Source organism: Neoarius graeffei, chromosome 16, assembly GCF_027579695.1.
Source record: "Neoarius graeffei isolate fNeoGra1 chromosome 16, fNeoGra1.pri, whole genome shotgun sequence".
Taxonomy (NCBI): Eukaryota; Metazoa; Chordata; class Actinopteri; order Siluriformes; family Ariidae; genus Neoarius; species Neoarius graeffei.
Window position 1 is genome coordinate 14,556,951 of NC_083584.1, and position 72,089 is coordinate 14,629,039.

The 72,089-nt window shown below is 42.3% G+C and overlaps 2 protein-coding genes across 2 annotated transcripts; both read left to right on the top strand.

The window, feature by feature from the left end:
• The first annotated feature begins 31,911 nt into the window (after positions 1-31,911).
• Positions 31,912-49,176, top strand: LOC132900448 (patr class I histocompatibility antigen, A-108 alpha chain-like). The gene is made up of 8 exons (XM_060942540.1): positions 31,912-32,185; positions 39,312-39,578; positions 40,523-40,795; positions 41,103-41,396; positions 41,488-41,580; positions 41,747-41,776; positions 41,872-41,922; positions 42,025-49,176. Coding segments are annotated over exons 1-8 (1,077 nt in total). The 5' UTR covers positions 31,912-32,118; the 3' UTR covers positions 42,027-49,176.
• An 18,416-nt stretch (positions 49,177-67,592) lies between these two features.
• Positions 67,593-68,976, top strand: LOC132899949 (general transcription factor II-I repeat domain-containing protein 2B-like). The gene is made up of 2 exons (XM_060941990.1): positions 67,593-68,475; positions 68,585-68,976. Exons 1-2 carry the CDS (start codon positions 68,193-68,195, stop codon positions 68,854-68,856), a joined length of 555 nt encoding a protein of 184 aa, XP_060797973.1. The 5' UTR covers positions 67,593-68,192; the 3' UTR covers positions 68,857-68,976.
• The last annotated feature ends 3,113 nt before the right edge of the window (positions 68,977-72,089 follow it).

The following is a 72,089-nucleotide window of genomic DNA, read 5'->3' on the forward strand; positions in this document are numbered from 1 at the left end:
AAATACGGTATATATTTTTTTAAATTATCAGTATTGTTTGTGCAATGTCCTTTACAATCATCTGTAAAATGCTGTCAGTAAGGTCTGCAGCCATCTGGGGATCGCAGGGATTTGAGGTCCTTTTATGAAAAAAATCCCCCACACTGCTTTGTCTGCTCCTAAAAATATTAACATAATGCACATGAATAATGACAATAGCAAATTTGAAACCTGATATTATAATTTCTAAACTATTGCTGTTATGTCATGCACCTATTCAGAGATATTGGTCCTCAAATTCAATAGGATTTAATCACTGCAATATTTTTTACTTAAATTGCTTCAGTAGGCCTATAGCTGCTAAAAGATGGAATGATTTAAAAACTAGAGAAGCATTTTTATCATCATCACTGGCAAAGGGAGCTCATAGTTAGGCTTACATCAGTGAGCAAGGAAGCTACATTCTGTGAAAATAGTTGTAAACGATAATTTGGATCGCTCACTCACGGAATAAGTAAACAGAGAAAACATAAAACGGCTAAAACAGCGTTATTAACATCAGCTACAGTAGCGGTGCAGAATTGAGTATGATATAAAAAATTACATAAATAAATGGATTGACTGTGTGTTAAGATTGCGCTGCGTGCTGTTCAGATGCGTTACCAGGAGATCTCCGAGGACAAGAAGAGAGCGAACCACATGAGTTAAATCAATCTGGTTTATTCTCGGCGTGTCCTGACACACAGCTGCGTCAGGGCGTTTATATACACTTCATAGGGAGTATCAGCAGTGGAAAGTTATGGAATGTGTTTTGCACACTCAGTATCAAGGTCACACAGGAGTTATGCACAGTTCAACAAGATGTTTCACACAAAAACATAGACAAAATCAGAATATGAAACGGGAACAGAACATGTGAAAAGTACAAAATGTACAGAGCAGCGCGTATTATCTCTGGCCTAAAGTTAACCCTAAACTGCTACACTACACGACAGTCACCCTTGGGCCGCGCATTTACAAGAGTAGGTTTAGGAGTATTCAGGATTATATTCTTACAATCCCCTCTTTAATACTCTGACGCAAGCCCAGAGTATTATTCACACCCCAGTCTATTGACAACCTTACCTCTGGGTCTGTATTGTCTGTCAGGAAAACCTTAGTTTGAGTATACGAGGGCCACAGGCTGAGCCATGTCATATTAACCTTAGAGTAGTTAGATGGGGCTATTCGGACCGGAAAAGGATCGCTGCTGTCATGGGGTAACAAAGAACACACATAACAAGGTATACTCATATTCATTGATGTTTTTACAGTGAAGTTTATATATTTCCAAAACTCGTTATCCCTTGGGTCCCAGTGTATTGCTTGTGCGGGTAACCCTGCCCCAAGCGTTGAGATCAGCACGATGATGAAGAAAGTCATACTGGTCACTGACTTTGTTCTCTAATGCTCACAGGGTGCAGACGGCGAAAAATATCACAGGCTCCCGTGCTTTTCAGACTCTTCAGCCCAGAACTTTGCAAGACTCACCAACCATCCCCTCTTTGTAGATCAGCCGAAACTGGATTGCTCCAGATGCTGGAAGGGGATCCCTGAAAAGGCCGTCAGCTATTGTCACAGCAACTTTCTGAAACACAAAAGTCTGTTAAGCATCAACAATATAGATTTCTATTACATTGGAGCCTTCTTTATTCTGCTGGCATGGATCCACTGTGGAAAAAGGTCCGTTAGCACAGCCGTGCGAGTTACAGCGAGTACATCGGTGGGCCCACTGTAGGGTGACTCCTCCATGGGAGCGTTTAGTTTAGCGAATCTCTTTACTAAAACTCTGTCCCCTACCTCAAAGGGGTGAGTGTGTGCCTCTGGAATGGGAGGCTTTTTGGAATTTACTCTCGCCCAATACTCATCCAGCACCCGCATGAGACCCACCGCGTACTCGCTGAGATGTACTTCAAGATCACCCGTTCCTATAACCTGCATGCCTCTACGCCAAGGGACAGGAAAGGGGCGTCCCATGACGAGCTCGTACGGAGATAAATTGTCGAGAGCGACCTGAGCAGTCATGCGCATATCAGCGAGGACCAACGGTAAAACTTGGACCCAATTTTTCGTGCCTGCGTCTTGCATAGCCTTACGCAACTTACCCTTAATTGTTCTATTCGCGCGCTCCACAATGCCAGAGGACTGTGGATGGTATGGGATATGAAAACGCCAATTGATCTTGAGGTCTTTACATAGCTCCTGCGTTACCTTAGAGGTGAACGGCGTTCCCTTATCAGAGTCAATTCCTACCGGAAGACCGTAACGTGGGATAATTTCCTGTGTAAGTTTGTTCACTGCTGTTCGGGCGTTCTCTTTGCTGCACGGGAAAGCCTCAATCCACCGTGAAAATTTGTCAATCATGACCAAAAGGTATTTGAACGGGCCCTGCTTTGGCATGTGAGTGAAGTCGATCTGCCATTCTTGGAAAGGCGTGTCGGGTATGGGAAGGTGCTGATGTACCGCGCCTGGTTTAGATAGATTATTCTGGGCGCACGTTAAACACTTGTCCAGAATGTTGTGTGCGTCTGTGTGCAAATTATTAATGCAAAATGTTCTGTTCATATCCTCCACTACCCCTCTTCGGCCGCGATGAGTGGGACCATGGAACTCGCGGACGAGAAAGGGAGTACAGTGACGAGGTAAACAAAGACGGCCCTGTGCGTCAAGCAAAACGCCACTCTTCTCTGTCGCGCCCTGGGCGTCCCAGAACTGTGTATCTGCCACAGAGGCCGAGGCCTGGATAGAAATGAGATCTATGTCAGGTAAGACAGCGCTAACCATGCGATCAGTAGAAACTAAAGCGCAATTAAAGCCTGGAGGCAGGACACCGGATGCGGCTGCAGCTTTAGCGACTCGATCAGCGAATGAATTGCCCTTTACTTCAAATGAGTCCCCTCTTGTGTGCGCGCGTGTCTTAACAATGGCCAACGTGCACGGAAGGAGACAGGCGGTGATTAAATCAGTAACAAGTGAAGAATGAGAAATGGGCTTACCGTCGGCTGTCGTAAACCCCCGAGACGCCCAAATGCGGCCGAAGTCGTGCGCCACGCCGAAAGCGTAGCGTGAGTCGGTGTAAATAGTAACGTCTGTGTCTTGAGCCAAAATACATGCGCGAGTCAAAGCATAGAGCTCCGCAGCCTGAGCAGAAGAAAAAGGCAAAGAATGAGCTTCAACAATTTCATCAGGGAGGCGACAAACAGAGTAACCACACAGGAACACACCATCCGCAGGGCGGGAACAGGAACCATCTACAAAAAGAGAATCGCCTGTGGAAAGAGGGGTGGAGTGTAAGTCTGGGCGGATGCTAGTCTCAAAAACGATATTAGAAAGACAGTCATGTGAGTCAAACGCAACATCGTCATCCTGTGAGTTAAGAAGACGCTGAAGAGCGTGGGCGACAGAATCAAACGACGAGGAGGGCTTAACAGTGAGATGCTCTGTGGCCAAAAGAATAAACTCATAGCCAGAGCGACGCTGAGCAGACAAATGCTGAGTGCTAAGATTCCGCAGAATGTACACGACGTCATGTGAAGTGTGTAAAATGAGCGGATGCGACAAAACAAGTTTTTCAGCGTCCGTGACCATGAGAGCACACGCAGCAACAGCCCTAAGACAGCCAGGAAGCCCTTGTGCCACAGCGTCAAGAGTTTTAGACAGAAACGCGCAAGGTCGCATGCCCCCCCCGTGCTCCTGAGCCAGCACCCCAGAGGCGGTCCCCTTCTGATTGCACACATACAGGTGAAACGGCAAACGATAGTTCGGCAGCCCGAGAGCAGGGGCGGAGCACAAAGCTTGCTTCAGAGCCTTGAAGGCCGTTAGCATGTCCTCAGTCCAGACCAGGGGCTGAGTCAAAGGATCTGAGTGACTTATAGCTGAACGCAAACACTTGTCATAGATTGAACAGTCAGGGATCCATTGACGACAGTAATTGATGAGGCCCAGAAATGCCATGAGAGCGTGCTTGGTTGCAGGTACCTGAGTGTCCATAATGACTTGAACGCGTTCCGGGCTAAGCCTCCTGGAACCCTGGGAGAGGTCATGTCCCAAGTAGCGAACAGTTGTGAGGCAAAACTGCAACTTCGTGCGGGAGACCTTGAAACCCTTCTGCGCCAGGAGTGTGAGGAGAGACAATGTGGCGGCAGCACAAGCGTCTTGATCCTCCGCCGTTACCAGAAGATCATCCGCGTACTGGAGCACCGTGGAGCCCCGGGGAAGACAGAGATCAGCCAGCGCGTCCCGCAATACGGCAGTGAAGACCGCCGGTGAGTCAATGAAACCCTGTGGCAACCGCGTCCACGTGTATTGTCTTCCCCTGTGTGTGAAAGCAAACAGGGGCTGAGTCTCATGGCCCACAGGAACACTGAAAAAGGCAGAGCACAAATCAATCACAGAGAAATAAGCATGGTCACACGGAATAGAAGACATAAGAGAAGGAACGTCAGGGACCACTGGAGCCACGGGAACGATGAGTTCATTTATTTTACGTAGATCTTGAGTGAGGCGCCATGTGCCATCCGGTTTTGGGACCGGGTTCACTGGGGTGTTATACGGGCTGACACAAGGAACCACGACACCTTGCTGCAAAAGAGATTGTAGAATATTGTCAATACCATCGAGCTTACTAGGAGACAGAGGGTATTGTTTAACATAAACAGGTGTAGAGTGTTTAATAACAGCTTCATACGGAGAGCAGCTCACAGAGCCCACATCGTCCTTATGATCCGCCCACAGGGTGTTAGGAAGAGCAGAGAGAACAGGGGAAAGAGCTTGGGACGTACAAGCAGCGTTCAGAATGTTATGTGGCAGCACAGAACTGGATAGAGCAAAAACATCAGGCGGAGCACCGTCCGGAGTATCAACAATCATGTGTGAGCCGCTAAAGGAGATCGAGAGTCCGAGAAGACTCATGAGGTCGCGACCTAAAAGATTAAAAGGGCACTCTGGCATAAAAATGAAAGAGTGTGAAAAACGCAATGAAGGGTCCAGAGTGCAGATGACAGGTAAGGGTGGTGTACAACTAGAGTCAAAAGGAACCCCTTCTATCCCCACAGAGCTAACAAACCGTGTAGATAAAGGACCCTCATAATCCCTCCCTACTGAGGACATAGTGGCCCCAGTATCAAGTATAAACGGATACTCCCTTCCTGCCAAACACAGAGGCACAAGAGGGAGCTCCGCATTACGAGGAGAGCTAAAAGAGAGATTTAACATGGCAACGGCTGTGGATTCCGTACCCTGGGGGCAGCCCTATAGCGGGGCGTGATAGCGCTGGTCCTGTCCGTTATTCTGCCGATAGCCCTTAGGTCCGGGATTCTGGCCTTGCAACACATCCCCTAATTCTCCCGTCCTACTCTGCTCATCCCTCCGCCGCGCATAGCATTCCCTCATCCAGTGGCCCTCCTTTCCACAATAGTGGCACCTGCCTGTTTTCTTCCGGTTCCCACCCGACCATGTGCGAGGCCCGGTGCGTGTTTTGTCATTATTATGACGATACGACCCGGGGCCCTGTGGGGCCACAGATAAACATGCTTTATTAGTCTTACAATCTAACAACCCATCACTTTCCATTGTCCTCAACCGTTCACCCGCTTGGCGAAGGACCAAATGAGTCCTATCGCTCAAGTGATGTTTCAAAACGTTCTGAACCTCAGGGCGGCAGTTAGATAAAAAGGTGGACAGGAACATTGGATTGGGTTGAGTCATGTCCAATTCTAACCCACCCAGGTGCTGCCAAACTTCACCAAAACGTTTCCAAAAGGCCGACGTCACTTCTGACTTTTCCTGTTTACAGTTAGTAACCTGCGACAGATCACGGTTCGCTTGTTTCATAGCCAGTAAATACCTAGTTAACTGCTCACGCAGGAGCTGCAAAGCATTCGGTGTGTCCCTCCAAAAAAATGTCGACACGGTGCGCTGACGCGGACGGCCACCTTCCTGAGCCGGAGCTATTTCTTCCTTTATATTCATAGCGACGTCATTTCTAGGTTGCAACACATCGACTATTTCGAGCAAACGCTCCTCATCATATAATCTGTGTCAACTGATGAGGTGTTCAAGTGTGCGAGCTGATCTGAACAGAGCTGCCAGACATACACATACAGAGGGCTTCCAAACCCATACTGCACACCGCACATTTCACTTACTTCAATAGTTAGTCCATCTGGAGTGGATGTGAGATTTACTTCTAATTTGCACATTAAATCATGTGCTAACAAATTTACTGGACATGTATGTGAGATGAGGAATGAGTGGGACGTAACTATTCCTCCCTCGCTTTACATGGGAGGTTAACTGAGAAAGTTTTGGTTTTGGAATAGCCTTTAAAACAGGTCTCGGGGTGTAAACACCCTTTGATTTATCCCATACCTTCTTCATGTCAAACCATTTATCATACCCTGCGCGCATATAAGGGCGGTCCCAATCCGGATCGCCTAAGCTTTCATAAATCATACGGTGCGCTGAAGCAAGAAAGCCTGGATTAAACGTCCCATCACGGGGATACGATGGAATCTGAGGATTTGCCTCCGTCCACCCAGCCAAATTGTCCAGCCACGGCGTAACGTAATAGCCTAAACCACACTTATTCATCCATTCCGCCGGGGTGTCTGTGACCTCAGGTTTAGGATACGAGCCCCCCATCGTACATTAAAGCAAACGGATCTGAACAGAAACAAACAGCAGATATTTATCTAAATTTCTATAGCACGCTCTTCCTGGACTCGAACCAGGGAAAACAAAGCCCTCCTTAGGGCACTACACAAATTTCTATAGCGCGCTCTTCCTGGACTCGAACCAGGGAAAACAAAGCCCTCCTTAGGGCACTACGGAACTACTTCCAACCAGGTAGTCAATCAAACATGTCTTACCTGATTGAGAGTATCACGTCGGGGTCACCAAATTGTTAAGATTGCGCTGCGTGCTGTTCAGATGCGTTACCAGGAGATCTCCGAGGACAAGAAGAGAGCGAACCACATGAGTTAAATCAATCTGGTTTATTCTCGGCGTGTCCTGACACACAGCTGCGTCAGGGCGTTTATATACACTTCATAGGGAGTATCAGCAGTGGAAAGTTATGGAATGTGTTTTGCACACTCAGTATCAAGGTCACACAGGAGTTATGCACAGTTCAACAAGATGTTTCACACAAAAACATAGACAAAATCAGAATATGAAACGGGAACAGAACATGTGAAAAGTACAAAATGTACAGAGCAGCGCGTATTATCTCTGGCCTAAAGTTAACCCTAAACTGCTACACTACACGACAGTCACCCTTGGGCCGCGCATTTACAAGAGTAGGTTTAGGAGTATTCAGGATTATATTCTTACACTGTGGTAAGGTTTCCAGGCTTGAGTGGAGAAGAGGCAGAGAAAGTAAACAGAATTTGCGGAGTTTTGCTGCCATCTTGACTCGCTGCACCAGGGTGTTTCCTCTTCATGTGCTCGTGCGTGACTGTCGTGCTAGAGTGATATGCCAGATGCACTGTGCAGAGTCTGCAGACGACCCCACTGTTGGTGTCAAGATTAAAGTATCCCCAAACTTTGGATGACTGTGTGCGAGCCTTTTTTGCCCCGTGTTGCTCCACAAGCTCCGTTGTACTGCTGGTAGATGCAGCAATGTTGCTCAAGTAGATTACACAGACGTAAATTATTCACATAGTCAGTTACGTCAACGCGTTGTCCCAGGCCTTGCTCTGTGTTTGTATCTGGTTAAACCAAAGACGATTGATTATAAACAGTCATATTTGAAAGTTCCGGTTTTTGTTCTATGAACATTTTACCCTGTGTGGTTTTACACAACACGTCGACACCTAAAATTCCACGTCGAATAATTTTTATAATTGACAATGTCGATTACATCGGATAATTGTCCCAGCCCTACTGATCACAGGTGCTCTCGATGATTGAATGACAAGTCGCTTCTCATCAGCAAGTAGGAGGGCATTTTGGCATGACTCCACATGACACTGTTATCAGCTGGGTAGGTTTACCACTAATGTTAAAGGAAAATGGACTGCTACATGCTTTGGACCCTGAAAAAGTGGGAGTTTTTTTTTTTTCTCCAATCGTATTTTAACCCTCTGGGGTCGAGAGCTTCACCAGTGAAGCTTGGCAGGTTTAGAACGAGTAGTTCATGTGTTTAGATAAATATCTTTGCGAGTTTCAGGGATGGGAATTTTCCGCGGAATTCCGCGGATTTTATCAACCCAGGGGTCATTTTTGTGAATCGTCTAAATCCGAGGAGAAAATATTTAGGGGGGGTTAGGTATGTGTTGACCCGGTCAACCATCGGGAACAAGGTTCTGTTTACATCGGCAGTTCAGAACGTACACTGTATTTGATTGGCCGTTGAGAGAGAAATATCGCGATTTGACCAATGGTAAACGAGCATAGATAGGAAAGGCCAAAATGTCACATGTAAGCTTCGTTCTGATTGGTTCTTCACATTTCGCTTTCTTACTCATTCAACATGGCGCTCCACGAGGCCGGAGATTGAGGATGTAACAGCGAATAAGTACGGAGCCGTAGAGGGGACATGGTGAATAAAGCATGCGCACGGGTTATAACTCGTGCGCGCGCATTAATATCTCGTGCACACGCCTTATAAGTCGTTCCCACGCTTTATTTTTTTTATTCACCATGTTCCCTCTACGGCTCCGTAAAAATAAGAGCTTCAAAATGGTGAAAATTATCACAAAAGAAAACGAATCGCTTATTCAGATTAGCTGCTAAAAGGAAAAAAACATCTCTGCAATGAAGCATTCCTAGAAAAAGAACAAGTACTTTGTAAATATGTTGAAAACTTAGTGTTGCTAGTTATGTGATTGTGACTTTGGGAGCTGAGAGAACTGTTCAACAGGGAAATTGTGTTTCTGTTGAGAAGTTCACTGCAAAAGAGGTAACTGCATTTAATAAAGTAACTGAAACATTTACAGGATTATGTCAAATATTCTGTCTTTGTGTTTAATTTATATTCATCATTCCTTTCATTCTAGCATGAAGTTAAAATTCTTTTTAGCTGAGCATTATTGAGACTATTTTTGTTTATTAGTGTCCAAAACTCAAGCTTCTTTGGACTGAAAATATTATTCAACTGAGCAATCTGAGACCATTTCTAGTGGTCTAAAATGTATGAAACTCATTAGCTTCCGGGGGCCTTCGGCCCCCTGGACCCCCGATTAAATTTTCAGCTGAAAATACAATTTCTCATTCTCATCCCTGGAGTTTTAATCATATAAGCATGATAAACATTGACACATACTTTCCTATGTGCCAGGTCACACCTGAGTTGGAGTGCTGAGCGCCCACTTCCGCATTCATAAAAGGCCGTTCCCATGGTAATGGCATGATAAAACCGAAAGCATGCAAGTGATTTGATTTGGTTTCTCTTTCGCAGTATTTTCTTAGTTCTAGTCCAGCAGATTTTAATCTGAACGCCCAATGATGTTACTGTGTCTAGTTTTAAGTCATTTTATTACAAAGTTACTTGGAAACTCGTACTCAAATTTTTAACGCTTATGTAAGAATAGTTGTATTGTTAAGTCTATAAGAAATTTGGTAATTATAAACAGTCTTTGTTGACACCAGTGTTTCATGAGTGTTATTATTGTACTTGTATATGAGGACCAGTAAGGTGTAACCAACTGGAACAACCTTGGCCCCCTGTACTTTTCTTTTCCCCTCCCCCCTAGACATGGAACTGACCTGTGTGTGCTACTGTTTTCTTGGATTTAACTTTTAAGTACATTTTTTCTTGAAACTTCTGACATTTTCTTGTAAATTACATTAAATTTGTAGTGTAATTAGCAACTCATGTCTCGTGTAAGTTGGCCTTTGAAGATGACACAAATGTGTCTGGAAATGGCTGAGAAGCCATCTACAGGCATCTAAAGCCATTCAGCTTCTGGGGCCCTCAGGCGGGCCCTGGACCCCCAGCCGCATTGTTCTGGGCCTTTGGCCAGTCATTCAGACACACTGAAATTTGGATGGACAGACATATTTCAGACTCGTCTGTCTGGTGACTCTGCTTAAAATTCCCCAGTGAGCTCAGATTGCAGTTGCTAAAACAGTAATAATTTATTGATCAGAGATGTTTTTTATGGTAATAACCACAAATCAGTTGTAATTATGTTCTATGCATATACCTGCAACTCTGACGATATTATTTTCAGTGACGAATAAAATGGTTTTGAAAGCTCCTAGTTTTGAAACATTTTGATATGGTAATTTTCTTTAAGAGATTTCATTTACAACATGTCTCTGACCGTTCAAAATGCCTTTCCAGGCATTTAAAAACTGCAGAGTTTCCAGGGGACTCTGGTGGACCCCTGGCCTTACTGGGTTGACACCCCCCAGCCCCCATTTTCCTGGATCTGCCCCTGAGTAGTGTATAACCCATGGTCACTAATCAAGCAATATATACCATCATGCATTGCGGTCATGCTGAAAGAAATGTGTTTTGGGGGGTTGGACAGAGGAAGAAACTCCTTATAAACAGACATTCAAGTGCAATTAAAAATAGTAAGAGAATAGAAAATGAGCTAAAATTGAATAAGATAGATAAAAGAAAAGTTCCAGTGCAGCACAAGGAATTAATCAAAAGCCTCAAATTTAATTTAATAAAAGGCAGCAGGAAAGAAGAAAGTATTCAGCCTTGATTTAAAAGAACTGAAAGATGCAGCAGACACTAAGTACTTTTTTGTATTTATTAATGGGGGAAATGCGCTCAATATATGAATTTAACACAAACTCGTACATGTATTGAAAACCCACCAGCTGACTGATCTGGCACATTTTTTTTAAATTGTGCAACAGTAATGATGTAAATAACAGCGTGGTGGAGTAGTGTCCAAAAGTGTGGGTCTCTTCTCTTCTCTCCCCTCCCCCCCCAATTTTACCAATGAGCTCACATATAGTCCTCTATATAGAATTCCCTAAATAGAGTAATGAATGAGCGATTTCGGACACAGCCCATGTGAATTCGTCATGTGCGTGTAACAAAATGCGGAAAAATTTCCTTAGGAATAATCTCAATAGGGATATTTACTGTTTGACCTCAAACACATTAAGAAGGCAAGACATTCCACTGACTTAACTTTTGATGAGGCACACCTATTAACTGAAAAGCATTCCAGGTTAACTGAAGAGCATTATGAAGCTGGTTAAAATAATGCCAGTAGTGTGCAAAGTGTCTAGGTAAACACTGAATACTTTGGAGACTCCAAAATATGAAACTTCTTGTTTTTTAATGTGTGTGTGTGTGTGTGTTAGTGTGTTATATTTCATAGTTTTTGATGTCTTGTAATATTGTTCTACAAAGTAGAGAATAGTCAAAATACAGAAACTCCTATGAATGTGTCCAAACTTTTGACTGATACTATAAATACACAGGCATGTACACTCCACCTAGACTGGTATTACTTGTTATACAAGTTAACTCCAACAGTCAAATTCTTCCTGGCATTCAGTGGTAAAAACCCAGGCTGGGCGTGCACACAACATACAATTAAAATAAATGCAGTGAATTTCCTCCAGCAAAGGTTCGGAATATCATAATGTCTAACTTCTGTCATGATTCAGTGTAGGCCTGACACTAGTAAAATAATGATCATGCAAATACACCCTTTCAAAGAACAGTAAACTTTTTAAGTCAACTTATTCAGTTCAACAGTGGAACGTAAAAAATATATACAACCCCGATTCCAAAAAAGTTGGGACAAAGTACAAATTGTAAATAAAAACGGAATGCAATGATGTGGAAGTTTCAAAATTCCATATTTTATTCAGAATAGAACATAGATGACATATCAAATGTTTAAACTGAGAAAATGTATCATTTAAAGAGAAAAATTAGGTGATTTTTAAATTTCATGACAAAACCACATCTCAAAGTTGGGACCAGAACATGTTTACCACTGTGAGACATCCCCTTTTCTCTTTACAACAGTCTGTAAACGTCTGGGGACTGAGGAGACAAGTTGCTCAAGTTTAGGGATAGGAATGTTAACCCATTCTTGTCTAATGTAGGATTCTAGTTGCTCAACTGTCTTAGGTCTTTTTTGTCATATTTTCCATTTTATGATGCGCCAAATGTTTTCTATGGGTGAAAGATCTGGACTGCAGGCTGGCCAGTTCAGTACCCGGACCCTTCTTCTACGCAGCCATGATGCTGTAATTGATGCAGTATGTGGTTTGGCATTGTCATGTTGGAAAATGCAAGGTCTTCCCTGAAAGAGATGTCGTCTGGATGGGAGCATATGTTGCTCTAGAACCTGGATATACCCTTCAGCATTGATGGTGTCTTTCCAGATGTGTAAGCTGCCCATGCCACACGCACTAATGCAACCCCATACCATCAGAGATGCAGGCTTCTGAACTGAGCGCTGATAACAACTTGGGTCGTCCTTCTCCTCTTTAGTCTGAATGACACGGCGTCCCTGATTTCCATAAAGAACTTCACATTTTGATTCGTCTGACCACAGAACAGTTTTCCACTTTGCCACAGTCCATTTTAAATGAGCCTTGGCCCAGAGAAGACGTCTGCGGTTCTGGATCATGTTTAGATACGGCTTCTTCTTTGAACTATAGAGTTTTAGCTGGCAACGGCGGATGGCACGGTGAATTGTGTTCACAGATAATGTTCTCTGGAAATATTCCTGAGCCCATTTTGTGATTTCCAATACAGAAGTGTGCCTGTATGTGATGCAATGCCCTCTAAGGGCCCGAAGATCACGGGCACCCAGTATGGTTTTCCGGCCTTGACCCTTACGCACAGAGATTCTTCCAGATTCTCTGAATCTTTTGATGATATTATGCACTGTAGATGATGATATGTTCAAACTCTTTGCAATTTTACACTGTCGAACTCCTTTCTGATATTGCTGCACTATTTGTCGGCGCAGAATTAGGGGGATTGGTGATCCTCTTCCCATCTTTACTTCTGAGAGCCGCTGCCACTCCAAGATGCTCTTTTTATACCAAGTCATGTTAATGACCTATTGCCAATTGACCTAATGAGTTGCAATTTGGTCCTCCAGCTGTTCCTTTTTTGTACCTTTCACTTTTCCAGTCCCTTATTGCCCCGTCCCAACTTTTTTGAGATGCGTTGCTGTCATGAAATTTCAAATGAGCCGATATTTGGCATGAAATTTCAAAATGTCTCACTTTCGACATTTGATATGTTGTTTATGTTCTATTGTGAATACAATATCAGTTTTTGAGATTTGTAAATTATTGCATTCCATTTTTATTTACAATTTGTACTTTGTCCCAACTTTTTTGGAATTGGGGTTGTAAATAACCTAAAGAAATAAATCAAACAAAAACAATAAATAAAATACAATCTATGGCTCTTAAAAATTGCACTTAAGTAAATATTAACTTGCACAGGGTAATAAAAAGACACTTTTCTTCACAGGCAACATTCTGCCAATCCAGTTTCTCAAAGATTAGTACCCAGATAAACAAAAAGTGCAAAGTAACAACATGTTGCCAGCTGTCATTTGGATAAAAGTCGCAACAACAACTAGACTGCACTTCCGCAGAGAAAATGCAGTGTGTGCTTGCTGAGCTGTAGCAGAACAGCTATCATGCTAGCATGCTAAAAGCTAGCATGCCAACATTCTAATGCCAACATGCTAACAGTTAGCATGCTAACATGTTGACAGTTAGCATGCTAACATGCTAACAGTTAGCATGTTAACATGCTAATAGATAATATTCTAACAGCTAGCATTCTAACATGCTAATGATTAACATGCTATTTGTTAAAATTCTAACACTTTAATGTGCGGATAGTTATCATGCTAACAGGCTAACATGCTAATGGCTAGTATGTTAACTTTTAGCATGCTAACATGCTGAGTGTGACATGTTAACAGCTAGCATGAGAACTCTTGCATGCTACTATGCTAATCCTAACATGTTAATAGCTCTCATGATAACATGCTAATGGTGAACATGCTAACAACTCGCGAGCTAACAGCAGGCATGATATCATAATGGGTAACATGCTAACAGCTGGCATGGTAACACGTGAATGCTTATATGCTAATTGCTATCGTGTGTGCTTGTAAGTATTCCTAATAAAGTGGCCATTGAGTTGAAGTTGATTTGCTGTCAAAGTCTCAAATGAGCAGATCCTTGCCAAATGCATCATCACCTATGGGGGAAGGGAGGAATGACTCAGTCAAGCTTCCATTGATTAGCGGCAAAATGGAGAAAAAATGGACGGATGAAAGGCAAGACAAAGACGAGTGCGGGTCAGAACCGATATCATGTGTGTGATGGTGCTTTGGCCTGAGGTGCCGTATGAAGTGTGGTGGATGTGTGGTGAAGTGTTACTGAGCAAAACTCCATTCATTTGAATGGGGCCAAAAATCAATGGAAGCCTATGGAGGTAAAAAGAGATGTGTGAAAACCAAGGAAAAGACGAGTGCAGGTCTCAGATGAGGGATGGATCTGTGTGGGGACTTGGCCTGAGGCATCAAGTGAAGTTTCTTGAAGTTTGGTCACTTGGTTAAAAAAAATTGATGGAGAGTGAAAGTTTTTCTCCTGAAACACCATTCATTTTCAATGGGGCCAAAAATTAATGCAAGCCTATGGAGGAAAAAGGGATGAGCAAAAAGAAAGGAAAAATGAGTGCGGGTCAGAACCGATTGCATGTATGTGTCGGGGGAGTTGGCCTGAAGTATCACATGAGGTTTGGTGCATCTGCGATGGAGCATGTCTGAGTAGGACGATTCTATTCATGAGCCCTATTCATTCTCATCTCATTATCCCTAGCCGCTTTATCCTTCTACAGGGTCGCAGGCAAGCTGGAGCCTATCCCAGCTGACTACGGGCGAAAGGCGGGGTACACCCTGGACAAGTCGCCAGGTCATCACAGGGCTGACACATAGACACAGACAACCATTCACACTCACATTCACACCTACGGTCAATTTAGAGTCACCAGTTAACCTAACCTGCATGTCTTTGGACTGTGGGGGAAACCGGAGCACCCGGAGGAAACCCACGCGGACACGGGGAGAACATGCAAACTCCACACAGAAAGGCCCTCGCCGGCCCCGGGGCTCGAACCCAGGACCTTCTTGCTGTGAGGTGACAGCGCTAACCACTACACCACCGTGCCGCCCCTATTCATTCTCTATGGGAAAAAAATCAAAAGAAAAACGACAAGAACAAGAGAACGGGTGCGTTGATCCAAAAGCTGTATACAAGCACACTACAACACTTTGGGCCAGACGTCTCAGAGTTGGAACGGTGTCTCTATCTCGAACGCCCTAGGAGGAGTAGTGGATCCAAAAAACGTGTCGGAATAAGGCAGAATAAGTAAACCTAAGAGCAACAATAAGCACAGAGCAGCCTTTCGCTGCTGTGTGCTTGAGCAAGTACACTAATTAGAACAAGATAACATGTAGGCAAGGGCGTAGGTTTGGTATTAACATTGGTGGGGACATAAACCCAATGCCAACCCCCAGTGGCACCAACTTCAGGTCAACATTAGAGGGTCACAATATTTTGCTCCGTTGTGTTCCACCAAAAGAGATCCATCATCTCAAGTCCAGACTTTTAAAATTTGAAGTTCAGAACTGTAGTAATTCATGAATAATAATAAGAATAATAATATGCAGTTAATTTGATTAATTGCAAATCTTGCATGTGACTAACTCATTCTACCAATTTGCAAATGTGTTTTACAAGTGAATAATGCATTGACTGTCGGGAGGGTGTATGTTCCTTTCCCTCATAAATGGAAGTAAAACCCATCCGGAGCCTTAAACACTGCGTTCCATGAGGCTGGCAGGGGGAGTCGCTCTCTTCTGTGGGATCTGTAACTAGTTGAGAATGCTAGTTTAAGCTGATGTGTGATTGATCTAACGGTAAAACAGGACAAGGGCTCCAGAACTTTGACATGTTGAATGGTTACAATTTTACTTGGCAGCAGAATGTATCTGAATTCTGATTGGTTGTTATATTATTGCCCTTTTGTTGTCTTCTTGAGCCCAGAGTGGAGAGGAGGGAGTGACGGGGTTCTACAGAGGAGAGTTTTTAGCCATCGCTTTCAAATTAACCCCCTCGAAAACCAATCAGTTCAGTGTATGTATGTACTCGGTATGTGACGTCTTCAAGAGAGGCGGGAGTAACCAAATATTTCTGATCAAGAAGACTGAGGCTGTTATGCTTATTACATGAAAATGTTTTATTTGATTGTTCGTGGCCCAGACACCTTTTAAAGTGCATATCTTGGACCAATTTAGTGGGGGGTTTATTTGTTTGGTTTTTTAATATGAAAGTATGTCCCTTTACACACTCATCCAGAAGGGTAATGTTGCACAAGGCCATCTGTCTACAGCAGAAAAAAATAAAATGACAAAACGCATCTGGAAAAATCCCAAGGGAGCCTGGAGCCAGATTTGTGATGTCACGTGCGCATCTGCCAGCAGGCTGCGAGAGCTTGCACGGTTTCAGTGCACGGTCTATGTAGACCAAGTTTAGCAGCTAGCGATTTTACATTGAAATATGGACTTGTCGCCTGAGCTTCTAAACCCATGGGTTCCTGTATCAATGCTCATCTATCTGTTACATAAATCATATTTTTTCTAATTACTGTTATGTATTTGTATATTTCTTCATTTAGAAGAGTACTGGCTACTGTAGGAGAAAGATTTCATAAGCTACACACATGGAATCAGCTAAGCAGGGTTGTATGTACATTAATGTGTTTGACAGGTCCCAAGATCTCAAGCCCTGACACGCATATCCCTTGATACATGTGAAGTACAGTTATGTGCAAAATAATAGCAGTCTAACATCACTAATGTGTTTAATTACTGATTTTGGCAGAAAGGATAATACAACATGGGAAAAAATAGGTGTAGCCGAGTAATGGGCAACCAACAGAATCAACAGTCATGACATGCACTCTGCTAATTGGGTGCAATTGACTCATTTAATGAAAGGGGCGTGTTCAAATTAATAGCAGTGTGGAGTTCAATTAGAGAGGTCATTCATTCTGTGAAGAAACAGGTGTCAATTATGGCCCTTATTTAAAGAAGGAGGGCAGCAAATGTTGTACCTGCTGGTTTTAGCCCTTGCTCAGTGAGTAAAATGGGTCGTTCCAGACATTGTACCAAAGGAGAAAGAACTTTGATCAAGAAGTTGACTGGAGAGGGGAAAACATAAAGAAGTGCAGAAAATAATTGGCTGCTCAGCTAAAATGATCTCAAATGCTTTAAAATGGCAAACAAAACCCAAAACGCATGGTAGGAAAAGAAATATTACCATCCGCGTAGATCACAGAATAACAAGAATGGCAAAGAAGCATCCAATGATCAGCTCCAGGGAAATCAAAGAAGATCGTCAGTTACCTGGGAGTACGGCAACAATCAGAAGATGCCTATGTGAAGCCAAACTATTTGCAAGAAACCCTCGTAAAGTACCATTGTTGAAAAAAAGACGTGTTGAAAAGGTTACAGTTTGCCAAAGAACACACTGACTGGCCTAAAGAGAAGTGGCACAACATTCTATGGACAGATGAGAGCAAGATTGTTCTTATTGGGTCTAAAGGCCACAGACAGTTTGTGAGATGACCCATAAACAGTGAATTCAAACCACCGTACACTGTGAAGACTGTAAAACATGGAGGTGCAAGCAGAATGGTTTAGAAATGTTTCTCATACTTTGGAGTCGGGCCCATTTATCGCATACCAGGCACCATGGACCAGTTTGAATATATCAAAATACTGGAAGAGGTCATGTTGCCTTATACTAAAGAAGAAATGCCCTTGAAATGGGTGTTTCAGCAGGACAACGACCCCAAACACACCAGCAAGCGGGCAACATCCTGGTTCCAGACCAACAAGATTGATATTATGAAGTGGCCAGCCCAATCTCCAGACCTCAAGCCGATTGAGAATTTGTAGAGTGGCATCAAAAATGCTGTTTTTAATGCAAAACCCAAGAATGCAGAAGAACTGTGGAGTGTAGTCCAGTCAGCTCGGGTTGGAATATCTCTTCGCAGGTGTCAGATGTTAGTTGACTCCATGCCACACAGATGTAAAGCAGTTATCAGAAATAAAGGTTATACAACTAAATATTAGTTTCGTGATTAACAGAAAAGCTAAATCTGTAAACAAATTTCAGTTTATACTGTAAATATTCGAGTTTGTAAATGAAAATGCAGATACTGCTATTTTTTTGAACAACCAATTATTCTTCTTTCTTCATTTTCAGTTTAAAATTTATATTTTGTTCATGTTTTCATTTGTAATTGAATATGCAGTGCTCCCAGTGCCTTTGTGTATATGGAAATAAATGCGATTATGAGGATTGAGCTTTTTCTCAATTGTTTTAAACACACTGCTATTATTTTGCACGCAAGTGTAAGTGTATTATCACCCAGTGCTTTTGTGGTGTTTACTTGTGTGTGTGAATAAATAACATTATCCGTGTACCACACAAACACAGGAACACCTAATTTAGAGTATAGTCTCTCTTCTTTCTTACCCTGGCAACAGTCAACTTATGAATTGCTGATTTTCTTGGTCTTTTTCTCGGCTCTGCTTTGGTCCTCGGCTTCCAGGTGCCTTGCACGAAGCGCTCTCATTTCTCTCTCATTATCCGGTCTTTTGGAAAATGATGAGTACTAATCCAGAGACTCAGATTGTTGGCGCACCTGCGTCTAAGATGCACTATTTCGAATAATGAACACATTGTCGAGAGGGGCAGGGGCCAATATGGACGCGAGCATTTTATGCCCTATTTGGAACGTTTCGTGGCGTATTACTTGACTTCATGGTCTCAATATCGAAAATCTTGCACAAATATGCAACTTCCAACATAATTATCTGGATATTCAACAGATTTCAGCATCGGATGAATTTGTTTTGACCGCCGCCATATTGAATATACGTCGGACCCGTTCGTGTATTTACGCCGCCCCGTTTGTAGCGTCCCAAGCGAGTAAAACCTGATGCAAGTCTTTCGCTAGGTGGCGTCTTACGGTCTATGTACGAATTTTCGAAAGAGACAAGAAAACATGGATAAGAAAAAAAAGAAAAATACATCTATTTTGTCATTCTTTGGCAGAAAGAGAGTACATTCACCTGAAAAAACTGATACCCCTGATACCCAAGGTAATTAGTGTTTTATACTGTTTATATCAGGCTTTCGTCTAAACCGGGGAACAGGGGCGCTGCGCCCTCTTACTCTCGGCGTGCGCCCCCTTACCGAAATGCCGATTGAACCCCAAGTCACACTTAGGCCATGCACTTATATGCTACAGCACAACATGCAGTCTTTCTCAAAATGATCTTTTCTCCGTGAAAACACCCCAGCAACACCACGTGACAATGTGTCTGATCATCAAATACATTATAATTACTCCAAAAATATTCCAATCATAGTAGATACATCACCAGACGGTCCAAAAACAATCCAAATTGGCGTTTTCCAGACTGACACGCCATGTTGTTTAGTTGTTTACTTGTCGCGGCTGCTCTCGCGAGATTTGACATAGGTTACATACAAGGTCAGCTGACTTGTAGAGCGAGATTTCTCGAGACTGAATGGCCTTTCACCCACCGGCGCAGGAGCTTTTGACAGAAGTAGTTGGCGAGTTGTTTTTGTTGACACTTAAAGATTTAAAGATGTCATTTAAAGATGTCATCCCGCGGCACGAAACGGAAGAAACCCAAAGACTGTCCGGGGCAGAAGAAGATTACTTCTTTCTTTTTCAATGTTGACAGACAATTTGTTACAATTTCCCTCTCAGATAGCCTCAGAATGTCCCATTGTAGCCTCAATTTTTCAAAGGCTTCGCACGGCGGGGGGAAGGACAACCGGCACCATCCCCCCCGCTTCGCTCCCTCGCCATGGTGAGCGCCCTCATACTAAATTTTTCTAGGAAAAACCCTGTATATTGTCTGAGTGTTTAGTCTGTCTAGTTCTTATCTAGAGTGTTTATACTGTTTATATTGTTTGTTTGTTTTTCAATTATTTTATTTTTATTTATTGCATTGCCTGTTTGCACCATGGGTCAGAGAGGACTGAAATTTCATCTGTGCTGTATGTCGAACATGTATAGCATATTTGACAATAAAGTTGACTTGACTTGACTAATTAGTCATACTAGATTCACAACAACTACTACTACTGCAACATCAACTACAACAGCAACCACTACTACTGCCACTACCACTGGTGACTACTACTACTACTATAGACCTACACCAAACTGAAAACAAGTTAATAAAATAAATTATTGATAAATAAATGAATAAATAAATATATGAATAACATGGGGCGGCACGGTGGTGTAGTGGTTAGCGCTGTCGCCTCACAGCAAGAAGGTCCTGGGTTCGAGCCCCGGGGCCGGCGAGGGCCTTTCTGTGTGGAGTTTGCATGTTCTCCCCGTGTCCGCGTGGGTTTCCTCCGGGTGCTCCGGTTTCCCCCACAGTCCAAAGACATGCAGGTTAGGTTAATTGGTGACTCTAAATTGACCGTAGGTGTGAATGTGAGTGTGAATGGTTGTCTGTGTCTATGTGTCAGCCCTGTGATGACCTGGCGACTTGTCCAGGGTGTACCCCGCCTTTCGCCCGTAGTCAGCTGGGGTAGGCTCCAGCTTGCCTGCGACCCTGTAGAAGGATAAAGCGGCTAGAGATAATGAGATGAGATGAGATGAATAACATGGTTTATTAGCTAACATCATGCTGGTTACTACTTCACAGGGAAGGGTGACCAAGAACAACATGAACATTCTGAGCCCCAAACATCTAATGACCCTCCAGTTGGAACTAGTACTATGAGTCAGAGTGCATCATCGGAAACGAAGAAGCTTAAGCCGAGTAAAACGTTGAAGAAATTCCATTATGACTGGATGAAGCAGTGGCTTTGGCTCAGATATGATAAAGAACTTAACTTGATGTATTGTCAGCTGTGTGAAACTGCCAAAAAAAGATAATGTGATGGCCTTCGGCACAGATAATTTTCATACCAGTACTATGACAAGGCACGTTGAACACCCAGACCATAAACTAGTGATGCAGGGGTTGGTCATGCAAACCTCCACAGAGAGAGCTTTCAGTAAGTCAGTTGATAATGAGACTGCCGCTGTGACAACCGCCATGAAAGCTGTCTACTACATAGCAAAGGAGCATTTGCCTTTAGCCAAATACCCGTCTCTTATCAACCTGTTCAGGAATGTGAAAGCTGATAGTATCAGCTATCTCACAGCTGGAGAATCAATGAAGTTTGATACTACCTATGCTGCAAATGAGTTCCTTGATGCTATCAATGAGTGCTTTGTTGAAGAGACTAACAGCAAGCTGAAGGAAGCTACTTGTATCTCTATCATGTGTGATGAGAGTACAGACAGCACTGCACACACTGCAAAAAATGGCCTTTCAAAAATAAGAAATAAAAGATTAAAACAAAGCATATTTGCTTGAATCAGGTGAAAAAAATCTGCCAATGGAACTAGTCAAATTTGACTTGGTAAGATTTCTTAAAGTAAGATGAAAAATCTAACCTGTTTTTAGATGAAATAATTCCAAAATAAGATTGGGGAACTTATTATGCGAGATCTGATTAACTCAAAATAATCAAAATAGTTCTTATAACAAGATCGTACTTCTTACATTTAGCCATTTAAGTCATTTTTATTTATTTCATTTTAAGGGTAGGGGCGGCACAGTGGTGTAGTGGTTAGCGCTGTCGCCTCACAGCAAGAAGGTTTGTGTTCGAGCCCCGTGGCCGACGAGGGCCTTTCTGTGCGGAGTTTGTATGTTCTCCCCGTGTCCGCGTGGGTTTCCTCCGGGTGCTCCGGTTTCCCCCACAGTCCAAAGACATGCAAGTTAGGTTAACTGGTGACTCTAAATTGACCGTAGGTGTGAATGGTTGTCTATGTGTCAGCCCTGTGATGACCTGGCGACTTGTCCAGGGTGTACCCCGCCTTTCGCCCGTAGTCAGCTGGGATAGGCTCCAGCTTGCCTGCGACCCTGTAGAACAGGATAAAGCGGCCACAGATAATGAGATGAGATGAGATTTTAAGGGTATTTCACTTAAATTCATGACAAAGTCTTAGCAGTAAAAACTGAATTTAAGATAAATATACTAATATTAGGATTGTTAAATTCTACAACTAAGCATTGCTAGCTTAAAAGATTCTCCTTTTGTGACCTGTAATTAGTAAAATACTCTAGATATGAGACCAGAGACTATCTTGAATCAAGTTGACGACACATGTAGCATTGCAACAAGTTTATTTTTTTTTTTTCCCATTTCAACAGTCAAACATTAAAACATCTCTTAAGATTCCACTTCCCCAGGACCTCAGGCACCAAAAAAAAAAAAAAAAAGTCTACGCATTTTGACTTACAGTGCTTACACAACGCCAAAGCAACAGTACATTTTGGGGGCACTGACTATTCATGTGTACGAGGGGTTTACAAGATCAGGCACAAACCCCCCCCCCAAAAAAAACAAAAAAAACACTGAACTTAACTCACAGCATTCCAAAAAGACCTCACTAAAATGCCCTCCACTCACTCATAGCCTTTTTGAAGGCACTTGTCTGGTCTAGAGTATGTACAGCATCTAGAAGGACCTCACTCTGAATGACTGAGAAAACAGTCGCAGGAAACTTAGGATATGTAAGGTGGAGTTGAATTGTAATGAAAGATTCAAAGATTTCAGTAAAGTTCATTTATTCCCAAAACAAGCATACTTTTTTTTTTCTTGAAACAAGATGAACCGCATTTGACAAATGTCCAAAATGTACTTACAGTGGGGCAAAAAAGTATTTAGTCAGTCACCAATTGTGCAAGTTCTCCCACTTAAAAAGATGAGAGGCCTGTAATTTTCATCATGGGTATACCTCAACTATGAGAGACAAAATGAGAAAAAAAATCCAGAAAATCACATTGTCTGATTTTTAAAGAATTTATTTGCAAATTATGGTGGAAAATAAGTATTTGGTCAATAACAAAAGTTCGTCTCAATACTTTGTTATATACCCTTTGTTGGCAATGACAGAGGTCAAACGTTTTCTGTAAGTCTTCACAAGGTTTTCACACACTGTTGCTGGTATTTTGGCCCATTCCTCCATGCAGATCTCCTCTAGAGCAGTGATGTTTTGGGGCTGTCGCTGGGCAACACGGACTTTCAACTCCCTCCAAAGATTTTCTATGGGGTTGAGATCTGGAGACTGGCTAGGCCACTCCAGGACCTTGAAATGCTTCTTACGAAGCCACTCCTTCATTGCCCGGGCGGTGTGTTTGGGATCATTGTCATGCTGAAAGACCCAGCCACGTTTCATCTTCAATGCCCTTGCTGATGGAAGGAGGTTTTCACTCAAAATCTCACGATACATGGCCCCATTCATTCTTTCCTTTACACGGATCAGTCGTCCTGGTCCCTTTGCAGAAAAACAGCCCCAAAGCATGATGTTTCCACCCCCATGCTTCACAGTAGGTATGGTGTTCTTTGGATGCAACTCAGCATTCTTTCTCCTCCAAACACGACAAGTTGAGTTTTTACCAAAAAGTTCTATTTTGGTTTCATCTGACAATATGACATTCTCCCAATCCTCTTCTGGATCATCCAAATGCTCTCTAGCAAACTTCAGACGGGCCTGGACATGTACTGGCTTAAGCAGGGGGACACGTCTGGCACTGCAGGATTTGAGTCCCTGGCGGCGTAGTGTGTTACTGATGGTAGCCTTTGTTACTTTGGTCCCAGCTCTCTGCAGGTCATTCACTCGGTCCCCCCGTGTGGTTCTGGGATTTTTGCTCAGCGTTCTTGTGATCATTTTGACCCCATGGGGTGAGATCTTGCGTGGAGCCCCAGATCGAGGGAGATTATCAGTGGTCTTGTATGTCTTCCATTTTCTAATAATTGCTACCACAGTTGATTTCTTCACACCAAGCTGCTTACCTATTGCAGATTCAGTCTTCCCAGCCTGGTGCAGGTCTACAATTTTGTTTCTGGTGTCCTTTGACAGCTCTTTGGTCTTGGCCATAGCGGAGTTTGGAGTGTGACTGTTTGAGGTTGTGGACAGGTGTCTTTTATACTGATAACGAGTTCAAACAGGTGCCATTAATACAGGTAACGAGTGGAGGACAGAGGAGCCTCTTAAAGAAGTTGTTACAGGTCTGTGAGAGCCAGAAATCTTGCTTGTTTGTAGGTGACCAAATACTTATTTTACTGAGGAATTTACCAATTAATTCATTAAAAATCCTACAATGTGATTTCCTGGATTCTTTCCCCCCATTCTGTCTCTCATAGTTGAAGTGTACCTATGATGAAAATTACAGGCCTCTCTCATCTTTTTAAGTGGGAGAACTTGCACAATTGGTGGCTGACTAAATACTTTTTTGCCCCACTGTACTTGTTTAAAAAAAAAACTTGTTTTATTTTCAAAAGTGCTCCAAATAAGACTTTTTCAAGACATTTTGTCTATACAAGATTTTCAAGATGTACTGTCTAAAACTAGCCTTTCTAGCTAAATGAGGTTTTGCTTGTTGGGCAATTATGTCTTATAATAAGGGTGGCTAGATGTTTTGACTTGAAAATAGACAAATAAACTTCCTAAGATTTTTATTTTTTGCAGTGCAAGAAATTGGCTATCTGGGCCAGAGTCATCAATGGTAATGTTTTGCCTGAACCTGAGTCTCTGTACCTGACAGATTTGAAAATTGAGGAAGGTACTGGAGTTGCAGTCTCCAAGGCTATTTTCAAGCATTTGGAAGAACGTGGTGTGGATTTGTCAAGTCAGTGGGCTTTGGAACTGATGGTGTGACAGTGATGACAGACAAGGACAAAGGGGTCACAGGTCAATTTCTGCAGTTGAACCCACATATCCTCAACATCCATTGTTCAGCTCATAGAGTGGTGTTGGTGACCAGTCAGGCATCAGATGGGTTTCCAGTACTGAAGGATTTTCAGCAGACTCTAACCGACCTGTTTTATTATTTCCATAAGAGTTCTCAAAGAACTCAGAACCTGGAAAATGTTCAGAAAATTCTGGATGCACCAATTCTAAAGGTGAAAGAAATCCACCAAGTCAGATGGCTGTCCTTCTTCAAGGCATTGAGTAACATTTACAAATCTCTGCCTGCCCTTATAATGTATTTTGACAGCATTAGGAAACAAAAGGATCCTAAAGGGGAAGGCATAGGGCGAAAGGTAGCCTCATACAAGTTCGTATACCTCACATCAATGATGCTTGATGTCCTTGCCCCTATGACAATCCTCTCTCAACAGATGCAGAAGCGAGATCTCAACCCATCTATGATGAAAGTTCATATTGCGACATGCTTAGGGTCAGTGGAAAAGCTGAGAAATGAAGAGGTGCCAGAATCCAGTTATTTGAAGCAATTTGAAGATGATTTCGATAAAGCTTCAAAAACTTACAAAGAAATGCATATAACTGACGTTGCTGCTCCACCCAGCAATCTTAGGGTGAATTTTGTGGAGAAACTGATCACCAATCTGAATGACAGATTTCCTCAACTGGATGTCATTGATTCTCTGGGGGTCTTAGGACTCAGACCTATATCTTTCCTCAGTTCTGATGAACTGGCATCATGGGGCAATGAGAAGATTGAAATATGGATAGAGCATTTTGGTAAGCCCAAAACACATATGTGGAAAGATGAGGGTGTCCAACGTGTGAAGACATCTGAGGCCATCATTGATGCACAAGCCACCAGAGATGAGTGGGACTTAGTCAAGAGGATTGTTCTGAATGAAATGTATCCAAGAGACAACATCAAAGCCCTTTGGTCTCTCATTATGATGTTTCATCGTGAAAGCTTTCCAAATCCGATCAAACTGATGGCCCTAGCATTGTCTTGCCCAATACATTCTGCAGACTGCGAACACTCTTTCAGCGTACAGAACTATATCAGAACTGCGAAAAGATCTAATATCACTGCAGAGAGATGTGACCAGCTCATGCGAATCAACATTTGTGGGCAGCCTTTGGAAGAAATGGATTTCGGAAAGGCCATTCAGATTTGGAGAGCCAAGAAAAATAGATACATTTTCACAGGCAAAAAGTAAAAAAAAAAAAAAAAATGTACAAGCCGTTGCATTATGTGATTGTATATTCACTCTGTCTGACTTGAGTCAAGAGACTATTCCGTCAGCATCCTATATTATTCTAGTCTAGATTTTTCAAGGTTTCATTGACTGTTGTATAAGTTGTTACTATGGTTGTTAAACATTTCTTTAATGTTCAGAGATTGAGTTCAGTTATTTTATTTTCTATCATCACAAAATACTGAACAGCATGCAGAACAATCATAGACATGCATATACACACATCCTGATTCTGATGATTTAATCAACTGTTGTATCATTAGTATCAGACATTATTAATTTTCAAACTTCATAGCCTGAATTTGAACCCAAGATTGAAGATTCAGCATCCCATCTGATTCTCTGAAATTAGAAGTAGAGATGATTAGAGACGAGCAGAATTAGACCGTCACAGCATGCAAAAAACAAACCCATTCTTGTGCTATAATTTACAAGAAGGAGATAATATAGATGTGATATATAGTGGCCTGTGGTTGAATTCCAAAATATTGCCACTGATTAAACAATATCTCAATATATTTGGTTGAAGCATTGATTTTTGTCATCTACATTGCTTCATATGGCTTCTAATACCAAAAAAAAACAGAATTGAGAAGAAAAAAACGGCCCCTGGGCTGCCCCAGCTGTTCATTGGGCTTGCTTCGCTCACTAGGTTCGCTTCAACTGAAGGATAATCACTGGGCCCCCCATTGTAGAAATGGGCCCCTGTTTTTTCCCAGGAGGGGCCCTGTGGGCCCCTTGACCTGCAAAACAATCTGAGTCTCTGCTAATCCCATCATGATTGGTGTTGCTACACCCTCCTACGATACATCTGTTAACCATTTTAATAATTACGTGATAACATTGAAGAAATTTGCAGAAAACCACCAGGTCGTATTCTCATAAACAAAGCAACACTGACATGGGATTCAGAAAGAGGCGTCCCGCATGTGACGTCACGAAAATCAATGTTTGCCAGGAAATCCAAATGCCACGTTTTTTCAGAGACAGAAGAATTCGCCTCAAATGGTTGGGGCGAACTTGCATACTGCGATAAATCGCTATGAAAACTAGGTGATGATGCAACTTTGTCGGCTATTGTGAATTGGTTGGCAAGAACCATTTTATGCGCATGCGCAATATTACGTCACGCTCTAGTTTGGCGAACTCTCCCATACTCTGGCGACTTCCCTATGTAGATGTACAGTGCGTTTTAAAAAAAAAAATTTTCATTTACCGTACGATAAGTCGGTATATCGAATATTACGACAGGCTTAATTCAGTGCCATATATTTTAAAGTAGCCTAGTAATTGCATCAACCTCTGTATGTAGTCAATAACTGTCAAATCAAATAAAGTAGAATTCAATAGTAATTAAACAATGTTTTATTAATTTTCACCCTGAACTGGAGGGTGCGCTAATGTTTTCTCATTTCAAGGAAAATATGGTTTCATTTAAAAATGGAGCTTTTCAAAAAGGCATCTTAATGTGCTTAATTTTAGATAAAACAAAGGTGCAGTTTGAGTTTCCCCTTTTCTTCTTAACTACATTTCACATATAAACAGTCTCAACAAATATATTAACAACTAAAACAGCTTTAACACCTTTTCTCTTTGTTCCCTACTTTCCCCACCCTGTTTCCTCTTGTTCAGTGAGAGAAGTAAGCCCTCCCTTGTGTTGCCAGGATTTTAAAGCCGGGTAGGAAGGGTGTCAGGGCCATTCTCACACATGTCAGTATTCCTCTGTGATCCTGGAGAAATATTTAGTTATAATAAATGTTCATAGTAGAGAAAGCTGCCTCACAGGTGTATGTGGAGCCAAACATGGTCAGGATGTGCAGGGCTACTTTCCTCGGACCTGAGAAAGCTCTGTCTGAGACCATTTGGATTCAGAAAGTGGCATGCTGGCACGGATATGGGGGCACTGAAGTGCCCTGGAGCAAGGAACTTAACCGCCCTCTGCTCCCCAGGCACACAGGGTATGTGCGCAAGCGTGCTCCTGCACCCCCCCAAAAAAAAAGTTCTAGTAGCAGATACAGACACATGCCCACCCACCCTATTTTTTATTTTTAAATAAGGTTAAAAAAAATGTGTGGGATTTGAACTAAAGAGTTTATGGTTTACCCCTTCGGTCACAATGCAGATGTTATATTACTGTAGAAAGTGATGTACACAATTGTATACGTGGCGACTGAAGGGGATAAATTTTATATTTAATAGTAGGTCCTAGCTTGGGTTTTTCTGCTTTTGACACAAATGCAGTGAAAAACAAGCTGGGTGAGTCTTGTTGTATTTTAACAGGGCACGGGAACTTCATGCATCGATAAAACCTACTGTATTCCTGGGCTACACTGTAGACTACATGTAAAGGGTGTATGCCATCCTCTTATGGTATTGTTAACATGCATGTTCATAAGCCAAAATAAGATGCTACAGCAGGCTTACTGCGTACACACACAAACGCGTGTTGGCTGTCCGGCTACTGCTTGCATTCATTAATAGGGTATCCCTGTACTCCCTATACCCTGTGTATGTACATGGGACACATGCTGTTTTGGGGGTGAGCCTCACCTTGATTTTTATGACAGTGGCTAGATGTTGATTTTTCGCATCGGCTCTGAAGAAAATCTGCTTGAAATCCCCCGGAGTCTTGGGAACGAAGACTTGTTATAGGACTTGTTCACATGCAACTCACGCAATCACTGTATCATTATCTCTGTCTATTAGGCTCAGATTGCAGTTACTGACTTTGTATTATAGACATGCAACTCCTGCAGTCTTTGTTTAGTTATCTCTTGGCCACTTGCATTCTTTCAGTGTACCTGGGTATATTCACTGTCTTTTATATGGACATTGAATGTCCTCAGCAGGAGCTCAGATTGCAGTTGCTAAAACAGTAATTTATTGATCGAAGGGGTTTTGTGGTCAGTGTACTACACTGTAGTGTCATGTGGTAATGCATTGACAATGCAACTTTCATAAATATTACAGTTGTAATTATGTTCTTCTCATATACCTGCAACTCTGACAATATTTGTTTTCAGTGACCTAATAAAATGGTTTTGAAAGTTCCTCATTTTAAAACATGTTTTTGAGATGGTAATTTTCTTTGAGATTTAATTTACATGTCTCTGACAGCTCAAAATGCATCTCCAGACATTTAAAACTTGCAGAATTTCCGGAACCCGAGCCTTACTGGGTTGATGCCCCTCCCATTTTCCTGGATCCGCCCCTGCATTTGGTGATGCAGTGTTTATAGGATATTCAAGTAACACCATTTGGGAATATTCCACAATAAGCAGGTTGATTGGTGTCATGATTGGGTATAAAAGGAGCAGCACCAAAGGCTTAGTCTTTGCATGCAAGGATGGGGTGTGGCTCACCCCTTTGCACCAAAATTCAGAAGAGAATTGTTAGTCAATTCAAAAAGAACATTTCTCAATGCAGGATTACAGAGAAGTTGGGTCATTTTAAAATCTACAGTACATAATATTGTGAAAAGATTTATGATATTTAGAGACATCTGTGTGTAAAAGGCAAGGTCAGAAACCACTGTTGAATGTGTGTGACCTTTGAGCCCTCAGGTGGCACTGCCTGAGAAACTGCAATGCTGAGTTCTCTTGGCTCGAGCTCCTCAAAGACAGTAGAAATGTGTGCTGAGGTCAGATGAGTGTGTTTTATTAGGAAAACTGGATGTTGAGGTGAACACAACCATGCAGTTTATCATCAGAGAAAGGTATAAAAGCCAGCATCTGTGATGGTATGTTTGTACATCAGTGCCCACAACATGGGTGAGTTGCGAGTGTGTGAAGGTATCACTGATGCGGGGGTGTATATTGGGATTTTAGAGAGACGTATGTTTCCATCAAGGTGACATCTCTTCCTGGGAAGCACATGCTTATTTCAGCAGGACAATGCCAGGCATCATTCTATATGGGATACAACAGCATGGCTTTGTAGACAGAGTGCATGTGCTTGACTGGCTTGCTGCTAGTCCAGATCTGTCTCCTATTAAGAATGTATGGTGCATCATAAAGGGGAGAATTTGACAACTGCAACCATGGCCTGGGCAAGAATGGACAAAAATTCCAATTGAAAAACTGCAGCAATTGGTATTCTCAGATCCCATGTGATTTAAAAAGAGTTATTAAAAGGAAAGGTGGTGTAACACGTTGGTAATAATGCCTCTCCCAACTTTTTTGAGCATGTTGCAGGTGTCCAATTCTAACTTTGTTTATATTGACAAAATACAATTAAGTTGGTCAGTAAAACTACTGGAAAATCTTTTTTGTAATTTTATCAGTTAAATAAAGGCTCATGTGAATTAACAAATTGCACATTTTTTTATTGCATTTTGGAAAATATCCCAACTTTTTCTGGAAATGGGGTTAGTATTTGCAATGAAGGGTTTCTGTGATTTTTTTTGTAAATCACACTTCTGTTTTTGTTTACGCAGTTTAGCATCCCAAATGTTTTGGAAATGGAGTTGTATTTCATTGGCAGTATCTTTTTTTTCAATAAACCTATTTAATAGGGGCAACCATGGCCTAGAGGTTAGAGAAGTAGCCATGGGCTCAAAGGGTCACCACTTACATGTCGGTCCTGGGATCAAGATGCTGGCCTCTTCTGCTCCTCGGACCTGCCTGGTCCATCCTGGTGCCCTGTGTCTGGTTGGAGTCTCATCGCATCGCTCCTGTGGAAGGCAGCCCCATGTGGGCAGTTGGGGGTCGTGCCTGGAGGACGCTCTGGACTCTTGCAGTGGTGCTTTTGTGGCTGGGGACTGCAGTTGACTTGCTGACTTTGGGACTGCGGTTGTCATGAAAGGTTTTGTGCTCGGGTTTCCGTTGGTGGGGGGTTTATACCATCAACGAAGCTGACTTTATGTTAGGACTGTTAATGTTATAGTCATGTTGTCTGTTGTTGCCCGGATGGAGATGGGTTCCCTTTTGAGTCTGGTTCCTCTCGAGGTTTCTTCGTGTCGTCTGAGGGAGTTTTTCCTTGCCACCGTCGTCACAGGCGTGCTCGTTTGGGATAAAATTAGCTCATTTTAAGTCGTTCAAATTCTGTAAAGCTGCTTTGCGACAATGTTTATCGTTAAAAGCGCTATACAAATAAACTTGACTTGACCACTTCAATTCCCTGGACCGGCAGGAAAATCCATGGCTGAAGTGCCCTGGCGCAAGGAACTTAACCCCCCCTCTGCTCCCCAGGTGCTGGGTATGTGTGCACGCTCCTTGTATGTTGCTCTGCATAAGAGCATCTGCTAAATGCCTGTAATGTAATTTTACGGATTAATTCTTATGCAGTGGGTAGTTTTCATTAAGCTCATGAATTGAAGCACCTTTAAATTAATTTTTTTCTTCTTAGAGAGCTTTTATAAACAGATGGTTCTTTTGTAGATAATATAGCAGCAATGGACAGAGAAGCGGCAGCTCAATGCCACAACCACCCCGGATTACAGGAACATTGGTAGATTGCCGTGGAGTTTTTGTACTGCTGTTGTTTTAAACTTCTAACAGGACTGTATTATTTATTATTAGGATTATTATTATTATTATTTTAAAAGGGCAACATTTAATTCAAGGCAAAAAGGGCAGGGGCTTAAGCACCCCTAAAGCCCTATGTGTGCACGTGCCTGTATAGAACACTAGGGTTATAGAAGCTTGATGTTTTTATATAGAACCCTAATGAACCCTTTCATCTGTCAATATAATTCTCTTTGGCTTGTAGACGTAGGTATGTTAGATGAAATGGAAACCTGTAAAGTAGGTGGTTTTCATAGGAACTGAAAGTAGAAAGTCTTTGTGTTAACAAATGTAGGAGGGAAGTCTGCAATCCTGATTTGACTGTGGTGTTCTCGTCCAACTACTCAGTCACTGTCACCAGAGCAGAAGGGGAAGTATTAAGAAAGTATTGAAAGGAAAAAACAACAACAAAGAAGAAAAGAGGAGTAGCAAGTATCAAAGACTGTATTAAATTACTTTGGTTTATCACCTTTTTTCTTTTTTTGCGATGGCTCACTGCACATTAATGAATGTTTTGCTTTGGCATTCCCTTTCTGTCCATCTGTCGTTCGCAGGTGAGTTCAGAAACATTATCCACTGTGTAATGCTTTAGAGAAAAGAAAAACATACACAAGATTTTGCTTTTGTTTGGTTTCATTGCTACCTCCTATTAAATTACCATTTACTACTTCAACTTGACTGGTTCAGTAGTAATGTTTACATGCCCACTTACGAGCCTGTATATAACATCTATTTCCTAGAATAGAGTAGCGTGTTGGGTTTTTTTTTCAATAAGAAAAATAAACATGTTAAATATTTTAAACCAGGCTCAAAGGGAACCCAGCCTCATCTGGGTGATAACTGATTTTGTATGATTATAAATAACTTCTATAAGTGTGTCCTATATGGTCAAAAAGTGCAGCTGAGAACAACGGATTTAATTATTTGATACTGAACAGATACCAAGTGAACTATAGCCGATATGAGTTCAGGTAAACTGTATTGTAAATGTGGTATGGTGGTGCAGTGATTAGCCCTGTTGCCTCACAGCAAGAAGTTTCTGGGTTCTCAGTTGCACGGGTTCTGGGAGCCTTCCTGTGTGGAGTTTGCTTGTTCTCCCTGTGTCTGTGGATTTCCTCCTGTAACCCACCTAAGGTTCACAGTGCTCATATGTATTGGACCAGTGTCTAAGTTTGTGTGGCATGTAAATAACAATCCAACTTGATACTGACAACTGGTGTTCATTAAGGTCACAACGACATTATTAAATCATATCAAACTATGCTAATGTTGGCTAATATTGCACCTAGTCTTGCTTGTGAAGTGCCTGCAAACTTTAGCAGCCTGCTTACCCTTAATTTGAAGTGCTTCAGTTAAGACCTGCAGAGCCCTGACCAAGTTCGTGTAACATGACGCATGTAAACAACAACCCGATGGTGACGTGGACATTCTTCGTGGCCCAGACACCTTTTAACCAAATAAAACATTTTCATGTAATAAGCATAACAGCCTCCGCCTTCTTGATCAGAAATATTTGGTTACTCCGCCTCTTTTTTGAAAATGCCACATACTAAGTACACACATGCTGAACCAATTGATTTTCAAGGGGGTTCATTTGAAAGCGGTGGCTAAAACCTTTTCTCTGTAGAACCCCCCCGCCGTCAACTTAAACCTAGAAGTTCAAATCAGAAGTCTGCATTGGCTGATACAACCAATAAGAACTGTTTTAGTGAAAATACTTTGGCACATTACTTAGCAAATAGAAAAGAACATTGTAAAGGAAATAATCTTACAAAACACAATTTTTAAACAGGGTTTCAACAAGTTTTAGTTGCAGATCCTAAAATGATACTTTGTTTGTCCATGAAAGAAAAGGGGAAATAGTCACACATGAAATTTACTGGACAATATACAGGGTGGGCCAAAAGTTAGGTATACACTGTGTTGTGTAAAGGGGCGCCGCCAGAAATTTTGGGCCCCATGAAAGATTAGAATTTTGGGCCCCCCAACTTTGCCCACCCTCGTCACAGTTGCACTATTGTCATTATTTGACTTTTGATAGCCCATGGACCTTGAGTTTGTGACTTTGTTATTACATTTTATGTATTAACCTACCAGGGACTAGATGAAAACTGGTCAGTGACTAATTCTGGTGCATTTACAATCACAAATGAAAATTCAAGATTTTGCCACATGCCTTCTTGTGCTAGGACAATTGGTAGTGGTACGTATTTCTTCATATGTTGTAACCTCTATCCCTCTTTTATGTGTGCTGCGCTTTCTCCAGCTCCTCAATTTGAAACCAATGGTTTAGAACATGTGAACATTCCACACACGTAACCATGTCAAACACTTGACTGGTGTCCGTTATTAGCAACACTTTAATCTAGCAAACTGTATATGGCGCTCGCTCATTAAAAACTTCAATCCTAAAGCATTTATGGGTTGTATTGCTGCTTACCTCCTTCTCCAAAGGGGGGTTCAGTGGTTTGGTAGGGCGGAGGTCCCCCTGAGGCTGAATCTGTGCATATTTAGGGCACCCCATTAGTTATGAAACTGGTTATTAGCACTATATTAGCACTAGTATAACGTAATATTTCATCTTGTTTATCACACAAGTCAGTTCAGTTATTAAAATGGAAAAAATGTCACTGTACAAATTGTAAAAGTGTTCTCTTGATAGGCTAATCCAACCATGTTCATACTGTTCATTTACCATTCGCTAATATTTTGAACACACGTGAGTGATTAGCTACCTTTCTTTGGGAAAAACTGAGTGACCAGTTGCCTGCCTCTCCGGTCCCTCTCAGCTTTCAGCTGCCTTTCTTTACGTTTTTGACAGCCACTCTTCATATTTAGCGATCATAGACTGTACGCACTCCACTGCTGGCTGGCTGGCTGCTGCACCGCGACACAGCAGCAAGTAGCATTGCACTGATCAGCACACAGATTTAACGCATCGCGCTTCTACCAGAACTGGACCGTACCATTTCGCAAAAGGGGGAGGCTTAAATGACAATATGTTGAAGAACTCAAGAAATAGACAACCTTGTTCAATTAGCTCATTTTACCAGATGGAATATTGCATTGTTGTTATTTCAAAAGTCTTATTAAAATCATTAAAAGCATATTATCAGCCCCTTAAAGGGCCCCATGGCAGTGCTGGGCCCCTAGAATTGTTCTAACCTTTCCCCCCCGGCGGCGCCCATGGTTGTGTACTCATGTGTAAAGTGTATGCCTACTTTTGGCCCACCCTGTATAACTATAGAGCCCAATTCTATACTGAGTTACACCTCCCATTTCAAAGACCTGCAGATTAGGTCAAAGTTGTTGAACTTGTATGCTGCTCTGGATAAGACCATCTGCCTGTCATGTAATATTGCATGCTAGATGAAATAGAAACCAGCAAAGCAGGTGCTTCAAATACAGAGTTGAAAGTAGAGAATAAAAAGCTCAGCAAGGGGACAAAAGGCAGGAGATAATGTCTGTCTAAGGCAAATGAATGCAAAAGAAAGGCTTGCTATTCATTTGCGAGGCAAATAAGGTAGGCAGACAATAATGCCTTTTAAATGTAATGTCTGCACACCTACAGACACTCCGTACATTACAGCAAATGGTGATGCTTCTGAATCCTGATTGGACTGAACTGTTTCAAATTTTCCACCTCCAACTAGCATTTAAGAATATAATGAAAAAGAAAATGGTAAAAAAAAAGGGTTTTCTTAAAGGTAAAAAGGGGGGGATCAAACATGTAAATTACTGTAAGTGTCGAAGCCAGATGAAAATAATTGAAAACGGTAATGTTTTTAAATCACTTATAAAAAAAAAAGGGGGGGGGTGTATTGAGAGCAAATGTTGACTGCTGGTTGGCAGTATATTTGGGGACCAGCTGGGACTGCAGTGCTTTCAAAGCACCCATAGTGTGTGTGTGTGTGTGTGTGTGTGTGTGTGTGTGTGTGTGTGTGTGTGTGTGTGTGTGTGTGTTTTTATTATTAGTCATCATCTTCTGGATAGGGTGTCTATGGTAGCCCACAATACCGTACCGTATGGTAAAAGGTTTTGAAATTTGGCAAACTGATTGGGGAGTCAGGGGAATCCCCTGATTCTTTTCACCAAGTTTCATGTAGAGTGCTCGAGTGCCACCAACAGGTGAAAGTTGAAGATGCATTTATGCATGTAACTTTTTGAAACGTATTCCAATTTTCAAAATTGAGGTACCATTTTGGATTTCTTGAGTCAAGCCAAGTTCAAATAAACTCATTATATTGGACTTTCCACCATTTTGGATTTCAAACTTGGTACATGAACTCAGGACCACATTTTCAGGCAGCACAAAAAAATTGTATCATTTGACTGCTGGGAACACTGCTATAAGCAAAAGTGTGTTTGGGCTAATAACTGATGTTTGCCTTAAATTAAATCTTGTCTGATACTGGGGGAGTTCTCAAGGCTGAGACATGTCAACTTTTCACGTCACCATAATTGATCTGACTGCTACACTGTGGTTTTTATTGAAGGGTATACAGTGGTGCTTGAAAGTTTGTGAACCCTTTAGAATTTTCTATATTTCTGCATAAATATGACCTAAAATATCATCAGATTTTCACACAAGTCCTAAAAGTAGATAAAGAGAACCCAGTTAAACAAATGAGACAAAAATATTATACTTAGTCGTTTATTTATTGAGGAAAATGATCCAATATTACATATCTGTGAGTGGCAAAAGTATGTGAACCTCTTGGATTAGCAGTTAATTTGAAGGTGAAATTAGAGTCAGGTGTTTTCAATCAATGGGATGACGATCAGGTGTGAGTGGGCACCCTGTTTTATTTCAACAACAGGGATCTATCAAAGTCTGATCTTCACAACACATGTTTGTGGAAGTGTATCATGGCACGAACAAAGGAGATTTCTGAGGACCTCAGAAAAAGCGTTGTTGATGCTCATCAGGCTGGAAAAGGTTACAAAACCATCTCTAAAGAGTTTGGACTCCACCAATCCACAGTCAAAAAGACTGTGTACAAATGGAGGAAATTCAAGATCATTGTTACCCTCCCCAGGAGTGGTAGACCAACAAAGATCACTCCAAGAGCAAGGCGTGTAATAGTCAGCAAGGTCACAAAGGACCCCAGGGTAACTTCTAAGCAACTGAAGGCCTCTCTCACATTGGTTAATGTTAATGTTCATGAGTCCACCATCAGGAGAACACTGAACAACAATGGTGTGCATGACAGGGCTGCAAGAAGAAAGCCACTGCTCTCCAAAAAGAACATTGCTGCTCGTCTGCAGTTTGCTAAAAGATCATGTGGACAAGCCAGAAGGCTATTGGAAAAATGTTTTGTGGACGGATGAGACCAAAATAGAAATTTTTGGTTTAAATGAGAAGCGTTATATTTGGAGAAAAGAAAACACTGCATTCCAGCATAAGAACCTTATCCCATCTGTGAAACATGGTTGTAGTAGTATCATGGTTTGGGCCTGTTTTGCTGCATCTGGGCCAGGACAGCTTGCCATCATTGATGGAACAATGAATTCTGAATTATACCAGCAAATTCTAAAGGAAAATGTCAGGACATCTGCCCATGAACTGAATCTCAAGAGAAGGTGGGTCATGCAGCAAGACAATGACCCTAAGCACACAAGTCGTTCTACCAAAGAATGATTAAAGAAGAATAAAGTTAATGTTTTGGAATGGCCAAGTCAAAGTCCTGACCTTAATCCAATTGAAATGTTGTGGAAGGACCTGAAGCAAGCAGTTCATGTGAGGAAACCCACCAACATCCCAGAGCTGAAGCTGTTCTGTACAGAGGAATGGGCTAAAATTCCTTCAAGCCGGTGTGGAGGACTGATCAACAGTTACCAGAAACGTTTAGTTGCAGTTATTGCTGCACAAGGGGGTCACACCAGATACTGAAAGCAAAGGTTCACATATTTTTGCCACTCACAGATATGTAATATTGGATCATTTTCCTCAATAAATAAATGACCAAGTATAATATTTGGTCTCTCATTTGTTTAACTTGGTTCTCTTTATCTACTTTTAGGATTTGTGTGAAAATCTGATGATGTTTTAGGTCATATTTATGCAGAAATATAGAAAATTCTAAAGGGTTCACAAACTTTCAAGCACCACTGTAAATATTTTTCACAGATCACAAATTTTTTCCAATCCTCACCAAATTTGGCACAGATGGTCTGCAGACAAAGCCTCGAAAGTTCTTTTTTAAAAATATATTAAAAACTATTAATCTATTACAGTCTAACAAATTCAGTAGCAAAACCACCAAACAGGAAGTGAGCTTGGCTGATCTTTGGTCAACTGACATGAAATTTGCCATGAATGCAAACAGCCATGTCCTTGAAAAATAACATGAAGGTTTCCATAGTATCTATACCCTGCTTGGGTGGCTTGGCCCCCTCATTGCTGCATGCAGCTATGTTCTCAGTTGGTACCTTACATTAGCTACATATTTGTGTTACTTTGATTAAAATGATGGTTAATGTCAGCTAGCTAGTGAATGGTACTGTAGTTCAGTCAGGCATGACTCAAAGCTCTAAAATCCTGACAATAATAAAATCAATATACCTGCAGAAATTATACAACAATTTAACATTATATAGCGGTAATGTACCACTTTAAGTTGCACTTCAGGTAATATGTGATTATACATCACCTAATATGGGCAGGGTGAGGGGTGGACCCACGGTCCGACTGGTCGTCTCTGCAGCACATGCTCTGACTGAAAGGTCGCTACTGAATAGACTCTGGCTTCTGTTTTCTCAAACTAGCAACTCCCATTTAAAAATTGAGATTTCCCTCCAAAAAAAACCTTCAAAAACCCACAGTAGGAATAAATGGTGCAGTGTTGTCCACTCATACAGTGCCAGTCAATAGTTTGGGCACCTCTATTCATTCATAGGCGTGTCTATATTTTGTATTTTCTACATTGTAGAACAAAATTATGAAATAACATCTGGAACATGTATGGAATTATGTAGCAAACAATGTTTTATTTTTAAGTTTGATTATTTTAGAGGGTGGCGTGGTGTCCGTACTGTTGCCTTACAGCCGATGGGGGGCCTTTTCTGTTTGGAGTTTGCATGTTCTCCCTGTGTCTGTGTGGGTTTTCTCCGGGTACTCTGGTTTCCCCCACAGTCCAAATGCAGTTAGGTTAACTGGCTACTCTAAATTACCCGTGTGGGTGTGTCAGAATGGTTCAGAGGCAAAAACCTGTATAATAATCCAGTACAAAGTAACAGGGAAACCTCTACTGCAAATTTCCCTCGAAACTTTGACAGAAGTCAGACTGCAGTGACGTGCTAAATAGTGAATGAATTATATTTTTAGGTTCTTCAAAGTTTCCACCATTTAGCTTGATGCTTTGCATACTATTGGCATTATCTTAACCAGCTTCATGAGGTCGTCACCTGGAATGCTATTCACTTAACAGGTATGCCTTGTCAAAAGTTAATAGCCCTATTCCACACCACAACTGTAGTAATCCATATTATGTCAAGAACCACTCGACTAAGTAAAGAGAAATGACATCCATCATTACTGTAAGACATGAAGTGACTTTTAATTCATAAAAATAAAGAAAAACCATAGAATTAGGTGTGTCCAAACTTTTGACTGGACTGGTCCTGTATATCCAGTCTCTGGATTAAAATCTTGAGGGATTTTTTTGTTTGCTGTTACAGTCACACACAAGCTCCAGTACTTCTACACTGCAGTCAAAGGAGGAATAAATTTCACAGAGTACACTGATGTTGGTCTGGTTGATGGAGAGCCATTTGTGTACTATGACAGCAACATAAGGAAATACATCCCAAAAACAGAGTGGATAAAGAAGATCACTGATTCTGATGCAGACTACTGGAACAGCGAGACACAGAATCAGCAAGCTGCAGAGGAGGTCTACAAAAAAGATATAGCTACACTAAAGCAGCGCTTTAATCAGACTGAAGGTGAGACTGAAACACACTCAGCTTTTATCTCCTTTACAGCACGTTAATGTGGATTTACAGTAACCTCTCGATTTATATATTCTGTACAAATACAAAAAAAATCATCCCTACAAATGTTCAACACAGACATGTATAGAAAGTGGTCCTGTACATGAGTTCACCCTATTATCTTCCTTTTCAGCCACAAACTGGTGAAGTGTCCTTTCTCACTTCGTTTGAACTGGAACCTGGAAACTCCTGCTCCCTTGTGGAGCTCATTACAATTACACCTTTGTTTATCCACAGCTGTAAATTCAATAACGCATAATTCACCCTGTTCTAGATTATGGGTGTGAAATATAGACATTTTCAACTCTTGATCAGTGCCAAATGTGGTCATCTGTAACCTATAGAAGAGGAAGTATTTCTGTTTCTCACCCTCACTGGTTGGTGGCTGTAGTGAGTGGAATTTGACTCAAATAGGAGAGAATTGGATGAAAATAAAAATAATAAAATGAATTTATGGGGGGGGGGGGGGGGGAATATCACTATAACATGATAAACTAGGCTAACCATTCAATAACCTCTTCTAAGATTATCAAAACAAACAACCTTTCATACAGTAGTAATGTCACCACTGAGTTTCACATCACTGCAGGATTCTTCCTGATCAAACATCTGAACATCGGCTCATTAACCTGCCTTCATTAGCTGAATCAGGGAAACACTGAAACCTTAGGAATGCAAAGTCACTCTGATGCTCATATCACTGACATGCTAACGCGCACACACACACACGCACACACAATCAGGAGGAGTACTCTGCAGGTTGCAGGGTGGTGATTTAGTGAAGTTTTGTTTCCTTAATTTAGTTGAAATAATAAAGTAAGAAAGTGTAGAGGGAGGGAGAGAGATCAGCTGAACTCAACTCGTGTGTGTGTGTGTGTGTGTGTGTGTGTGTGTAGGAGTTCACACACTACAGAGGCTGTACGGCTGTGAGATTGATGATGACGGGACTGTTAGAGGATATGATCAATTAGGTTATGATGGAGAAGATTTCATCAGTCTGGATCTGGAATCTGTCACCTGGACTGCAGCTAAACCTCAGGCTGTTATCACCAAAAACAAACTGGATGCTACAGGAACTGCTCATGCTGACAAACACTATCTGGAGAACAGGTGTATCGAGTGGTTACTGAAGTATGTGTCTTACAGCAGAGAGATTCTGGAGAGGAAAGGTAAAGTGTGTGATCTGCTCTGTTACTGTATCTGCAACTGTTGCTCACACACACTAACAAACTGAGAGGAGACGTGTGTTACTGTCCTTCAGTGTATACACACACACAGCACTCCTTCACTACAACACACACAGTACTAAATTGAACCATGTTTTATATCTGTGTAGCCAAAAATATTGATGACATGAAAATAATTTTGAATCTCACATCAAAAATCATGTTTCAGCATGTGACAGCACTAACCTTCTCACTTATAAATTAATAAAATTCACATTGTTAATATTTATGTCTCTGTGTGTCTCTGCAGTTCGTCCTGAGGTATCCGTCTTCCAGAAACACTCGTCTCCAGAGGTGGTGTGTCACGCTACAGGTTTCTACCCTAAAAGTGTGAATATCACCTGGCAGAAGGATGGAGAGGATGTGTATGTGGGTGTGGAGCTCAGTGAGACGTTACCCAACCACGATGGAAGTTTCCAGAAGAGAAGCGTTCTGAAAGTCCCAGCTGAGGCGCTGCAGAAACACACCTACACCTGTGTGGTTCAGCACAGCAGCCTGGAGGAGGAGATAGTGAGGCCTGTGAGCCAGAGCCAGATCCTGAGAGGTCGGAGAAACATTTCGCTATAAAACAGATTTATAGTGTGAACGCTGATTTATCAGTGCAGCAAATAATAGATTCTGTGGTGATTTAACAGGTGGAAGAGTGAATGTAGTGTTTGGTATCGTATTTGGTGCAGCTGTGGTTCTTGTTGCTGTTGTTGGAATTCTCATCTGGAAGAAGAAATCTGGTGAGAGAAGGCAGAAGTGATGTTTTCAGAGAATTTCTTAGATTTAGAAAAGTTTAGATTTCAGTCTATACACTAATCTGATTGTCTCGAGAATTTTAGTTTCATTCTTATGTAGAACAAAAGCAGTGCACATTTTTATAATAACTGTCCATCATCTGTCTTTCAGGCTTCAAACCCATCACACAAAACGTGCACAGTAAGTGAGCTTTTGATCAATCAACAGCATTCAAATCTAATTAACTGTTTATTTTTTAATGTTGAGTCCAAGTTTGAATTTTGAATCATTTGCAGGTTCAGAAGAAGAGAGTCTAAAAAGAACAAGAAGTCTTCTGGAAAGAGAATGTAAGATATTTTTACAGTGTCATTAGAAAATATGGCTCTATAGTTTTAATCCAGCAGAAAATCCTGTGCTCACCTTAAATATGTTTTTTTTTTTTTTCCCAGGAGGCCAGGAAACATAATTGGCATGATGCTTACTTTTTAGAGATTGTGCTTACAGGCCAAATGAAGGGCCCTCGCACCTCCATCACCAGATTAACAGAACACCCCAAATTTAAAGAGCTTCACTGTTTAGGAAGCTTGTGAAATGCCTCCTGACATCAGTTAATTAACACCACTAACATGTTCTAACCTCATAAACCAAACTGGTGACCCTTATCTGGAATGGGGTTATTATGTGCTGTGTCCTTGTTAAATTCATGTTCGAGTGCGTCTTTGGACAATATAAATGTCCATGGCATGCTTCCCCTTCATGGATAAAAATTAACTCCTAGAATTTCTGTTTTTACTTTTAGTGTAAAGCACACAAGACCCTATACAGCACATCTCATTGTAATTTCTATTGAGTACAAATCGACTGATATCCACAACTGGCTCATGGTGCCAGAAAGAAAAGTTGTATTTTCATACCAAGACACATAATGCCAAATTAACATGACAACCAAGAATGACAATAGCTCAGCAATTTAACTCACTTTAAAAAAAAAAAAAACTGAAAAGGAGTACATGAATGCATTCTAATGCTCACAAAAGCCAAGAATGAGTGAGTGAGAGAAAGAGTGTGTGTGTGTGTGTGTGTGTGTGTATACATTCAAATGCCATTTGCACAGATTCTCAGTAGCAGTGTTCACTACTCAAGTAAGACAGTGGAAACAGACCAGAACTGTAAACAGACTGTATAAAAGGTCAGTATTGTCAGTTTGTAAAGGGATGTGATTTTTCTGCAAATTCGCGGAATTCCGCTTTTTTCACCTCAAAATTTGAAAAAAATTTTTTTTACGATTTTCCACTCAAAAATCCGCATTCGTATCCTATTCGTTCCGACTTTCAGTAATTCCGTCATTGAGATGAAACGAGGTACGTGATTGGCCCATCGCTCTGTAACAACCAATGAACGCGCTTGTTAGATAGCTGTACGTAAGCTCGCTTCAAACAAAGAGTTGAAAGATGGCAGCCTCCGTGATCGAGCGTAAAGATACAAATCGAGTTAAAGAAATCGACAGAATAGTGAAAAACAAGTTCCACTGGGAATGGTTGGAGAAAGAGGTTGCTACAGACGTTTGACATAAGACTGTGAGACATTTGTTCAGCGATTTTCGTTCTTTGGGGGGAGGGCAGAGGTCTCTGGCTGTCAAGTTTGGGGATGCTGGGACCTCCCCTGCCCGAGCTACGAGCGTGCAAAGTCGGGCTGGAGCCCGGGATAGAAATGAAACCTAAGCGGAGCGCCGCGGCTTGCCTCGGGGAAAATTACATCCCGAGGCGCGGGGCTAGCGCGCCCTGCCCGCACTGGTTCTTTGGGGAGAGGGCAGAGGACTCTGGCTGTCAAGTTTGGGCAGGCTGGGACCTCCCCTGCCCGAGCTACGATCGTGCAAAGTCGGGCTGGAGCCCGGGATAGAAACGAAACCAAAGTGAGTAAACACAGTAGTTTTGAGTATCCTTAAGTGAGTGAACACTGTGGAGTTATGATTATCCTTTGGTGAGTGAACACTATAGAGTTATGTATATGAAGTTGACATTGCTAGAGTAGAAACTGCAGAAAAAAAGTGACTGATATGCTGGAACTGGACATGGATGCTAGCATCTTTTTTTCTTTGAGAGTTCCTGAAGACTTATGGATGAATTCTTATGTTGCATCATGTTTGTTTGAAAAGGCACATTTAGGTAGGGCTGCACAATTAATCAAATTTAATCGAAAATCGCGATTTTGGCTGCCACGATTAAATTAAATGAAAATCGCGATTTATTTCCATTTAAAATGCTAGCTCTGCTGCATATCTGATAAAGCACTTTTTGACCAGTACTCCGCCAAACCATTAGGGGGCGAACCGACGTATGTAAGTCGACGTATGTAAGCAAGTCACTTGGCTTGCTTGCTTATTTAGGCGGAGTAATGAAACCTTACATGCGTCGGTTCGCCCCCTAATGGCGTGAGAGTAGGTAACAGATTGAGGTGAGAGAGAAAAGCTAACTATGTCGGAACAACAGACTATTTAGCACTGGAGGCAATGTTGTGACCTGCCTTCGCTCATGTTTAAAGCCAGAGCATGTTGATAGGCTGGTCTTTCTAGCTAAAAACTTGTAGGCCTCAGCATAATGCTATGTAATCGTTGCAATTGAGTTTTCAGTTCCTTCATCCTTTAGTAATTTCTTGGATAAATTTCATTTATTTGTCATTTGGAAATCAGAACTTCTCTTTTAAATTTCATTCTGCACTGAAAGCTGTTCATATTGTTTGTTTGAATATAGTGAGAGAAAATTTAAGTGATTTCCCTAACATCAAGAATAATCGTGATTAATAATCGTGGTTACAATTTTAATCAAGATAATCGTGATTATCATTTTTTCCATAATCGTGCAGCCCTACATTTAGGTATGTTCAACTTCTACAGTAATTGAAAGTATAAATTTGGTTTTCCTTATACAATTTTCTATTTATTCTAATGCAGATGATTTAATTTAGAATGACATTTTTAGGTTTCATGTTTTGGCTTTTTGTCAGTTAAGAATCATTGAATTTACTACAGGGGCTCAGAGTTGCATGTTGACCATTAAACTGGCTTGAATTTGTTAATCATGACAAGTTTTTTCTTGTGTATTTGCTTGCCATTTTAGTACAATTTTTAAGTCAGAAAACCCCAGACCCCTGGCTAAAATTTTCAGATAATTTCACCAGCCCCAAATTACATCCCTGGTTTGTAGTATGGTCTTTTAAAGGGCTGATGACATGAACATGACTCTATGCAATTTCTTAAATAAACTATACAACATGGCAAACATGTTAGATTTCTGTTATAATTACGTGAAAAGAAGCTGTTGTTACGCGAATATCCAACTTTTAATTGCACAGTGCAAGAAAACTGGGTCCGTGGCTCGCGGCCATGTTGTGACGTCAGCGGGAGAACACGCTGCGGTTCACTGGCTGTTCTACTCTGGTTCTACTCAATGGAAATGGCGCATGAAAACGCCGGTGACCTCTCTAGTGCTAGCTCTTCCTCTTCTGGGAGTCTAGAATTGTGTTGATCTCTTCCGAATAGAATCTATGATAGCCTACCCTCTTTACCCTTTGCCTCTCGTTGCTAGCAGTATCCGGCAACAGATACTGCTGACGTTTTCCAGCCCAAAATATGTTCAAAACCCACCAAAATGCACTTGAAACCGCTCAACTGGGCGGGAAACTTCCCAATCTGGCAACACTGTGTAGGCATTGCTGATGGTAGTAACACACGTTTGTGCTGAACTGAACACCCAAGAGATTCTTTTAAGCTGGGAAGGGTGTCAAAACAATCCAAATCGAAGTATTCAGAGCACAGGACGGATGTTGGTGAGGGCTCCCACTTGTCACTTGCTTCACCCACTTCGCATGCAGCTCGGGGTCTCTGGGAAACTTGAATAAACTTACCCCATCCTTGTAGGTTTTGGAGCAAAAGCCGGCAACACAACGCGAAGGCATAATAACTATATATATATAATAATGTATAATAATAATACTAATAATGACAAACTGAACACCTGTCGCATCAACAACAAACTGGTAATTTAGGAGGAAGGTTCTTTCGCTGACGTCATATAGCTCCTCCTCCTCTTTCGTCTCCTGGGTGCTGCAGCCCTGTCAAATTTGCCCAAATAGCCGCGTTTTTTATCATAACTTGTAAAATAGGCGCCTTCGTGAATTAATATATGGATCATCGGGAATTACTTTTTATGTTATAAAACATCGCCAAAGATGTCAAAAACGTGTCATCAGCACTTTAATTCAAATGATCTATACTAACAAGATGGCTTATATTTTTACATACTCTATTACAACTTTTTGTATATTTTGAGACTTTACAATTGGCACCACTACTTTTAGATTTATTTGTTGTTCAGTAAATGTCTAATACCTGTTTTATCCACTAGAGGGCAGAAAAGGGGTCATATAATGTTCAGGCCATTATGAAGTTTCCTCTCTGAGGTATATGTGTAGTTACAGTATCTATAGTTTATTTCTCCTTTCCTAAACAAAGGGTGAGGTCTGTTGGGGTGTTGGATCAGGTGTAGCATCTGTTTGTTCATTCTGTTGGAGACATGTATCATTTTGGACTTTTTTTTTTCATATAAATCATGCAGTAATGCATGATAACAAAACAATTTCCCGCCCTCTAGTGGCGGCTATTCAGTATGCGGTGCGACCCCCTCCAAATATCTGGAGAAGAAAGTATACTTAAACATTTAACCACTGGCGGCTCGTTAATAGGGGCGATTTGGGCGACGCACTCCCAAACAGGGAGGGAGGTTTTTTTTTTTATCTACTCCTACTACCAACAGTAATGTCATTGTCCAATCAGGCTAAGGTCGTGCCTGGTGTAGCCACGCCCTTTTGGGGCGATTTCTGTCAGGTTCAGATTTGCCCCAAAATCTCCCATTGACACTAATGGTACGTAGGTTTTTTTTCGAAAATCATGCTCCCAATGCATTTTCTATTGGGTTTTATGTGCTCGCACAAGCAGCGTGCTTACGTCATACGCCTGTTGCGCCGCGCAAGTGTTGCCAGATTGGTTAGTGCATTTTGGCGGGTTTTGAACATAATTTTGGGCTGGAAAACGCAACTTGCGCGGGAAATGTGTGAACATTCTATGAAGATGGCGGCGAGTGTTGAGTGCAACAATATGATAGCGTCTCTGAAAGAAGTTCCCTTTAGTCGTCGTACCAATGAGGAGAAAACGGCAGTCAAACAGCTAGGACCTCCTAGACCGAATTTAAACATCAAGCAAGTGTCTCCGAAGGGGGAGAAGACCTACTCAAGAGGTTTTAACAAGAACTGGTGCCACCGGAAAACTTGGATAGCTGGCTGTGATGTAGTCAATGCTCGTTTTTGCTCCCCTTGCGTTCTCTTCCACCCTGGAAGTAGCACAGCAGACAGTAGTGATATTTGAATTTACTAGGCAAAAGTTGTTTTTGTGTGTGTGTGTGTGTTACCAATGGCAGTTTAACATTGCCATGTTTTTGTTTTACCAATGGCAGTTTAACATTGCCATGCTTGGAATATTTCAGTAGCCTCAAGTTCTCTCTGACTTGGTGTAAATTAAGCATATTTTCAGTTTTTATATATTGTACAGTATGTGCTCATTGGAGCCAGCAGCACCTTACCTTTTTTCCAACTTGTTAAGCCAAGTTGCACTGACTACAAAACCTTGTGTAACCTTGTGTGTGTATATAGCTAAATAACTAAAGCCTTTTGTGTTCATTGACATGCTTGTAATACTTTAAATTTCCTTTTAAGGCATGGCTTTTTAGAGGAATTCTTGGGAAAAAAAACTGCAGAATTTTTTTAGAATTATTTGTTGTTAAAATGGTGCAATTCCATATAAAAAAAAAAACATAATTAAGCTGCACATGTTTGTTGGTTATGCTTTTCATCTTTTTCAAAACTTAAATAAACACTTGTTTTGGATTTATATCCTGCCACTTTAATTGCATTCTTTTGAATTGAAGAAATTAGAATATGTTTATAATTAAGAATTTGTGTCTACTTATTATAGAATACTGGAATAATATGAGAAAATAAATGAGTAATGTAATATTAATTGATTGTGATGCCAAATGTTTTGCTTTGAAGGCTTCACAATGAATCTTCCTTAGTTTTAGCCTGGCAAGCCAGACTAAATGTGAATATTTGCCACTCGTAGGCAAAAATATTTTTGGCTGCTAGGCGGGTGGGTCTAGTTTACTAGGCTACCTTAGGCCCACTTTACACGGGGACGGTATAAAACAAAAACGCAAAAGTCCGTTTTCGTTCTCACTTTTTTCCGAGTCTACACGACCGTTTTCAAGGAGGAAATCTGCGTCTATACGGTGACGCATAAATGTCTCCGCTATGTCTGCACGCATGCGCAACATCTTCCATCTTGTCTGATCTGCACATCTGCGCCGCTGTTCTGTCAAGTTATCCGACCAAGCCTACTACACATGCGCGAAATCCAGGAGAGTAGGAAAATTTAACAGTAGTTTTGTCCCCCTGATCAGCTGGGCTGATAGAAAATCGGTGAGAATTTCACGCATTTGCCGATTTTTATGTTTTGTGCGTATTGGTCGAGTCTTTGGCCGAGTCAAATAATTTGTAATGACTTGTTTTAAATAATAAAACGGTCTGTATGAGAACTTGCTAGGATAACTTTACAGAACACCGGTCCGGCTGAGGTACTGTAGTGCTCGAGGGAGGAGCAGGAGCAAACCGAAACTCTTTTAATCTGCCTTTATTAAGTAACACTCACTCTTGTTTCGGTGAAGAAGAGAAAAGGCAGTGTCCATCTCAGCAAAATAAACCCGTTCGGCTGCTAGTTTTGTTTTCAGTCTCGGGTTTATGGTTTCACGAGCGGCTTGAATAGGCGTCGCGCGCGTGCGTGTGTGTGTAACTTGGCGACACCAAACTGAGGAGCTCCAGCTGGGCGGGTGAGCATTAAAACACATCTACTGCATTAAAACACAGAGCAGCTTGAAGGTCCGTTGGATCGATGTAATCAGACATGCTCTTACTTTTTTACTTACTTTCTTACTTCCCGGGCTGGCATGTGCAGTAATATGACATATGTATGACGTAAACGCGTACCCGACGTGAGCAGATCTGAGCAGAGTTTTGCGTATTGGGTAGTTTAGACGGACATGCAACGGGGGCCGTTTTTAACTTATCCACTTTGGAAGGCGTTTTCAATTTTATCCGTTTTTAAGCCTTGGAAACGCCGTCCCCGTGTAAACGAAAGGCACTTCTGATAAAATATTTAGTCGTTTTTACCCGACAGCGTCCTCGTGTAAACGGGCCCTTAGTTTGCCACCTTTAACTTGTTTAGTGTTGACACCTAGTGGAGAGAAGAGATATTGTCTGTATTGATATCTGAATTTACCAGGCAAAAACAAGTTCGGCCAATTGATTTGCTACCTAGGTCAATTTACTTCAGTCCTGTGGACATTTACGGTCCGTGTAGACATAACGGGGGAAAATTGCCCCCCCTGAAAAAAAATTCAAGAGCCGCCACTGCATTTAACATATGTGAAATACCTATGAAATGAAATAAAAATTGTTTATTCAGGTTTTTACTGAAATAAAAAATGTTTTTTCAATGTGCCTGGTCGTCTCTCAGCACCTGTCAGCATTCATTAAAATTGGTCCTAAATTATATTCGCTTACTTTGTGTGAATACATATACTTCCTGGTTAGGGGCACCAGCTAAATGTGTGTTGGACTGTGTTCCAATAGTCCTTTCCTAACTACTTTTCCTTGACCTCCATGGAAAATGTCATTAAGTCAAGGAAAGGTGTGAAGGGGAATGCATATGGACTTAGTCACAGTGCTGAGAGGATGGCATGTTGCTGCAGTGGTTAGCACTGTCACCTCACAGCAAGAAGGTTCTGGATTTGAGCCCAGTGGCCGACAGGAGCCTTTCTGTGTGGAGTTTGCATGTTCTCCCTATGTCTGCGTGGGTTTTCTCCAGGTGCTCCGGTTTCTAAAGACATGCAGTTAGGCTAATTGGCTACCCTAAATTGCCCATAAGTGTGAATGGTTGTTTCTCAAGCCCAGAAGTGGGAGGTTTACAGCAGAAAGTGCATCCGGTGTAAAACTATGCTCCAATTAATGTGGATCAGTAGGGTCCACATGAACCCTGACCTGGCAGCAGTGCTGGACGAAGAAGTTGCAGTGCTAAGAGAATCTGACTGCACGTACAATTGGCTACATGATGTCTGATGTTGTTGGCTTGGACTTTTAAATGTTGTTGCTACAAGGAGTTGTGGGATGCCAGTATCTCCTTTCCTTTGTAGAGAATGGTGCAGTGTACACTATTCTAAAGGAGATAAGAAAGGAAGCACTGAAGCCCCTTTCCTTAGCATTTAGAGAATTCAAACAGCTATCATGGCTGCCACTTAGATACTTCCAAGTCATTTCACTCAGTTAAGAACCTTCCTCAGCAACAAAACAAAACTACGATGCGACCTGAGACCATGTAAAGATAGTGTTGAGGATTGTCCTATCACATTAGAGCAAATAATAATAATTTTATTACCAACTGGCTGCCAATAACAGTGAGAGTGTCTGGGGTGCACATTGCTGTGTCTGGGAATTTTGAAGCCATCAGATTAGAGAGCGGCCTCAGATCACCTGATTGCAAAATGTTTAAAGGAGATACGCAAGGAAAATGCAATTGCCAATTGACCAAATGAGTCGGCACCTTTATTTTTAAATAAATTTCTGAGTGGATAGTACAACCCCGATTCCAAAAAATTTGGGACAAAGTACAAATTGTAAATAAAAATGGAATGCAATAATTTACAAATCTCAAAAACTGATATTGTATTCACAATAGAACATAGACAACATATCAAATGTCGAAAGTGAGACATTTTGAAATTTCATGCCAAATATTGGCTCATTTGAAATTTCATGACAGCAACACATCTCAAAAAAGTTGGGACAGGGGCAATAAGAGGCTGGAAAAGTTAAAGGTACAAAAAAGGAACAGCTGGAGGACCAAATTGCAACTCATTAGGTCAATTGGCAATAGGTCATTAACATGACTGGGTATAAAAAGAGCATCTTGGAGTGGCAGCGGCTCTCAGAAGTAAAGATGGGAAGAGGATCACCAATCCCCCTAATTCTGCGCCGACAAATAGTGGAGCAATATCAGAAAGGAGTTCGACAGTGTAAAATTGCAAAGAGTTTGAACTTATCATCTACAGTGCATAATATCATCAAAAGTTTCAGAGAATCTGGAAGAATCTCTGTGCGTAAGGGTCAAGGCCGGAAAACCATACTGGGTGCCCGTGATCTTCGGGCCCTTAGACAGCACTGCATCACATACAGGCATGCTTCTGTATTGGAAATCACAAAATGGGCTCAGGAATATTTCCAGAGAACATTATCTGTGAACACAATTCACCGTGCCATCCGCCGTTGCCAGCTAAAACTCCATAGTTCAAAGAAGAAGGCGTATCTAAACATGATCCAGAAGCGCAGACGTCTTCTCTGGGCCAAGCCTCATTTAAAATGGACTGTGGCAAAGTGGAAAATTGTTCTGTGGTCAGACGAATCAAAATGTGAAGTTCTTTATGGAAATCAGGGACGCCGTGTCATTCGGACTAAAGAGGAGAAGGACGACCCAAGTTGTTATCAGCGCTCAGTTCAGAAGCCTGCATCTCTGATGGTATGGGGTTGCATTAGTGCGTGTGGCATGGGCAGCTTACACATCTGGAAAGACACCATCAATGCTGAAAGGTATATCCAGGTTCTAGAGCAACAGATGCTCCCATCCAGACAACGTCTCTTTCAGGGAAGACCTTGCATTTTCCAACATGATAATGCCAAACCACATACTTCATCAATTACAGCATCTTGGCTGCATAAAAGAAGGGTCCGGGTACTGAACTGGCCAGCCTGCAGTCCAGATCTTTCACCCATAGAAAACATTTGGCGCATCATAAAATGGAAGATACGACAAAAAAGACCTAAGACAGTTGAGCAACTAGAATCCTACATTAGACAAGAATGGGTTAACATTCCTATCCCTAAACTTGAGCAACTTGTCTCCTCAGTCCCCAGACGTTTACAGACTGTTGTAAAGAGAAAAGGGGATGTCTCACAGTGGTAAACATGGCCTTGTCCCAACTTTTTTGAGATGTGGTGTTGTCATGAAATTTAAAATCACCTAATTTTTCTCTTTAAATGATACATTTTCTCAGTTTAAACATTTGATATGTCATCTATGTTCTATTCTGAATAAAATATGGAATTTTGAAACTTCCACATCATTGCATTCCGTTTTTATTTACAATTTGTACTTTGTCCCAACTTTTTTGGAATCGGGGTTGTATCTCCATCCTTGACTCTTGTATGCTGCATAAATGGGAATAAAAAAAATTTTTTTTTGAGAGTTAAAATTGACTGCAAAGTTGGCATTGGAGCTGCCCCGCTGAGCCAGCCAGCCCTGAGTGTGTGACGTCACAGCGGTAACCGGTCTTAAGGCTGAGGCCTTCATTGATTGTGGGTTGACTCATTAAAACAGGATAGGTGTTACTACTTATGCAACATACATGTACATGCATGCATTTTCACTGATAAAACATAAAAGGCAAATTAAATAATCAGATGAACTGAGACAATCACATTCTGAAGCAAATTAAATAATCTTATACCGGTAACTTAAACACACAATACAAGTTACATGTATTAATCTAAATGCAGGTAAACAATATGGTGTTTTTGTTGTTTTTTGATCCAAATGAGAGTCAGAGCTTACCCGTCTGTGTTCTCGCTTCTTGAAGGCCGATTGTTTTTGAAACAATCTGACTTTCAGTTGTTTGTTCAGTTCTCCGTTCATTCACTTCTTCCATGTAAGGGCGAGATGGCAGTGATATCTCATCTCATCTCATTATCTCTAGCCGCTTTATCCTGTTCTACAGGGTCGCAGGCAAGCTGGAGCCTATCCCAGCTGACTACGGGCAAAAGGCGGGGTACACCCTGGACAAGTCGCCAGGTCATCACAGGGCTGACACATAGACACAGACAACCATTCACACTCACATTCACACCTACGGTCAATTTAGAGTCACCAGTTAACCTAACCTGCATGTCTTTGGACTGTGGGTGAAACCGGAGCACCCGGAGGAAACCCACAGGGAGAACATGCAAACTCTGCACAAAAAGGCCCTTGCCGGCCATGGGGCTTGAACCTGGACCTTAGGCGACAGCACTAACCACTACACCACCGTGCCACCTCGGCAGCAACATCCAGTTTAGAAGTCAGACGACTGCTCCATTCATTCACTTTTCTTCATACTGTGTATTCCGCCATTACTGCTGGGCTCAGGCAATTACTAAAACCCAGGACGGAACGGGATGTCACCGGTTTTAGCAACAACTGCAGGGAGGTCACTGCCCGAGCGATATGTCCCGTCCCATTCTGGGTTTTAGCAACAACCCTTGGCTCACTCCGGGAGGACTGGTGCAACTGAACTCACTTTCCTTTAAAAAAATAAAATAAAATAAATATTTTCCTTTTCTTGTAGTTTTCTTTAATTGTTGGTACTGCACCCTCTTTCAATACGGGCTTATAGCCAACGCTCCTCAACAGATCAGAGGTCTCATACGAGTCTTCAGTAAAATGTGCAGAGCAAAGGAGAGACCACTTCATAGCCGCCCAATGTCCCCGTGAACTTCTCGCAAAATGCGTCCAAATCTTTGCAGTTTGAACATTCTTGGGCCATGAATGCAATGTAAATCCAGCTTCTGTCATGTTGCTGCACCGGCCAAAAACACATATGTGTGGCATGGTGATAAATTAGCTCAAAATGGAGGATTGGAGTAGCAGTCAGCTCTGTGTTTTCATATAGCGGAAATGGTGATGAGACCGATAGACTTCCTGTTGTGATGTTACGGACGTCAAGGTCATTCACTCAGACCACTACCTATATAAATCACTTTAATCATAAAAATTACTATATTAGAGTTATTGTTAATGCTTAAAACTATTCCTGTGCCATTCTTGAAGTCTCAAGGCATTTACAAACGAAAGTGAGGCCATGGTTCTGCGTATATACTTTAAGGACTCAAGCCTTTTGCGATCAGGTGATTCAAGGCTGCTCTCTAATTATTTCCATGGAACTGTGGAAATAAAAGAAAATTGTTAATAGTATTTGTAGCACTCTCATGGGTCTTGTGAAAATGAAGAACCAGGAGACAGGCTTGCAACAATTTCTGCTGAGTTCATTATCATTATTTTTATTTATGTATTTATTAATTAATAATAATAATGAGCTTTCCAGCAATCTTTAATACTCTATACACACATGCGCGCGCGCGCACACACACACACACACACACACACACTGTACTGGGTTGCTCCTTGGTTATCTCTCTCTAGTTATGAGCACCTCTCTGGTTCTCAGCTTCTCTCTAAAAGAACACAAGAAACACATAAGTAAATTGCTGGTGATCCGACACAGGTGAAACTCATCACATGCTACCTACTGGTTCTACCTGCCTCCGCTCCGTCCACAGCTGACACTCAACCATGCCCCCACTGCCACATACCCTCACCACTCGACTCAGCCCAGGGAGCCGTCTGGCCTGCAGCTGACTCCCACACTCGGCAGGAGAGGTAATCCGCCACTACCATCTGTGCCACCAGCCTGTGGACCACCTTGAACTTAAATGAATAAAGCGGCACAGACCAACAAGTGATCCTCGCATTGGTATTTTTCATGCAGTGGAACCATTAGAGCAGGATTTGATCAGAACATAAAGTGAAAGGGTGTCCCAGCAGGTAGAATCAGAGAGTGGGGACTGCCTACTTGATGGCCAAACACTCCTCTCTCATGCTGTACTGATTCTCCCACACTGAGAGCTTGCAGCTGATGTGCAGCATGGTGCGGTCCTCCCCCTCCACTATCTGGGACAAAACAGCCCCCAGCCCTCTGTCTGATATGTCAGTCTGCAGAACAAAAGGGAGAGAAAACTCAGGTCTATGTTACAGTTGGCCCACACACAAAACAGCTGTAACCTGTAAATACACTGGACTACATCAAGTGCCCCCTTTTAAGTGAGGTCAGTCAGCGGGCTGGTGAGGTCCAAAAAATTAGGTACAACCCTTCTATAATAGCCAGCAAGCCCCATGAACTGCCTCACCCCCTTTTTGTTCTTGGGTCTCGGGCAGGCCACAATCACTGTGGTCTTATCAATTTGGGGATCTACCTGCCCATGACCCAAGTGGAAGCCCAGATACCGGACTTCCACCCACCCAATTCCAGACATCCTTAAGATTGCTGAGAGTCCTGCTCATCTCAAGGATCTCAGGACATCCCTCAAATGTTGCCACTGCCAATCATTACTGTAAATGAGGTGTGCTCTCTGCCCTTCCACGTGCCTGCATGGAATGGCTAAAGCAGGGAGAGTGGCAGCAGCAGAAATGGCATGGATTAAGAGACCTCCCTGCTCTTCCACGTGCCTATGTGGAAAGCCTTGAGGCAGGGAGAGCACCTCCCTGCTCTTCCATGTGCCTGCATGGAACAGCTAATGCAGGGAGAGCGACAGCAATGAAAATGCATGGATGAGGGATCTTAGCCTCTTTGACAAGGGCTAAATGCAATGGTTAGATGACTGGGTCAACACATCTCCAAAATTGTAGGTTTTGGGTGTGTTCCAGTATTCAGTGATTATCATCTATCGGAAAGTGGTCCAAGGAAGGACATTCAGTGAACCACAGAAGAGCACCTGCACAACTGCTGAAAAAGTTAATGCTGGTTATGATAGAAGGTTTTAGAATGCACAACACATCACAGCTTGCTTTGTATGGGCTGAGGAAATGCAGACTGGTCAGGGCACTCATGCTGAGTCCTGTCCACCAAGGAAAGTACCTACAATATACATGTGAGCATCAGAACTGGACCATGGCTCAATGGAAGAAGGTGGCCTGGACTGGGTTGTGAGCTAGCATCAATGATACAGAAATGACATTAATTAAAGTCAGACAGCATGACAGGGGAAGAGTTGGGGTGGTGGTGAGTTGCAAAATGGCTTGCAGAGGAAGCAGCAAAGGTAGGCAGGTTAAAGCAGCTTAAATAAGGTGCTCTATGAGAGATTTGCCAATAGAATGCATAGAAGATCTCAAATGCATTTGCTCCAGGGGTAGATTTAGTAATCTTGGGACAGAAGGCAAACACAGGCATGGGGCCCTCCACATCCCTTGTTCTCCCCCTTTTCCAATCCATATTTATGTAAGAAATACCTGTTTGTAGCTACAGTCAGGGCCGGATTACGGACCGGGCCAGTGGGGCCGGTGCCCAGGGGCCCAAGGGGTCCAGGGGCCCAGGGGGGCCCATAGCGATGCCGATGCCAATTGTGACATCAGAGGGCCTCTATTCTCTAGGATCTTATGACTACTTACACTGTTATAGGGCATATCTGAAGAAAACAGAGGGAAGGGGTGGGTTGGTGGGCGGCAGGGGACGGCAATCAGAGGGCCCCTGGCCCTGCTGTAGTGCCTCTCATGAAAACTCCTGAGGCCGTAACATCTGCCAACTAGGGGTTCAAGGAAGTAGGGGGAATGCTTTCAGAGGATCCTATGATTATGAAAGCTCCTGCTAAGGGTCGTGACTTCTGGCTATCTGGGGGCCCTAGAGAGAGCCCTAACAGGAAAGCATACTGTTAAGAATAGCACCAAATTCTGGGCCCCATGGACCTAGCTCAAATGGACCCCCCCTACAAAAAAAACCTGACTCCCTATGGGGCCCCTGATACGTAGGGCCCTGGTGACTGAGTCCCACTTTCCCCCCTACTTCGACGCCCCTGAAGAGAGCCCTCTGATTACAAACATCCTTACAAAGGGCCTCTGATTTACCAAGGGTTTTGGTGTTGGGGTTCGTTTTTGCTCCTTACTTCATGTCATGTCATAGGCAGATAACAACATGCCTTGTGTGCCTCACGCCGGGGACACATACATGCGAATTTGGCAAAGTGAAGTGAAATTCACCATTCATTCCTATGAGGGAAGCGAAGTGGGGCGAAGGCAAGCGAACAGGGCGAAGCAAAGTGAAAATATTTGGCCAAGTTTAATATTATGCAAATGAGGAGCGAATTTCACCTGCGGCGGCCAATCAAATCAACAACATAAATGTTTTAATCGATTTGATTCGCCACTACAACCTCAAAGCCGTTGTAAGAACTAGTGTATTTTCAGTGAGAAATTTCGGAAGTCTAAGTGAAAATCTAATAGCGATTTTCCAATGGACTGACCAGAAGGGCCGGAGACTTGGGCTCTCTCTCTCTCTCTCTCTCTCTCTGTCTCTCTCTCTCTCTCTCTATATATATATATATATAGAGAGAGAGAGAGAGCGTGCACGTGACGTCATGAGGTCACGTGATATTCGTTATCTGCCATCTTAGACGGCAAGGCCGCGCATAGAACTTAGATGAACCCGTTCTAATTATCAAGTGTGTGGGAGTAGATCTTTCGAGAATGGTTATATCTTGTTCAGCATTTGGTTGTACCAATAGACAGGGCCAAAAGGAGGGCCTGTCATTTTATAGATTCCCCGCAGACGAGGAGAGACGCGCAAAATGGGTATCCGCTGTGCGAAGAGAAAACTGGTACCCCAGTTCTACCAGCCGAATTTGTAGTGAACACTTCATATCAGGTAGGTGTAATCTTCTAATTCAATTCCCCTAGTACATCTGTTAAGTTGATTTTTGGATTGAATGATAGCTGCATACTTAGAAACTAGACAGTCTCTAACGTTTAAAATGGCTATGCCTAGCCCTACTACCCTGGCCTAGTCTATGGCAATGTTTTATCTTTTTGGCTCATATATGCCTTTGAAAGGCCAATCCATAGCAGGGATGGCGAAAACTAAAAAAAATCTTGACCGACCACCGAGCGTCATTAGCCGGTTAAAGTCGGTTAACCTATGAGTTTAAACAGGGATGCAAACGGCGGATGCCGCCTTTTTCACGGCTGAATCGCGCAGACCCGATTTTTTTTTTTAGGGGGGGCGTTGGAGTGTCTGAATAATTTCATCAGAGTAAATTCTGTATTAAAATTACTAAATAAGCAAATGCCATTACAGTCCATGAAAAATAGGAAGTATTAGAAGAAAACAGTAAATCAGAAAGCTGCCCACGTTTTCGCGGAAGCTGCGCAAATGTGCGCAGCTTTCTGATTTACTGTTTTTCAGACAAAAACATACATATTTACAACCCTGTCATTATCTGGAACTGAGTTTAAATTTCGAACATTCTTAAGATAAAACGTCCTGCATAGTCTCTTTATGATAAACGTCTTAATGCCACTTACCCGTGAGGTTATCAAGTAGACATTCTTCTTCGGTACCTTCCAGAGGTTTAGTTGAGATACGCATCCCGCAACAAAATATTTATAAGCTTCCAGGCTCTTGTAAGCTTTGAGGGCTTTGCCAGTGTAACACGATTCACGATTAATGAAAAAATTGTAAATGTCGTGGTAGGCCAGATTGGGCAAATCGCCGGCACCGCAGCTCCGAATTTCCCTGAACAAGGATTGCGGCAAGTTGTACGGCTCTGCAATCCCCAACCTGGAACACTTTTCCACGTAACGCTGCCTCACGTCACCTTCAAGATGCTGAACAAACTTAGACAAGTTATCACGCGATGTACATGGGGTATTTTCCGAATTTTCTTGGGGATTACTGCCTGGATCCATTACGCTCGCGCAAGGTAAACTATCCTGATGCCGTCCAATATGCCGGAGTGGGCGGAGTACACACGTGCGGGTCAGGTGACTGCACATCCTCTATAGGCTCCCTGCTTCAGTACTCCTCACAACATTCTGACCGTTCAGCTTGACAACTTGCTCTGTGTTCAGCCTGTTCAACCAGACTTGTTCAGCAGTTTAGCATCCAACAGCCTTTTTAAAGGCTTATATCCATTTATATATTATATTATATTATATTATATTATATTATATTATAGGCGGCACGGTGGTGTAGTGGTTAGCGCTGTCGCCTCACAGCAAGAAGGTCCTGGGTTCGAGCCCCGGGGCCGGCGAGGGCCTTTCTGTGTGGAGTTTGCATGTTCTCCCCGTGTCCGCGTGGGTTTCCTCCGGGTGCTCCGGTTTCCCCCACAGTCCAAAGACATGCAGGTTAGGTTAACTGGTGACTCTAAATTGACCGTAGGTGTGAATGTGAGTGTGAATGGTTGTCTGTGTCTATGTGTCAGCCCTGTGATGACCTGGCGACTTGTCCAGGGTGTACCCCGCCTTTCGCCCGTAGTCAGCTGGGATAGGCTCCAGCTCGCCTGCGACCCTGGAGAACAGGATAAAGCGGCTAGAGATAATGAGATGAGATGAGATTATCACACATCACACATCACATTATCTCTAGCCGCTTTATCCTTCTACAGGGTCGCAGGCAAGCTGGAGCCTATCCCAGCTGACTACGGGCGAAAGGCGGGGTACACCCTGGACAAGTCGCCAGGTCATCACAGGGCTGACACATAGACACAGACAACCATTCACACTCACATTCACACCTACGGTCAATTTAGAGTCACCAGTTAACCTAACCTGCATGTCTTTGGACTGTGGGGGAAACCGGAGCACCCGGAGGAAACCCACGCGGACACGGGGAGAACATGCAAACTCCACACAGAAAGGCCCTCGCCGGACCCGGGGTTCGAACCCAGGACCTTCTTGCTGTGAGGCGACAGCGCTAACCACTACACCACCGTGCCGCCCTATATTATATTATATTATATCATCTCATCATCTCTAGCCGCTTTATCCTTCTACAGGGTCACAGGCAAGCTGGAGCCTATCCCAGCTGACTACGGGCGAAAGGCGGGGTACACCCTGGACAAGTCGCCAGGTCATTGCAGGGCTGACACATAGACACAGACAACCATTCACACTCACATTCACACCTACGGTCAATTTAGAGTCACCAGTTAACCTAACCTGCATGTCTTTGGACTGTGGGGGAAACCGGAGCACCTGGAGGAAACCCACGTGGACACGGGGAGAACATGCAAACTCCACACAGAAAGGCCCTTGCCGGCCCCGGGGCTCGAACCCAGGACCTTCTTGCTGTGAGGCGACAGCGCTAACCACTACACCACCGTGCCGCCCTATATTATATTATATTATATTATATTATATTATATTATATTATATTATATAACACATCACTGCACATTCAAAGGTTCAAAGCCTTTGTAAAAGGCTAGTGCATTTCCAACAGCCTTTGTGAAGGCTCATTGTCTTTAATTATTATATTATATGGCGGCATGGTGGTGTAGTGGTTAGCGCTGTCGCCTCACAGCAAGAAGGTCCTGGGTTCGAGCCCTGGGGCCGGCGAGGGCCTTTCTGTGCGGAGTTTGCATGTTCTCCCCGTGTCCGCGTGGGTTTCCTCCGGGTGCTCCGGTTTCCCCCACAGTCCAAAGACATGCAGGTTAGGTTAACTGGTGACTCTAAATTGACCGTAGGTGTGAATGTGAGTGTGAATGGTTGTCTGTGTCTATGTGTCAGCCCTGTGATGACCTGGCGACTTGTCCAGGGTGTACCCCGCCTTTCGCCCGTAGTCAGCTGGGATAGGCTCCAGCTTGCCTGCGACCCTGTAGAAGGATAAAGCGGCTAGAGATAATGAGATGAGATTATATTATATTATATTATATTATATTATATTATATTATATTATATTATATTATATTACTAGAAACAACACTGCACCTTCAAAGGTTCAAAGCCTTTTTAAAGGCTCATTGCCTTTAATTATTGTAGTGTGTGTGTGTGTGTGTATATATATATATATATATATATATATATATATATATATATATATATATATATGTATATATATATATATATAATTATTATTATTATTATTATAATCAGTTGTGAGAAATTTAGGAAGTCCCAGTGAAAATCCAATAGATATAACACTCCCACATTACACTTGGCATCAGTAATATGGATTGCAAACAAAAAAGTGGGGCTTCAAAATGAAAAGCCAAAAAAATTAGGGAGGCAAAGCAGGCCTTACTTACTACTTTACTTAGGCCGCCCTCAGGTGAGCCTCCTGTCTCCCACGCCAGTCACATTTTTCCATCATTAACGTGGCAAGCTCATTCAGGGTGGCAACCCCAGCATCAGATTTAAGGATGTCAATAAACATTTTAATGGGCTGCCCCTGGTTTCTCCTCCCATGGGTGGGTTCCCACAGGAGGACTTTGCTGGTAACAAGCTCTTCATGCCGTTGGCAGTGACCTGCCACGCCCATTCTTCTACTAGCAATTACATTGCTTAGACGTGGCAGATCACCATATAGAATGGCATTAGATATTTGATCATGCCAATTTACATTGAGCACTGTACGCAACATTCTGGTATATGTTCCATCCAAGGATTTCTCGAGATGTTTTGTCAAAGTCCAACATTCCGAACCATAAAGGAGAACTGTCTCAACTGTTGCTTTAAAGAAGGAAAGCTTTAAATCTCTGGAGAGATTGGAGGCCCACACTGTTTTCATCTTGTTCATTGCATTCCATGCTAGTGCTTTTCTAACTTTTATGTCTTGCTCAGAAGATTTTACCCATGCCCCAAGATATTTGAAGTCATCCACTTCCTTAAGTTGTTGTCCCTCTCTTGTCTTAAGAGGAAGGGTTGGCCGGGGGATGTTCGTTGTTATTACTTCAGTCTTTTTGGCATTTAGGTGTAGACCAACTTTGTTACATTTTGACTCTACATTTAGCAGTAATTTTTGTGCTTCCTCTAGTGTGTTGGAGAGTAGACAGATGTCGTCCGCAAAGTCAAGATCTGTTAAGGTAATTGCATGGTGTCTACTGGAGCGTCTGGGTGTGATGGTAAAACCCAGATCTTCACTATGGTAATCAATAGCTTGTCGCAGGGCGAAATCTAAGATGATAACAAAAAGGTATGGTGCAAGGGTGTCTCCCTGTAGCACTCCAGCTTTTATTTCAAATTCTTCTGTTATTCCATCTGGAGAAAGTACTCTTGCTCTAGTATTAGTGTACATTTCCTGAATCGCGTTTAGAAGGCGCGTTGGGATGCTGTAGGCTTGAAGGATTTTCATCATTTTCCCTCTGTGTATACTGTCAAATGCTTTTTTGAAATCTATAAAGCACATCACAGCCGAGAGATTGTTGTTCTTTGTTTCCTCCATAATCGGACGCAGCGCCAAAATCTGATAGAGTGTGGATCGACCTTGTCTAAATCCATTTTGGTTTGGTCTTAGATGCATATCTAGCTTGTCCCTGATTCGGTTCAGTATCATCCTGTTCATGACTTTTGTGATGACACACGTTAAGCTGATGCCACGATAATTATCAGTAATAGAGAGATTTCCTGACTTGGGAATAGGTTGTATGTGCGAGAGTGACCACTGTTCTGGTCTGTTCCCTTCAATTAGTACCTTATTACAGAAACCAAGAATGTAGTTATCAAGATCACAATACTTGAGCACTTCCATTGGAATACCATCTGGACCAGCACTTTTATTATTCTTCAATGCTCTTTTCACTTTTAAGAACTCTTCGTGTGTGAAGGGTCCATCATCTATATTCAGATCACTAAAAACTATTGGAATTCTTTCATCTCCATTTTCATTGTCAACTGCTGGGGGTTTTCCAAGAAGATTTTTGAAGTGGTTGTACCATGCTGTTGTTCTTTCTTCTGCATTGGCACCTTTTAACTGACTCTCTTTGCTCTTCTTGCACCGTCATTTCATTTATTACCTTCCATGCTTCTCCATACTTTGCATCGTAGTGGCATTGTTCGACTCTTCTTGACATTTCTTCCAATTCCAGCTGTTTTATGTGGTCATATGTGTTAAATAATGCTCTTTTTGCATCATCAAATCTCTCTCTACTTTCATCATTCTCGTCATCCAAGTGTTTACTTGCTTCGATTAACTCTTGCCTTGCTTTCACTACCTCTGGGTGAGTTGACCTTGGTGATCTCCTCTTCTTTGCTTTTTCTGGGACACACAGCTCCACTGCTACTTGATTAGCTTTCATAAATCGATCATAACATTCTGTGATGTCTTCCTCATCAAACAGATTTTGAAATCTGTTACAGACTTCTACTGCGTAATTTCTTTGTAACTCGGAATTTGATGCAAAGGCACCCCAATCGTATCTTACTTGTCGTTTGGATTTCGATACTCTTAAGCTTAGTTTTATTTTTGCAATCACTACTTTGTGATCTGCAGGCCGATTTTTAAAAAAAAATGTGCCTCTGATTTCTAATTTTTTCGACAAGCCTCAAGATTCAAGTATTGATAATGTCATCAGTGGCATGAGTTGTAGCAATGAAGAGATCACTACTGGCTTGATCATACAGGAGCCCTCACAGACCCAATCAAGCGTAGACCCGACCTGTCAGGCTCAGGCCTCAGGCCCACAATCAGATCAGGCATCGCCTGAGAAAGTGTTTCCAAGTGAGGAGGAGTGCACGGAGCCCAGTTTCACACCAGAAGCTTGGGACTCCAACTCCAGTTGTGAAACACTTAATGACCCTGCTTTACGGCCAAATACCACAACCGACCAAGACTGCACTCTTGTTAGTACAGGAGACTCACTGTCAGACCAGGCATTGCCTGAGAAAGTCTTGTCAAGTCAGAAGGGGTACACCGAGACCAGTATCACACCAGAAGCTGGGGGCTCAAACTCCTGGTGTGAAACAGATAATGACCCTGCTTTATGGCCAAGTTCCATTACTGAACAAGCCAAGTCAATTCTGGTTAGTAGAGGAGCAGCTGCTTTTCAAAATCGAAGTGAAAAGTACCCTGCCTCAAGTAGGGATAGGACAATGGGGGGGCATGACTAGGAGTTTCACAAATTCCTTACTCAAATGTTCTCTACCTAATGGCCAATCTGTGACTAGGCAGTGGCTACTTTACTCCCCTTCAACTGGTTGCATCTTTTGTTTTGCTTGCAAGCTATTTTCAAGTAAGCACAATGTGTTTGTCCACGGGTTTTCTGATTGGAAACATTCTGAGCGTATCGGTGAGCATGAGAGGAGTGAGGAGCATAGGGCTTGCATGCTAGCATTACACAATCGCTCCAAAAACACAGGAAGAGTTGATTCGGTTCTTGTCAAACAAATGGATGCAGAGAGGCAATACTGGCAGGAAGTTTTGAAAAGAGTTGTTGCTGTAATCCAGTTTTTGGGGGAGAGGGGCCTTGCTTTCATGGGAGACGATGAGCAGCTGGGATCACCTCACAATGGTAATTTCTTGGGCATTGTCGAACTGTTGGCCAAATTTGACCCTTTTCTAGCTGACCATCTCCAAAGGTTTGGAGGCAAGGGCAAAGGCTCTGTGTCCTACCTCTCATCAACAATCTGTGAGGAATTTATCCACTTAATGGGAGAAAGAACAAAGGAAGCAATTATCAGCGAGATTAAAGAGTCCAAATACTTTTCTGTTATAGTTGACTCCACTCCAGACCTTGCTCATGTGGACCAACTCACTTTTATTTTCAGGTTTGTAAATAATGGTGGAGAAGTAGTTGAGCGTTTTCTGGCTTTTGAGCCTATTGGAAATCATAGTGGGAGCAGTTTGGCTGAGTGTGTTGTTGCTATGGTGGAGAACCTGGGCCTAGACTTAACTAACTGTAGAGGCCAGTCTTATGACAATGCAAGTAATATGTCAGGAAAGTACAGTGGAGTCCAAGCTCATCTGAAACAAATAAATCCATTAATTTGTTATGTCCCCTGTGCAGCACATTCGTTGAATTTAGTTGGTGTCAATGCTGTTGACAGTTGCCCAGAAGCTGGCCATTTCTTTGACTTTGTGCAATCACTATACACATTTTGTACCTCGTCAACACACAGGTGGGGAAAGGTGTTTCGTGATACAGATGTGCAACTCACATTGAAATCGTTGTCAGGTACTCGCTGGAGTTCAAGAGCTGAATCCACAAAGGCTCTTTGGAAATATTATCCACAATTGAGAGAGGCACTGAACAGTATTTCCAAAGATTCACAGGAGAAACGTGAAACTAGAAGCGAGGCCTCTGCACTCTGTGGCAAGCTGGACACCCTAGAGATAGCCTTCATGGCACACTTTTGGGATACAATACTGCAGCGGTTCCAAGCCACAAGTCTGCAGTTGCAGAAACATAACATTGACATACACACGGCTACACGGCTTCTCCTTTCACTTCGTGACTTTGTGGCAGAACAGAGAGACAATTTCGCCTTTTTTGAAGGGTCAGCTTTAAATGTTACCCATTCAGTCTCCCAAGACTACAGGCATGACCTCCAGCTCACAAAGAAGCACAAACGTATGGCTGATGAAGGTGAAGAGCCAGGTGTTGAATTTAGTGGAAAAGAAAAGTTTCAGATTGAAACATTCAATGTTCTAATTGACAAACTTGTGTCCTGTCTTAACCATCAGTTAACTGCATACACACACTTGACCAATCTTTTTCATGTTCTTTTCATGCCTGACAATATGTCCAACAGTGAGCTCACTTCAAGGGCCAAATCACTTGCTGCAGCATATCCCACAGATTTGGACATGAGCCTGGCAGATGAACTTGTACAATACAAATCAAATCAAATCAAATCAAGTTTATTTGTACAGCGCTTTTAACAATAAACATTGTCGCAAAGCAGCTTTACAGAATTTGAACGACTTAAAACATGAGCTAATTTTATCCCTAATCTATCCCCAATGAGCAAGCCTGTGGCGACGGTGGCAAGGAAAAACTCCCTCAGACGACATGAGGAAGAAACCTCGAGAGGAACCAGACTCAAAAGGGAACCCATCCTCATTTGGGCAACAACAGACAGCCTGACTATAATATTAACAGTTTTAACAGGTATAACCCTCAACTGTCCTCATAGGGCCGTCCTTCACAGGAATGGTGTGATAAAACTCCGACCAGACACAGGGCACCAGGATGGATCAAGCAGGTCCGAGGGGCAGAAGAGGCCAGCATCTCAATCCCAGGATCAACATGTAACTCAGAGGGACAGATTGGGGGGGGGGGGGAAGAGAGAGAGAAAGAAAACACAGGTTGTTAGGTATGCCCTAAAAATGACAAGTATTAAATCTGTGTGGTAGACTCGCAGAGACGAGAGTCTTTACATCAGGCATAACACAAAACAATGGCATGTTAATATGGTAAAAAATATCATGACCTGCTCTGGCTGGATGCTTGATTGGGTGATGGGAGCACACTCCTCAGCAATGATGAGATGCAGATGGGACCCTTAGGGCTGGCCAAGACAATTCAGTTACATTTCACCGGGTCTGGGACATGCGACAGAATGTCTGACGGCCGATTCCCTGCAGGCTACGATAGCCAGTCGAGGTCTCCACCCTCTCCACCAAAAGATTTCCTGTTGACTCCATGTAACTCAGAGGGACAGATTTGGGGTGGGGGGGAGGGAAAGAAAACACAGGTTGTTAGGTATGCCCAATGTCACCTGAATAAGTAGGATCAGTATACATATTGCACCGAGTACAAGCAGGGACTCCGGCAACTATGACAGCATAACTAAAAGGAGAGAGCCAGAAGGTAACACAGGCATGAGGGAGCCCTGGGACATAAAGCAGCCAGCCACTACACCGTCAACAAACTCAAGTGAGCAAGCGAGTGGGGACTGACAGCATCCGTACATCCCAGTTTACCAAAACACTCTATGTCTGAGGACCCTCCAGATCTACTCCTTTACCTCATAAACACCATTAACAAAAGGTAACAATACAAATCATTCATGTCAGAAAATCAAAAATGCCCAAGTACAATGCTGAAGACCATGGTGGATTTGGATCTACAGTCCACTTTTCCAAATGTCTACATAGCACTCAGACTTTTTTTGACCCTGCCTATTACAAATTGTGAAGGGGAACGTTCATTCTCCAGACTGGCTTGTATTAAGAATGAACTCAGGATGACAATGTGCCAAAACTGCTTGAATTCACTTTCTCTTCTGGCAATTGAATCAGAGTTGGTCCGACAGCTTAACTTTGATGAATTAGTGGATGACTTTGCAAGAAGGAAGAGTAGGAAAAAACTTATATAGCCTAGAATTAATTATTCCTTAGGTACAGCTTAATTATTGACATATCCTAATCAGTTTCCTTGTTAACTTCTTGACACAATACATATATCTTTAATCACTAAGATTGTATGCCTTAATGTTCTAAATATACAGTATGTTCACATGTCACTTTATTTATTTAATTCACATGTTGCCTGCTAGTTTGCGACCTCAGTAGCCTTTGTGTGTGTGTGTGTGTGGGGGGGGGGCCTTTGCGAACTCCTGGCCCCGGGGCCCAGACCCCCCATAATCCGGCCCTGGCTACAGTACTTCTCTCCACCAGTCTTCACACAGCAATGTCCAGATATCTGGAATTGCATCTGTAAGATTAGACATAAAACATATTCAGATTAACAAACACACCAACAGTAAAATCTTATTTGCTGAAACAGTATGATCTCTGCATGGAAGATTGTATTTTATTGTCCATTCATATGGAAGATCTGTCACTGGTTGCCATCATTTACCGTGGTTTCTCAGCAGGGTCTCTGATAGAAGCTATTTATGGTCTTCTGTCTTTCATCTTGTGTTGCAAAAGTGAGAAGATAACACACAACACAATAAGAGGTCAATTATGGAGATACAAAAATAATAAACATAATATACTTTTAAAAAATATATTTACTGTACATTGGATGAGTTTGCCTTGCTTTCGCTCCCTAATCAACTCAGCTTTAATAGCCGCTGTGAAAGAGGTGGATACCTTTATTAGTTTTGATAAAACCTTTTTGTTTCCTTCCCACTTCCTCCTTTTCTCAGCACTGTTGGGGTAGCTTCAATTCCTTTTTAAAGGAGATATGCAGTACCTTTATTTTAAAATACATTTCTGAGTGGATAGTATCTCCATCTTTGACTCTTGTATGCTGCATAAATGGGAATAAAAAATATATGTTTTTGAGAGTTAAAATCGACCGCAAAGTTGGCATTCGAGCTGCCCCACTGAGCCAGCCAGCCCTGAGTGCATGACGTCACAGTGGTAACCGGTTTTAAGGCTGAGGCCTTTGACAGCTTAGACCAAAGGCAGACTTGGCAGGCGAGAGTGGTTGCAATGGCCTCTTCGTTCAGATTTACTGGAGATTCTTTGGATTCCTCACATAGTAATATATCTGACTGTGATAGTCCTGAAATTGGAGTATGTGTACATGCTACTGCTATACAGGTAGAACCATATCAGTTTGAACCATCGGAAAGTGAATCCGATAGTAACATGTCGGCCACGGAGGCCCCCACCTTACGAAATAAAGCCAGAGAACAAAGCCGTCTAGAGCTGGGGTGCCATGGTAACGGCCCGCAGGCCGGATACGGCCCGATTGGTCATCACATCCGGCCCGGTGGTTCATGAGACTTTTTTTTTTAAATAATAAATTAATAAAAATCGAATGTTTTGTGTTTTTTTTTCGTAATGATTTTAAATCTAATGTTTCAATTTGATTCCATTTTCGTGTAATCCATCGGTTCGTTTTTAGCTGCTCTCTGCTTGCTGCAGCACGCGCAGGTGCAATGACCCGGATTTAATGTAGAGTAGGCTAGTTGTTGTTCGTTCACAAGATGTTGTCTAAAAAGAGAAAAGTTGATTCTGAGGGTCGCATCTTTCAGGAAAAATGGAGAGAGAAATACTTTTTCTGGGAAGTAGGGGGAAAACCTGTTTGTCTGATTTGTTCGCAACAAGTGGCTGTACCGAAGGAATACAATGTCAAAAGACATTACGAGACCCACGCCGACAAATACAGCCAATTCACCGGGCAACGCAGGACTGAAAAGCTAAATGAGCTTGCCTCAAACCTTCAAAAACAGCAAGCAGCTTTCTCAAAGTCTCGAGAGACACATGAAGGTTCGTTTTAATATCATACATCATCTTCAGTTCTCTTTTAATGTTAAATGCGGCTGTTTTCAAAGAGGGGTGTCTCAATATCTTTGTTGTACATTTTATTTTATGTTAGGGGCAGTGAAGGCGAGCTACATCATCGCGTGGGAGATCGCAAAAGTGTCCAAGCCATTTTCGGAGGGTGCATTCGTCAAGACGTGCATGCTCAAGGCAGCCGACCTAGTGTGTCCAGAAAAGCGACAAGCTTTTGCGAACATCAGCTTATCCCGAACTACGGTGACCGAGAGAGTGGAAGAACTCTCCAGCAACTTGAACAGCCTGAGAAGATTAAGTCCTTCATCGCGTTCTCCATTGCTCTCGATGAGAGCACTGATGTGGCCCAGTTAGCGATATTTATTCGCGGAGTGGATGCTTCTTTAAACATTACTGAGGAGTGCGTTTCCCTTGTGCCTATGACAGAAACCACTACAGCTAACGACTTGTATGTTAGCCTTGTCGGGGCCCTTGACAATCTGGAGGTGGACTGGAGTCGAGCTGTCAGTGTGGCTACGGACGGTGCACCTCCCATGGTAGGTAGGAAGACCGGAGTGGTTACGAAGTTGAGAGAAAAGGTACGTGAGGCTAATCCAGAACGGGTATTTTGGAACTTTCACTGCATATTACACCAAGAGGCTTTGTGCTGCAAAAGTCTGAAAATGGAGCATGTTATGAGCGTTGTTCTTGCCACTGTGAATTTTATCAGAGCAAGAGGACTTAACCATCGGCAGTTTGATGTTTTTCTATTGGAAAATGACATTCATCAGGGCCTTCCCTATCATACCGATGTGCGTTGGTTGAGCAGAGGCACAGTTCTCAAACAGTTTTTCAAATTGCGCACTGAAATAGCAGAGTTTATGGAGGCGAAAGGGAAGCCCGTGGAGGAATTGGATGACCCCGACTGGACTAGCGACCTTGCCTTTTTAGTGGACATAACAGAACACTTAAATTTCTTGAACGTTACAATGCAAGGTCGCAACAAACTCGTCACCGAGTATTACGACAGTGTCCGTGCATTTCAAAGTAAACTTTCATTATGGAAGATGCAGCTCTGCAAGCGCAATGCAGCCCACTTCCCCTCTCTAAAATCTCTGCCTCTCAATGATCAGAGTATGGACAAGTATGCAAGTTTGCTTTCAGAACTCATGCATGAGTTTGCCAATCGTTTCACGGTTTTCTCTGAACTGGAAAAGGACTTTGCGCTTTTTCGCTCTCCATTCACGGCAGACGCTTCTGAGGTTTCAGAGGCAATGCAAATAGAACTCATAGACCTGCAGTGTTGCGCGCCGTTGAAGGATAAATACGCATCTGTTGGAATCCAATCTTTCTATCAGTCATTGCCACCAGAGTACCCAATTATCACGGCCTTTGCCGGTAAAATACTCTGTATGTTCGGGACAACATATTTATGTGAACAGGCATTTTCAGTAATGAATATTAATAAATCGAAACTGCGTAGTCGTCTGACCCATGGACATCTCAACGATGTCATGAAAATAGCAACTGCCCAGAGTCTGTCCCCCAATGTCGACAAGCTGGTAAAAAGTAAAAGACTTCTGGCTTCCACATGTAAAATGTAGCTGGTATTTCTCCCCCATGTAACCTTGTGCTGTGTGCTTGAGGGGGAATAAACAGGATGGGTGTGTGGAAATATATGTGGGACTTGACCAGCAAAGTTAATGTGCCATCTGTAGTTTGTTTTTATTGGTATGTTCAGTCATATTTGGCTCTTTTAAACTAATGCTACTGGATATTTAGTCACTTGACCTATTGGTGGAATTATTTACCCTGGCACTTCTTCTTTCTTTTGACTCATTTAGGCCTACTTGCCAATCGTTTTAATTGGCCTAATTAGGCCTATGCATTGACATGTTTTTGATGTGCAAGATCAATAAATCTGATCTAAGTCATTTACAGTTTACACTTGTATTATTTGTGTCTTAGTCCATTTCTGTAGCATTTTTTTTTATAAATGTAGGCTACTTGCATGCTTAGACTGTCACATTTTCAGAGGGTAAATTGCTTTTGTCTGCCATGTTATTGTGCGCCTCATTTTGAGGCTATAGCTTTACAATTCCTTTTGGGCGTATAGGCCTTCAAAAATCATATAAAATAATGTCATTTTGTTGAGTTAGTGTCTGGTCTTTTCAGGCCAAAAGTGTAATTCGGCCCCCAAGCTCCCACTTGAAAAAAATCTGGCCCCCTTACCAATTTCACCCTGGCACCCCTGGTCTAGAGGATTGGATGGAATTTAACTGACAGTCTCATGTGACTCTCATTAGAACAGGATAGGTGTTTTAACTTATGCAGCATACATGTACATTCATGCATTTTCACTGATAAAACATAAAAGGCTAATTAAATAATCAGATGACCTGAGACAATCACATTCTGAAGCAAATTAAATAATCTTATACTGGTAACTTAAACACACAATACAAGTTAAATGTATTAATCTAAATGCAGGTAAACAATGAGTGTTGTTGTTATATAACCAAATGAGAGTTGAATTTACCCATCTGTGTTCTCGCTTCTTGAAGGCCGATCTTGAGGCCGATTGTTTTGAAACAATCTGACTTTCATTTGTTTGTTCAATTCTCTGTTCATTCGCTTCTTCCACATAAGGGTGAGATATTGCTGCTGAGGCAAGCATATCTAGCTGGGGGGGGGAACCATATCCAACAGAGAAATCTGACGACTGGTCCACTCATTCTCCATTTTCTCCATACTGAGTACTCCGCCATTATTGCTTGGCTCACACTCTGGGAGAACTGGTGCAACTGAACTTACTTTCCTTTACTTGTAGTTTTCTTTTCCTTTAATTGTTGGTACTGCACCCTCTTTCAATACGGGCTTATAGCCAACGCTCCTCAACAGATCAGAGGTTTCATACAAGTCATCAGTAAAATGTGCCCGTGGATTTCTCGCAAAACATGTTCAAATCTTTGCAGTTTGAACATTCTTGGGCCATGAATGCAACATCAATCCACCTTCTTTTGTGTTGCTGCACCCGCCAGTGTGCATGTGGCATGGCGATAAATTAGCTCAAAATGGAGGATCGAAGTTGCAGTTAGCTCTGTGTTTTTGTATAGCGAAAATGGCAATGAGACTGATAGCCTTCCTGCTGTGATGTCACAGATGTCAAGGTCATTCACTCAGACCGCTACCTATATGAATCATTTTAATCATAAAAATTACGATATTAGAGTTACAGTGGTGCTTGAAAGTTTGTGAACCCTTTAGAATTTTCTATATTTCTGCATAAATATGACCTAAAACATCATCAGATTTTCACACAAGTCCTAAAAGTAGATAAAGAGAACCCAGTTAAACAAATGAGATCTCTATCCATCCATTATCTGTAGCCAATCCCAGCTGACTATGGGTGAGAGGCGGGGTACACCCTAAACAAGTCGCCAAGTTATTGTAGGGCTGACACATAGACACAAACAACCATTCACACTTACATTCACACCTATGGTCAATTTAGAGTCACCAATTAGCCTAACCTGCATGCCTTTGGACTGTGGGGGAAACCGGAGCACCTGGAGGAAACCCACGCGGACACAGGGAGAGCATGCAAA

Excerpts from the sequence above, each read along its gene's own strand:
- LOC132900448 (XM_060942540.1), top strand. The coding sequence starts at position 32,119 with ATGGCTCACTGCACATTAATGAATGTTTTGCTTTGGCATTCCCTTTCT. Across the intron at positions 32,186-39,311 it reads TGTCCATCTGTCGTTCGCAG|TCACACACAAGCTCCAGTAC; the intron begins GTGAGTTCAGAA and ends TTGCTGTTACAG. Across the intron at positions 41,581-41,746 it reads CATCTGGAAGAAGAAATCTG|GCTTCAAACCCATCACACAA; the intron begins GTGAGAGAAGGC and ends TCTGTCTTTCAG.
- LOC132899949 (XM_060941990.1), top strand. The coding sequence starts at position 68,193 with ATGTTGTCTAAAAAGAGAAAAGTTGATTCTGAGGGTCGCATCTTTCAG. Across the intron at positions 68,476-68,584 it reads GTCTCGAGAGACACATGAAG|GGGCAGTGAAGGCGAGCTAC; the intron begins GTTCGTTTTAAT and ends ATTTTATGTTAG.